This window comes from Arachis ipaensis, chromosome B1 (genome assembly GCF_059453495.1).
Source record: "Arachis ipaensis isolate K30076 ecotype BB chromosome B1, ASM5945349v1, whole genome shotgun sequence".
Lineage (NCBI taxonomy): Eukaryota > Viridiplantae > Streptophyta > Magnoliopsida > Fabales > Fabaceae > Arachis > Arachis ipaensis.
In genome coordinates this window covers 110816981-110889069 of record NC_142436.1, presented here as the reverse complement: position 1 = coordinate 110889069, position 72089 = coordinate 110816981, and the positions used below count along the sequence as shown (strand labels likewise).

The window sequence follows — 72089 nt, the reverse complement described above, 5'->3', positions numbered from 1 at the left end:
AGGTTCATCCTCCCAAGTCTCATTACCAAATATCCTGGCATTTAGCTTCATGATTGCTCCAAGGTACTTAGCAACTTGCTCTTCAGTAACATCTTCATCCTCTTCAGAGGAAGAATATTCATCAGAGCTCATGAATGGCAGAAGTAGATTTAATGGAATCTCTATGGTCTCAGTATGAGCCTCAGATTCCCATGGTTCCTCATTAGGGAACTCCATGGAGGTCAATGGACGTCCATTGAGGTCTTCCTCAGTGGGAATCACTGCCTCTTCCTCCTCTCCAAGTTTGGCCGTGTGGGTTGTGGTTATGGCCTTACACTCTCTTTTTGGATTCTCTTCTGTATTGCTAGGGAGAGTGCTAATAGGGAGTTCAGTAATTTTCTTACTCAGCTGACCCAATTGTGCCTCCAAATTTCTAATGGAGGACCTTGTTTCAGTCATGAAACTTTGAGTGGTTTTGATTAGATCAGAGACAATGGTTGTTAAGTCAAAGGGGTCTTGCTTAGAATTCTCTGTCTGTTGTTGAGAAGGTGATGGAAAAGGCTTGCCATTGTTAAACCTGTTTCTTCCACCATTGTTGTTGTTGAAACCCTGTTGAGGTCTCTGTTGATCCTTCTATGAGAGATTTGGATGATTTCTCCATGAAGGATTATAGGTGTTTCCATAGGATTCTCCCATGTAATTCACCTCTTCCATTGCTGGGTTCTCAGGATCATAAGCTTCTTCTTCAGAGGAAGCTTCCTTAGTACTGCCTGGTGCAGCTTGTATTCCAGACAGACTCTGAGAAATCATATTGACTTGCTGAGTCAATATTTTATTCTGAGCCAATATGGCATTTAGAGTATCAATCTCAAGAACTCCTTTCTTCTGATTTGTCCCATTATTCACAGGATTCCTTTCAGAAGTGTACATGAATTGGTTATTTGCAACCATTTCAATGAGTTCTTGAGCTTCTGCAGGCATCTTCTTCAGATGAAGAGATCCTCCAGCAGAGCTATCCAATGACATCTTGGATAGTTCAGACAGACCATCATAGAAGATTCCTATGATGCTCCATTCTGAAAGCATGTCAGAAGGGCACCTTCTGATCAATTGCTTGTATCTCTCCCAAGCTTCATAGAGGGACTCACCATCCTTCTGCCTAAAGGTTTGGACTTCCACTCTAAGCTTGCTCAATTTTTGAGGTGGAAAGAACTTTGCCAAGAAGGCATTGACTAGCTTTTCCCAAGAGTTCAGGCTTTCTTTAGGTTGTGAATCCAACCATGTCCTAGCTCTGTCTCTTACAGCAAAAGGAAAGAGCATAAGTCTGTAGACTTCAGGGTCAACCCCATTGGTCTTGACAGTGTCACAGATTTGCAAGAATTCAGCTAAGAACTGATGAGGATCTTCCAATGGAAGTCCATGAAACTTGCAATTCTGTTGTATTAGAGAAACTAATTGAGGCTTAAGCTCAAAGTTGTTTGCTCCAATGGCAGGGATTGAGATGCTTCTCCCATAGAAATCAGGAGTAGGTGCAGTAAAGTCACCAAGCACCTTCCTTGCATTGTTGGCATTGTTGTTGTTTTCAGCTGCCATGGTTTCTTCTTCCTTGAAGAGTTCTGTTAGGCCCTCTAAAGAGAATTGTTCTTTAGCTTCTCTTAGCTTTCTCTTCAAGGTCCTTTCAGGTTTAGGATCAGCTTGAACAAGTATGCCTTTATCTTTGTTCCTGCTCATATGAAAGAGAAGAGAACAAGAAAGTATGGAATCCTCTATGTCACAGTATAGAGATTTCTTGAAGTGTCAAAAGAAAAGAAGAATAGAAGGAGGAGGTGGAGAAGAGGGAATTCGAACTTATCAAGAGGGGCAGAGTTCGAATTGCACCTTGATGAGGAGTCTTAGTCCCTTAAATAGAAGGATGTGAGAAGAGGGGAAGAATTTTTGAAATCAAAGTAAAAGATTTTAAAATGAAGTTTGAAAATTTGATTGAGATTTTTGAAAACTAAGATTGGGAAAGAAGTAAAGTGATTTTTGAAAAAGATTTTGAAATTAGAAATTTAAAAAGATATGATTGAAAAGATATGATTGAAAATCAATTTAGAAAAAGAAAGTTTTTTAAAATTAAAGTTGATTACTTGACTATCAAGAAATTAAAAGATATGATTTCAAAATTTAAAGTTTGATCCTTTCTTAATAGGCAAGTAACAACTTGGAAATTTTTGAAGTAAATCTTGAATTCAAGCAAGGATTTTTGAAAATAGTGAAAATAAATATAAAATGGAAAGAAATTGATTTTGAAAGAGATATGATTGAAAAGATATGATTTGAAAAAGATTTGATTTTGAAAAATTTTGAAAACTTAAAAAAAATGTGAATTAAAAACAAAATCTTCCCTCTAGTGTCATCCTGGCGTTAAACGCCCAAAACTCTACCTTTTTGGGCGTTAAACGCCTAGCCAGGTGCCCTGGCTGGCGTTTAAATGCCAGTTTTCCTTCTTCATTGGGCGTTTTGAACGCGCAGCTTTTTCTGTTTGATTCCTCTGCTGAATGTTCTGAATCTTCAATTCTCTGTATTATTGACTTCAAAAGACATAGTTTTAAAAATATTTTTTTGAATTTTTGATGATGTGAAACAATAAAAATGCAATTAAGATCAAATAAACAATGCATGCAAGACACCAAACTTTAAATGTTTGTATACTAAGGACTATAACAATGTAAAAATGCATATGAAAAACAACAAAACACACTAAATAAGAGAATTTAAAGATCAGAGCAAGGAAATCATCAAGAACAACTTGAAGATTAATGAAGATACATGCATGTAATTTTCGAAAAATGCAAGAAAAATAGAAACATGCAATTGACACCAAACTTAAAATTAGACAATAGATTCAAACAAGAAACATAAAATATTTTTGGTTTTATGGTTTTATAAATTTTTTTGTGATTTTCGAAACTTATATGGAAAAGAAAATAAAGGGATTCAAAACTTTCAATAAGAATTCCAGGAATCATGCAATGTTAGTCTAAAGCTTCAGTCTAAAAAGGATTAGACATGTTTGGCCAAGCTTAAGCAGGACATTAAATTCAATAGCTAAATTGATGAGAATCAATCAACTTTTGTGATGGTGGGAACATCACCTTAAAACTCTAGAATTCATTCTTAAAAATTCTGAAGAAAAGATACCTAATCTAAGCAACAAGATGAACCATCAGTTGTCCAAACTCGAACAATCCCCGGAAACGGCGCCAAAAACTTGGTGCACGAAATTGTGATCATCAACAATGGCGCCAAAGACTTGGAGCTCTCAAACATGAATCACACTTTGTCACAATTCTGCACAACTAACCAGCAAGTGCACTGGCTCGTCCAAGTAATAAACCTTACGTGAGTAAGGGTCGATCCCACAGAGATTGTCAGCTTGAAGCAAGCTATGGTCATCTTGTAAATCTCAGTCAGGCGGATTCAAATGGTTATGGAGTTTAAGGTGATGAAAATAAACATAAAATAAAGATAGAGATACTTATGTAATTCATTGGTGGATTTCAGATAAGCGTATGAAGATGCTTTGTTCCCCTTGAACCTCTGCTTTCCTATTGCCTTCTTCCAATCATTCATACTCCTTTCCATGGCAAGATTTATGTTGGGCATCACCGTTCTCAATGGCTACATCCCGTCCTCTCAGTGAAAATGGTCCTGATGCTCTGTCACAACATCGGCTAATCAGCTGTCGGTTCTCGATCATGTCGGAATAGGATCCATTGATCCTTTTGCGTCTGTCACATGCCCCACAATCGCGAGTTTGAAGCTCGTCACAGTCATCCCTTCCCAGATCCTACTCGGAATACCACAGACAAGGTTTATACTTTTCGGATCTCAGGAATGGCTGCCAATAATTCTAGCCTATACCACGAAGGTTCCAATCTTAGATTAGAAACCCAAGAGATACGCATTCAAGCCATTGCTAGTAGAACAGAGGTGGTTGTCACGCACATGTTCATAGGTGAGAATGATGATGAGTGTCACGGATCATCACATTCATCAAGTTGAAGAACGAATGAATATCTTGGAGAAGAAATAGACTTGAGTTGAATAGAAAAACAATAGTACTTGTATTAATTCATGAAGAACAGCAGAGCTCCACACCTTAATCTATGGTGTGTAGAAACTCCACCGTTGAAAATACATAAGAACAAAAGGTCTAGGCATGGCCGAATGGCCAGTCTCCCAAAACGTGATCAAGAGATCAAAAGATGATCAAAAGAAGATCCAAAGATAAAAATACAATAGCAAAAGGTCCTATTTATAGAGAACTAGTAGCCTAGGATTTACAGAAATTAGTAATTAATGCAGAAATCTTCTTCCGGGCCCACTTGGTGTGTGCTTGGGCTGAGCATTGAAGCATTTTCGTGTAGAAACTTTTTTTTGGAGTTAAACGCCAGCTTTTGTGCCAGTTTGGGCGTTTAACTCCAGCTTTTGTGCCAGTTTTGGAGTTAAACGCCAGAATTCTTGAGCTGACTTGGAACGCCTGTTTGGGCCATCAAATCTTGGGCAAAGTATGGACTATTATATATTGCTGGAAAGCCCAGGATGTCTACTTTCCAACACAATTAAGAGCGCACCAATCGGGCTTCTATAGCTCCAGAAAATCCACTTTGAGTTCAGGGAGGTCAGAATCCAACAGCATCTGCAGTCCTTTTTCAGCCTCTGAATCAGATTTTTGCTCAGGTCCCTCAATTTCAGACAGAGAATACCTAAAATCACAGAAAAATACACAAACTCATAGTAAAGTCCAGAAGAGTGATTTTTATTTAAAAACTAATAAAAACATAATAAAAACTAACTAAAATATGCTAAAAACATACTAAAAACAATGCCAAAAAGCGTATAAATTATCCGCTCATCAGATGCCAGTTTGGGCATTTAACTCTAGCTCTGGTGCCAGTTCCGGCGTTTTACGCCAGAAAAAGGTCTCTGGCTGGCGTTTAATTGCCAGTTTGGGCCATCAAGTCTCGGGCAAAGTATGGACTATTATACATTGCTGGAATGCCCAAGATGTCTATGTTCAAACGCAATTGAGAGCGCGCCAATTGGGGATCTGTAGCTCCAGAAAATCCACTTTGAGTGCAGGAGGGTCAGAATCTAACAACATCTGCAGTCCTTTCTCATCCTCTGAATCAGACTTTTGCTCAGGTCCCTCAATTTCAGCAACAAAATACCTGAAATTACAGAAAAACACACAAACTCATAGTAAAGTCCATAAATGTGATTTTTGCATAAAAACTAATAAAAATATAATAAAAAGTAACTAAAACATGCTAAAAACTATGTAAAAATAATGCCAAAAAGCGTATAAATTATCCGCTCATCACAACATGAAACTTAAATTGTTGCTTGTTCCCAAGCAACCAAAAACAAAATAAGATAAAAAGAAGAGAAAATACAATAAATTTCAAAAATATAAATGAAGATTAGTTTTAATTAGATTTGTGGGACTAGTAGCTTTTTACCTCTGAACAGTTTTGGCATCTCACTTTATCCTTTGAAGTTTAGAATGATTGGCATATATAGGAACTCAGAATTCAGATAGTGTTATTGATTCTCCTAGTTTAGTATGTTAATTCTTGAACACAACTACTTTATGAGTCTTGGCTGTGACCCTAAGCATTTTGTTTTCCAGTATTACCACCGGATACATAAATGCCACGGACACATAACTGGGTGAACCTTTTCAGATTGTGACTCAGCTTTGCTAGAGTCCCCAGTTAGAGGTGCCCATAGTTCTTAAGCACACTCTTTTTGCTTTGGATCACGACATTAACCACTCAGTCTCAAGCTTTTCACTTGGACCTTCATGACACAAGAACATGGATAGGAACAGCTTGATTTAGCCGCTTAGGCTAGGATTTTATTCCTTTGGGCCCTCCTTATCCATTAATTCTCAAAGCCTTGGATCCTTTTTACCCTTGCCTTTTGGTTTAAAGAGCTATTGGCATTTTTTGCTTGCTTTTTCTTTTTCTTTCTTTTTCTTTATTTTTTGCCATTTTTTTCGCCAGCTTTGTGTTTTTCACTGCTTTTTCTTGCTTCAAGAATCAATTTTATGATTTTTCAGATTATCAATAACATTTCTCTTTTTTCATTATTCTTTCAAGAGCCAACAATTTTAACATTCATAAACTTCATTATAAAAAATATGCATTGTTCAAGTATTCATTCAGGAAACAAAAAGTATTGCGACCACATCAAAATAATTAAACTATTTTCAAGATAGAATTCGAAATTCATGTACTTCTTTTTCTTTTTCAGAAAACATTTTTGCTTTAAGAAAGGTGAAAGATTCATGGAACATTCATAGCTTTAATACATAGACTCTAAACACTAATGATCATGTAATAAAGACAAAAACATAGAAAAAACATAAAGCATAAAAACCGAAAATAGAAAAGAAAATAAACAAGGAGATTAAAGAACGGGTCCACCTTAGTGATGGTGGCTTCTTCTTCCTCTTGAAGAACCGATGGAGTTCTTGAGCTCCTCTATTTCTCTTCCTTGCCTTTGTTGCTCCTCTCTCATGGCCTTTTGGTCCTCTCTGATTTCATGGAGGAGGATGTAGTGCTCTTGTTGCTTCACTCTTAGTTGCTCCATTTTGGAACTCAATTCTCCTAAAGAGGTGTTGAGTTGCTCCCAATAGTTGTGTGGAGGAAAATGCATCCCTTGAGGCATTTCAGGGATTTCTTGATGAGGGACTTCCTCATGCTCTTGTTGAGGTCCATGAGTGGGCTCTCTTGTTTGCTCCATCCTTTTTCTAGTGATTAGCTTTTGAGATGAATCTCTCTATTTCCCATGACTCAGAGTTGGAAGCAACTGCCTTTCTTTTCCTCTTCCTAGAGGTTTCTCCGGCCTTAGGTGCCATTAGTGGTTATGGAAAGCAAAAAGCTAAGCTTTTCCACACCAAACTTAAAAGCTTTGCTCGTCCTCGAGAAAAATAAGATAGAAGGGAGTATAGGAAGAATGATGCAATTAATTTTGAAAACTTATTACTGTATACAAGAAAAATTAAAAAGAGTTGAAAAGAATTTGAAAAGATATGTAAGTTTTGAAAACGTTTTGGAAGGAATTGAAACGAATTGAAAAAGAATTAAAAAGAATTGGAAAGATTATTAATTTTTGAAAATAGAAATTGAAAGATGAACGTTTAAAATATGTTTGATGGAAAAAATTTTGAATTAAAATATGAAAAATTGAAAAAAATCGAATTCAAAACAAAATTACCTCCCTTGTGTCATCCTGGCGTTAAACGCCCAGAATGCTATCTATTCTGGCATTTAACGCCCACTTGACTACCTCTTTGGGCGTTTAACGCCCAGCCAGATACCCTGGCTAGCGTTAAACGCCAGGAATCCTTTTTTACTAGGCATTTTTCTGTACACCCAGAATGCTGCCATTTTTGGCATTAAACGTCCAGAATGCTGCCCATTCTGGCGTTTAACGCCCAGAATGCTGCCTGCATGGGCGTTAAACGCCCATTCTGCTATCCTCATTGGCGTTTAAACTCCAGTAAGCCTGTCCTCCAGGGTGTGCTATTTTTTATGCTATTTTTGATTCCGCTTTAATTCTGCAGCTGTTTTTGTGACTCCACATTATCATTAACCTAAAGAAAACATAAAATAACAATGGAAAATGAAATGAAAAAGTAATTAACATAGATAAATAAGATTGGGTTGCCTCCCAATAAGCGCTTCTTTAATGTCAATAGCTTGACAGTGAGCTCTTAGAGAGCTTCACAGAGACTCAGAGCTTAATGGTTGCCTCCCAACACCAAACTTAGAAGTTGAGTGTGGGGGCTCTGCTTGACTCTGTATGGAGAGAATTGGATGAAGCTTTTCATGCTTCTTCTCCATGTTTACAGAAGAAGATCATTGAGCCTTAAACACAAGGTAGTCCTCATTCAATTGAAGGACTAACTCTCCTCTGTCCAGATCAATCACAGCCCTTGCTGTGGCTTGGAAGGATCTTCCAAGGATAATGCATTCATCCTCATCCTTCCCAGTGTCTAGGATTATGAAGTCAGCAGGGATGTAAAGGCCTTCAACCTTCACTAAGACATCCTCTACAAGTCTATAAGCCTGTTTCATTGATTTTTCTGCCATCTCTAGTGAGATTCTTGCAGCTTGTACCTCAAAGATCCCCAGTTTCTCCATTACAGAGAGTGGTATGAGGTTAATACTTGAACCAAGGTCACACAGAGCCTTTTTAAAGGTCATGGTGCCTATGGTACAAGGTATTAAGAACCTTCCAGGATCTAGTTTCTTCTGATGTAATTTCTACTGAACCAAGGCATTTAGTTCATTGATGAGCAATGGAGGTTCATCCTCCCAAGTTTCATTACCAAATAACTTGGCATTCAACTTCATGATTGCTCCTAGATACTGAGCAACTTGCTCTTCAACAATATCTTTATCCTCTTCAGAGGAAAAATACTCATCAGAGCTCATGAATGGCAACAGTAAGTTTAGTGGAATCTCTATGGTCTCTATTTGAGCCTCAGATTCCTTTGGTTCCTCAATAGGGAACTCCTTATTGGTCAGTGGACGTCCAGCAAGGTCTTCCTCATTGGAAATCACTGCCTTTTTACTCTCTCCAGGTTCGACCACTTTGGATATATTGATGGCCTTGCACTCTCTCTTTGGATTCTTTTCTATATTGCTTGGGAGGGTACTAGGAGGAGTTTCAGTAACTCTTTTACTCAGCTGACCCACTTGTGCCTCCAGATTTCTGATGGACGACCTTGTTTCAGTCATGAAACTGAGAGTGGTCTTAGATAGATCAGAGACTATGGTTGCTAAGTTAGAGATGCTCTGCTTAGAATTCTCTGTCTGTTGCTGAGAAGATGATAGAAAAGGCTTGCTATTGCCAAACTAAATTCTCCCACCATTATTATTATTGAAGCCTTGATTAGGCTTCTGCTGATCCTTCCATGAGAAATTAGGATGATTCCTCCATGAAGGATTGTAAGTGTTTCTATAGGATTCTCCAATGTAATTCACTTCTTCCATTCCAGGACTCTCAAGATCATAATCTTCTCCTTCAGAGTCCTTTCAGGTTCAGGATCAGCTTCAACAAGAATGTCCTTATCCTTGTTCCTGCTCATATGAAAAAGAAGAGAACAAAGAGAATAGTGGAATCCTCTATGTCACAGTATAGAGATTCCTTTATGTAAGTATACGAATAGAAGAATAGACGAATGAGAAGAGAGAGGAGATGAGTAATTCGAACAGAGAGAAGAGAGAAGGGTTCGAATTATGAGTAGAAGAGAAGTGTTAGTAATTAAATAAATAAATAGAAAGAGATGAGAGAGAGAGAGTATTCGAATTTTAAGAAGAGAGAAAAGAAAAACATTTTTATTTCTATTTAATTAATTAAGTTAGTTTCGAAAATATTTAAAGAAATAAAATAAAATTAGAATTTAAAACAATTAGTTAATTAAAAAGAATTTTGAAAAAGTGGTTAGTGATTTTCGAAAATTAGAAGTGGAAAAGAAGTTAGGTGGTTTTGAAAAAGATAAGAAATTTGAAACAGATTTTGAAATTAAAATTTTAAAAAGATATCATTGAAATTTATTTTAAAAAAGAATTGAAAAAGAAATTAAAAAGATTTGATTTTTAAAATTAAAGTTGATGACTTGACTAACAAGAAACTAAAAGATATGATTCTAGAATTTAAAGATTGAACCTTTCTTAACAAGAAAGTAACAAACTTGAAATTTTTTAATCAAAACATTAATTGTTAGTAAAGTTTCGAAAATATAAAATAAAAGTAAGAAAAATATTTTGAAAAATTAGTTTTAAAATTTTCGAAAATAATAAAAAAAATGAAAAAGTATTGATTTTGAAAAAGATTTCAATAAAGTTTTTAAATTGAAATTTTGAATTGACTAACAAGAAACAACTAAATTTTAAAAATTGTTGACCAAGTCAACTCAAAATTTCGAAAATTATGAGAAGAATAAGGAAAAGATATTCTTTTTTACTTTTGAATTTTTAATGAGGAGAGAAAAAAACAACAAAATAAAACAAAACATAAAAATTTAAGATCAAAACAAATAATGCATGCAAGAACACTTTGAATGTCAAGATGAACACCAAGAACACTTTGAAGATCATGATGAACATTAAGAACATATTTTTGAAAATTTTTAAGAAAAGAAAGATTTGCAAGACACCAAACTTAGAAATTTTTAATGTTTTGACACTATGAACTCGAAAATGCATATGAAAAATAACAAAAAACACAAAACAAGAAAATCACAATATTAAACAAAGAAAATGATCAAGAACAACATGAAGATCAAGAAAGAACACATGATGAATTTTCGAAAATCTAAGAAAAATTAAAAACATGCAGTTGACACCAAACTTAAAATTTGACACTAGACTTAAACAAGAAACACACTTTTTTTTTGGTTTTATGATTTTATTAATTTTTTTTGTATATATATATATATATATATATATATATTTTAAAAAAACTTTTTGAAAATAAAATAAACGTTGAAACAAGAAAGAAGGTTACCTAATCTAAGCAACAAGATGAACCGTCAGTTGTCCAAATTAAACTCGAACAATCCCCTACAACGCCGCCAAAAACTTGGTGCACGGAATTGTGATCACACTTTTCACAACTCCAGTACAACTAACCAACAAGTGCACTGGGCCGTCCAAGTAATAAAACCTTACGTGAGTAAGGCTCGACAACACAGAGATTGTTGGCTTGAAGCAAGCTATGGTTATCTTGTAAATCTTAGTCAGGCAGATTCAAATGGTTATGAGGTTTTGATAATTAAAAGATAAATAAAACACAAAATAAAATAAGATACTTATGTAATTCATTGGTGGGAATTTCAGATAACCGTTTGGAGATGCTTTGTTGCTTCTGAACCTCTGCTTTCCTATTGTCTTCATTTAATCATGCGTGCTCCCTTCCATGGCAAGCTGTATGTTGGTGGATCACTGTTGTCAATGGCTACCATCTGTCCTCTCAGTGAAAATGGTCCAGGCACAGTTTTTGTATGGCTAATCAACTGTCAGATCTCTCGTCTCGGATGAAAAATACCAGGCACAGCTACCGCACAACTAATCATCTGTCGGTTCTCACTTGTGTCGGAATAGGATCTCTCTATCCTTTTGCACACTGTCACTGCGCCCAACATTCATGAGTTTGAAGCTCGTCACAGTCATCCCATCCCAGATCCTACTCGGAATACCACAGACAAGGTTTAGACTTTTCGGATCTCAGGAATGCTGCCAATTGGTTCTAACCTCTACCACGAAGGTTCTAATCTCACGGATTTGAATGCTCTATTGTCAGGAGAGGCAATTCAAATCCATGGATCAGAGACCTAAGAGATTATACTCCGGCTGTCATCCAATGACTACATTGAACATCATGTAGACCACTTGTGGTTGTCAGGCACACGGATCTTGGCTAAGCGAGTAACAAAAATAGTGGGTGATTGTCACGGGTCACCCCTTCATTCTGACTTAATTGAATTAAGTACGAGAGTATATCTTGGAGAAGAAGTAAGCGTGAATTGAAAGAGAAACAATAGTACTTGCATTAATTCATGAAGAACAGCAGAACTCCGCACCTTAATCTATCAGGTGTAGAAACTCCACCGTAGAAAATACATAAGAGAAAAAGGTCTAGGTATGGCCGAATGGCCAGCGTCCCAATGTGAAAAATGGCATAAGATTATTAAAAGTCCAAAAGTTGCGAATACAATAGGAAATACTAGTATTTATACTAAACTAGTTACTAAGAATTACAGAAATTGAGTAACTAAGTGCAGATAGTGCAGAAATCTACTTCCAGGGCCCACTTGGTGTGTGCTTGGACTGAGCATTGAGCTTTACCCGTGCATAGACCTTTTCTATAGTTAAACGCCAGTTTGGATGCCAGTTTGGGTGTTCAACTACAGCTCTGGTGCCAGTTTCGGCGTTTTACGCCAGAAAAAGGTCTCTGGCTGGCGTTTAAACGCCAGTTTGGGCCATCAAATATCAAGCAAAGTATAGACTATTATACGTTGCTGGAAAGCCCAAGATGTCTACGTTCCAACGCAATTGAGAGCGCGCCAATTAGGCTTTTGTAGCTCCAGAAAAACCACTTTGAGTGCAGGAGGGTCAGAATTCAACAACATCTGCAGTCCTTTCTCAGCCTCTGAATCAGACTTTTGCTCAGGTCCCTCAATTTTAGCCAGAAAATACCTAAAATTACAGAAAAACTCATATTAGTTTTTGTATAAAAACTAATAAAAATATAATAAAATGTAACTAAAACATGCTAAAAACTATGTAAAAACAATGCCAAAAAGCATATAAATTAACCGCTCATCAGGTATAAAGGGCAATTAAAATATACAATTTAAAGGCTTAGGAAGCAAGTTTTCAACCATATAACAAAATTGGGAAGGAATTGTAAAATCATGCAATTCATATGAATAAGTGTGCAAAGACTTGATAAAAACCACTCAAATTAGCACAAGATAAACCATAAAATAGTGGTTTATCAATCTTCCCACACTTAAATATTAGCATGTCCTCATGCTAAGCTCAAGGAGATATAAAGAATGAATGGGGAAAGTAATACTCATGAGATGCAACCTACGAATGCAACTATATGCTAAGATGATTTTGTCTACTTGGTTAAAAGTAAATAAGCTCTTCAAGACGTAAATAAATCAGATTCCACTAATTCAAATCACACAATAAAAGGCAGATAAAATTTTAAGAAGATAGCTCATGAAAGTAGGGAACATAGAATCAAGCATTGAACCCTCACTGGTAGTGTATATGCACTCTAATCTCTCAAGTGTCTAGGGTTAATCACTCTACTCTTCTCTAGTCATGCTTTCTAGACTTTGTTCTTCATCTAACCAATCAACAAAAATTTAACATACCAATGCAAACAACATGAAGTCTTTTCTAGCCACCCATAATTCCCACTTTTGCATCACATACTCATGTACCAAATTCTCTTTAATTTTATCACATATGCATTGCTCTTTTATTAAACTTAACACTAGGGTAATTTTGTCCCCTTATTTAGTTACTCACTTATGTTGTATTCTTTTTTTTATTTATTTTTTTTAAATTCATAAAAGCAAACATAACATATCAATGCACATGAGTTGTTTTTAATTTTTCTGGTCTCACATGAGTAGGTGCCCAAATTCCCAATATTTTGTCAATGAAACACTGTACACTTTCATCAACCCAAGTTCCCACAGTTCCCGACACTTAATTGACACATAATCTCTATCTTAAGCTAACCAAAGATTCAATTGGGGTAATTAATTGTTTTTCTACTTAAGGCTAGTGATGTGGTAAAATATAGAACAAAAGGGGATTAAAAGGCTCAAAGTGGCAAACAAAGGTAAGTGAAAGGGTAGGCTATTTGGGATGAGTGAGCTAATAACAAATGATGGCCTCAATCATATACAAGCATGTAAATATACTAAATAATGGATATATAGAATGGAACAAACTATAGATTGCAATTATAGAGAAGAAAACACACAAGAATAAAAATCATGGTTAAATAGTGTAACCATGTAATTAAGCTCAAATCTCACGGGTTGTGTGTTCTTAGCTATAATTCATGTTCCAATTTACAGTCTTCAAACAAGTTTAACAAAAATTATCAATTTAAATTAGTGAAATGCTATGAAAAGGGTCTTGAAAGGAAACTCATTACTTTAAACTAGCAAAACATACATGCAATAATTATCAACATGCAATCTATCCTATCTAACAAAAAAAAAGTCAAATGTTGGTGTTAAGAAAGGGAAGTTACCTCCGGAAGTCAAGGACTGAGCTCCCCACACTTAAGGCTCGGCACGGTCCACTGTGCCATCAGTAAGAGGCAAGGGAGGGCTGGAAGCGTCGCCTCCAGTGTCTGGTTCGCCTTGGCTCTCTGTACTACTAGATGAAGTGGAATCATGAGTGTCCTTTGGTTCTAGAGGTGGGTGTGTACCAACTATGAGGTCCTTCAAATAGTTGTATCGGCACTTGTTACGGTGCTCCAGCTGTTTCACTTGCCGGTCTTGCCGGTCGAACCTCTCGAGGATCTGAAGGAACATCTGATGGATGGATGGTGCCTATGGTGTGGATGATGGTGGAGTAGAAGAAGGAGGAGTATCCAAAGATGGACCTACAGGCCAGCTCGTAGAGGGAACTGGCGGCCGGATGTACTTTCCGTTCGGGACATATTGGTCGGCCCTAGGGATCATGACCTTCGTGTCTTCTGCCCGATATGACACACCTGCTGCAGAGACCAAATCTGAAACCAAGGCGGGGAAAGGCAGGTTACCCACAATTTGTATGTGTCCCATGGCAGCCTGGATGTGTCGGGGCAGGTTGAGGGGTTGCTTTGTCAGGATGCACCAGATAAGAACAGCCATGTCTGCTGTGAAGGTTGACTCGTGAGTGCTTGGAAAGACATAGTGGGACATAATTTGTGCCCACACGCAAGCTTCCAGGGTGAGTGACTGGGCTGAGATGCTCTTAGGTCAAGTGCTATGCTGTCCGTAGATCCACTTGCTGCCAGGTTGTGCTATGACACCAAGGACGCTATTCCAGTCAAACTGGTATGTCTGGCGCTTGAAAGAGGTCTCTTCATAGGCATCCCATCCCTCTAGGCTAGGTGGAAGATCCAGTGCTCTCTGTATGGCACTCTCAGAGAAAGGGACCTGCTGCTGACAGACGAAGATAGTTTGCAGAGTGGGCGAGTAGAAGTTTGAGTAGAATTCAACTACCCATGAAGTTGGCCTCTCGCGGCTGCCTCCTCAAAAATTCCCACTGTCTCCTCTCTATTCGGGGCTCCACAAAATGAACAAAGTGTGTTGGGACAATGAGTAGATGCTCATTGTTGTAGTTCCTCTCAGCTAGGATGGGGAACATCTATTCGCAATAACGGTTAGCAAACCGTGTGGAGTCTCGGGCGGGAAAAGCTTTCTCTGATTCATCAACTTTAATAATCCTCTTCACCTGCTTTGTTGGTGGATTGACACTGGTAGATGGAAGTGCTTTAGCGAGTGTTCTCTTGGTTTCTCTCCTAGCCGGTGTCTTGTCAGTGTCCTTCTCTTTTTCTTTCTTGGTACCCATGCCTAAGGAAGAAGAAAAAAAGAAGAGTGTGAAATATAGATAACCAAAACCAGATGGGAGAAAAGTCCAAGTGAAAATGAATGCCAAAAGAAATATGTTAGCTCAAATACATGGTAGCTACAACATATAGCTAAGACATCAATTAAGAGCAATAAGGCAATTCATAATCAAATAGATGCAAGAGGTGAAAGCATGCAAGGAATAGGCATGAGAAGCATAACTCAAGCATAAAAAATTAAATGTGCCAATATAGAGAGTAGTTGTATGATGACAATTGTGAATGATAATCCCAAATATATGCGGAGTGTAAGGGTTGTGAAAAAGAGGCATTCAAGTAAAAGAGTAAAACAAAATAGGGTTCAAGATGCCATAAGGGCTTTTTCACAAACAGTTGGCGAGCAACATAGAATAGAAATGAAAATAACATAATCCAAATGTATATGAGAGCCAAATTAAAGTATCAATTGTCAAATCACTCCGTATAATAACCATAAGCTTCAAGATAATAAGGTAATACCCAAATAAAACTCCAATACCAACATAAGAATGCATGAAGAAGAAAAGAAAAAGAAACCATAAATAAGTAAACTAAAAGAAAGATAGAGAAGAAAGAAACATAAACAAATGCACTAATGAAAGAGTGGATGGGAGGAAGAAAAGAACCTTGATGAAGAAGAAGGTAGTAGAAAGTAAGAAAGAATAATGAAGAAGAAAGAAAGAAGAAAGAAGAAATTAGGATTGAAAAGAGTTAGGATTGGGGGAGAGAGGATTTGAAATCAGGCGCTGAAGTGGATAAATTGTGCGTTGCATGCGATGCGTACGCGTGCATCACGCGTACGCGTGGATCGCGCTATTTTCAGGCGACGCGTGCACGTCTAAGACACGTACGCGTGACAGTGGTTGTGCGAATGGCGCGAAGGCAGCCTCGCGCACGCACAACTCTCTGTCCAATGCGCACATGTGCCAAAATTGTATACGACGCGTGCGCGTCATGGACGCGCACGCGTGGATGGCCTGGATGGGAAAATGATGCGTACACATCAGGAATGCATACGCGTGATAGGGCTTGTGCTCCCAGCACAGTTCCAGCCCCACACCATCATAACTCTCTGGCCATACACCCATTTACGCCGATTTGCAGGGTCACGCGTACGCGTGGACTGGTGAAAACGCAAGTGTCGCGTACGCGTGAGGGACGCGTACACATGGACTTGTTTGTGCGCAAGGCACGCCACCAGCACCACTCCTGCCCAACTCTCTGTTCAATATTTTAATTTTTCACGCACACACATAATACGCGTACGCGTCAGCGACGCTTGCGCGTCGTGTGCTTTTTTTTAATGCAGAATGCAGATGATTATGCAGAAATTACAAAGAGTACTGTGAAAAATAAAATAAAATAAAACGAGGAATGAAACGGGACAATCATACCATGGTGGGTTGTCTCCCACCTAGAACTTTTCTTTTACGTCCTTAAGTTGGACGGTCCACAAGCTCAGTCTTCTTCTATTGATGGATCCTCCAAGAGGAAGATCTCTAGCTACTTGTTGTTCTTCATCTTCTCACCATGATACAGCTTTAAGAGATGTCTATTGACCTTGATGAACTTGGAACTTGAAGGATAACTCAGGTGAAAGACTATGTATGGCTCTGCCTTCTCTAGCCTACAGGGGCCTTCCCATCTTGATCTCAGCTTGCCTGGCATGAGCCTCAACCTTGAGTTGTAAAGGAGAACTAGCTCCCCAGGTCTGAATTCTCGCCTCTTGATGTGCTTGTCATGCACAGCCTTCATCTTCTCTTTGTATAGCCTGGAGTTGTCATATGCTTCTAGGCGAAGGTTCTCTAATTCTTGTAGTTACAGCTTCCTTTCAGCTCCGGCCTTCTCAAATCCCATGTTGATTTCTCTTACCCTCTAGAATACTTTGTGCTCTACCTCTACTAGGAGGTGACAAGATTTTCCATAAACTAGGCGAAAGGGGCTCATCCTGATTGGTGTCTTGTATGCTGTCTGATATGCCCAAAGCGCATCTTGTAGCCTGGTACTCCAGTCCTTTCTATGAGGCTTGACGATCTTCTCCAGGATACGCTTTATCTCTCTGTTTGACACCTCGGCTTGTCCATTAGTCTGGGGGTGGTAAGCAGTTGCTACCTTGTGAACGATGCCGTGTTTCTTCAGTAGACCTGCTAATCTCCTGTTACAAAAGTGAGTGCCTTGATCACTCACGATTGCTCGTAGTGATCAAAAGTGACAGATAATATGATTTCTAACAAAAGAGACAACAATGTTAGCATCATCAGTACGAGTAGAAATTGCTTCCACCCATTTGGAAACATAATCAACAGATAACAGTACATATGAGAAACCATTAGAATTTGGGAATGGACTCATGAAGTCAATGCCCCAAACAGAAAAAATCTCATAGAACAACATAATTTGTTCGGGCATCTCATCCCTCTTGGATATATTGCCAAACCTCTGGCATGAGGAACAAGATTTACAGAAGGTAGTAGCATCTTTAAAAAGAGGGGGCCATTAGAATCAACAGTCTAAAATTTTCCTAGCTGTTCTTTGAGGACCAAAATGTCCACCACTCTCAAATAAGATCTGAGAAAAGACTCATCATGCACCTTTGGAAAGAAGCCAGTGCATTACATAAGCCAAAAGGCATCCTCTTGTAAGCATACGTTCCAAAGGGACATGTAAAAGTAGTTTTCTCCTGATCTTCAGGAGCTATATGAATTTGAAAATAGCCTGTATAACCATCTAGAAAGCAGTAATGTGATTTACCTGACAGGTGATTGGTGCGGCAAAAATTTGCAGATTAAGAATTATTAAGAAAAATGGCGTTGCAAGTACAGCTCTTAACCAGCAAAAATCCACTTGTCAATTTAGAAAAGAGTTGTCACAAATTTTAGAAATAAAATACTGGGAGTATGAGTCCCAGGTCGTCTCCGAACGAGTTGTAGGAAGATGTGCTATTTTACTAATCAGAGGTTTTCCAAAATGGTTTTTTTTTAGTTTTATAAACAGGAAATTAAATTAGAGAATTTATGTAATTTAAATAAAATCTCGACCGGGAGAAGATTAATCGGAAGTTCTATCCTTGTTGGAATTTTCTCAAGATCAATCAATAATTAGTAGTTGTTTCCACTTAGTTAACCCTCAACGAATGAGGGAAAGTCAAGTTAAAAGTCAACTTCTATTCACAAGTCCTAATCCTCTCCCTTGGGAAGGATTAGAGTTAGTGACTAACAAGCCAACCAACAACGAACCAATTATAATTGAACTCTTGAGTGTTCCAATTCAAGGTTCTCCTTTTAATCAACTCCCAATCAAGTTGGGAAACTACTCCATTATCATAAATGTAGACTTTACAAAATAAAAAGGGAAAATAAAAAGAGACATGATAAACAATAATCAAAGAGATCAATTAAAATAAAAATAGTCTTGCATTAATGATCTCTAAAACTAATCCAATGTTAACTCTGGACAGATTAAGGATATGAAAGAGTAAGTAAAAATTAAATAAACAAACTAGAATGACCAAGTCCGGAGGTAGACTCTTCTCAATCAACGAAGTCAAAATCTTCAAATCCTCAATTATGAGTATATAGAAAAAAACCTAGGGGAAGAGTGAAAATCAGATCTAAAAACTAAAAATTATGCGAAATGAATGTCGTCCTTTGTCTCTGCATGTTCCCTGGCTCTAATCTGCGTTTCTGGGCCGAAAACTGGGTTAGAACGTGGCCCAGAATTCACGCCAGCGACTTCTGTAAATTCTGCAGATCACGCACGCCACGCGACCGCGTCGTCCACGCGTTTGCATCATCCAGCATTTTTTCGTGCCACGCGTGCGCGTTGTCCACGCATTCGCGTCACTTGTGCAGCTTCCAATCCACGCGGTCGCGTCAGGCACGCGAGCGCGTCACTGCGATTTTCTCCAATTCGCGCGGTCGCGTGAGCCATGCGCCCGCGTCACTTCTCACTGGTCATCTCCTCAGCTTCTTGTGTTCCTTCCATCTTTGCAAGCTTCCTCTTCATTCTCTAATCCATTCTTGCCCTATGAAACCTGAAACACTTAGCACACGGATCACGGCATCGAATGGTATAAAGGGGGATAAAATGAAAAAAACATACAACTAAAAGATCTTTAGGAAGCAAGTTTTCAATCATAGAATATTTTTAGGAAGGATTTGTAAATACATGCAAATCATATGAATAAATGGGTGAAGACTTGATAAAACCACACAATTAAACACAATATAAATAATAAAATAGTGGTTTATCAACCTCCCTACACTTAAACATTAGCATGTCCTCATGCTTAGTTGAAGGAGATAAATATGATGTGTGTGTACTCTAATCTCTCTAGTGTATAGGGTAATCACTCTATCCTTCTCTAATCATGCTTTCTAATTTTTGTTCTTCTCCTAACCAATCAACAACATTTAATGTACCAATGCAAACATCATGAGGTCTTTTCAAGGTTGTAATGGGCTAAGGTAAGGGTGAAGGTATATATGGCTAAGTGAGCTTATAAATTGAATCTTTAATTAATCCAAGCCTTCACCTAATCATATATGTGTATTCTATATAATTTCAAATTTCATACCTAGCTACCCAGAATTTCCTTTTCACATTCCATACTCGTGTATTAACTTTTTCTCTTACTTGTATCACATATGCATTGATTTTTTTTTTTGAACATGAAAATAAACATAGCTTATCAATGCACATGGATTTTTAATTTTTATAGTTTCACATGAGTAGGTACCCAAATTCCCATTAAATTATCATGACACATTCCCTTATTAACCTTTGTTCCCACAATCTTCCCAAACTCAATTAACACACAATTTCTATCTTAAGCTAACCAAAGATTTAATAGGGATATTTAATTATTTTTCTGCTTAAGGCTAGTAATGTGGTAAAATGTAGAACAAATGGGGTTAAAACGGCTCAAAGTGGCTAACAAAGGTAATTAAAAGGGTAGGCTTATTTGAGATAAGTGAGCTAAATAAATAATGGTCTCAATCATATGCATGCATATAACACATTAACATTGGACATATAGGATAAAACAAATTTCAAATTACAATCATAGAGAAGTAAACACACAAGAAAAAATATTTATGGTTAAATAATGTAACCATGTACTTAGGCTCAAAATCTCACGGGTTGTGTGTTCTTAGCTTTTTAAACTATGTTCCAAATACAACTTCAAACAAATTTAACATAAAAATTTTGATTTAAATTAGTGAAATTTTTCAAAATTAGGTTCTTAGGAGAAACTTATTATTTTTTTCAATCAAGTAGAACATGCATGCAATTAACCTATTACTATGCAATCTATCCTATTTTACAAAAGAAAACTAACTAAATATCATATTTTATTGGTGTTAAGGAAGAGAAATTACCTCCGGAAGTTAGGTACTGACCGACCTCCCCACACTTAAGGCTTTGCACCGTCCTCGGTGCCATCTGTCAGGAACAAAGGTGGACTGGTAGCAGCATCTCCACAGTCGGGACCGTCATGGCTCCCTGTGCTGGTAAAGGAAGTGGAGTCTGGAGTGTCAGGGTCTTTGTCAGGTCTGTGGTTGCCTGTGAGTAGCTCCTTGAGGTAATTGAATCGACGCTGTTGTGGCGCTCTCGTAGCTTCACTTTCTGGTCTTGCCAGTCCAACCTCTCCAGTATTTGATGCAGCAGCTGACTTGTTGAAGGTGCTTGTGGTGTTGAAGGAGGAATATCTGCAGCTTGTTCTGCGGATTGGCTGGTAGTGGCTGTTGGTGGCCTGAGATATTTCCCGTTAGGGACGTACTGATCATCCCGTGGAAGCATGGCTTTGGTGTCCCCAGCTCTGTAGGAGACTCCAGCTGCTGAGACGAGATCTGAAACCAAGGCGGGGAAAGGTAAGTTGCCCGCAATCTGTACGTGTCCCATAGCATCCAGATGTGTCTTGGTAGAGTCAGAGGCTGGTCTGTGAGGATGCACCATAGTAGAACGGCCATGTCTGCAGTAAAGGAGGACTCATGAGTGCTCGAAAAGACTTAATGGGACATGATCTGTGCCCATACTCGAGCCTCCAAGGTAAGTGCTGAAGCCGATATTCCCTTAGGGCGGGAACGATGGTATCCAAAAATCCATTTGCTGCCAGGTTGTACAATAACTCTGAGAACAGCATCCCAGTCAACTTTGTACGTCTGGCGCTTGAGTGCGGCCTCTTGAAATGCGTCCAGTCCTTCTGGAGCAGGGGGAAGATCTAGAGCTCGTTGAATGGCCTCTTCTGTAATGGGGACTTGCTTCTGACAGACATAGAGAGACTGCAGGGTTGGCAGGTGAAAATTAGAGTAGAACTCGACTACCCAGGAAAGATTAACCTGCCGTGGCTGTCTCTGTAGGAATCCCCATTGTCGTCGCTCAATTCGCGGCTCAACAAATTCAGCAATACAGGTCGGAAGGATAAGAAGGTATTCGTTGTTGTAACTCTTTTCTGCCAGGATGGGGAACATCTGCTCACAGTAGTGGTTGGTAAATCGCGCAGTGTCCTTTGCTGGGAAGGCTTTCTCTTTTTCATCGACCTTTATAATCCTCTTAATTCTTTTTGTTGAGGGCTTAACCGCAGTTGAAGATGGCTCTGCTACTAATGCTCTTTTTGTTCCTCTCCTTGCTATTGATTTGGGAGTAGCTTTCTCCTTGCCTTTCTTGGTGGCCATCCAAAAAAAAAAAAAGAGAAAGTACGTTAAAATGTCAAGGGTTAGAGCAAGGAAGAGAATGAGAAAGGTGGTAATCAATGCACAGCAAAGAAGAATGACGTTAACACATGGTCATGACTACATGTGAAAAGTCATCAATGGAAATATAGCAAGTGCATGGGATGACAGTTAAATGCAAGGTGTTTATTGGCATGCCGGCAAAGGCATGAGTAGCATAGATCAAGCATTCAATGTCCGAGGGAGATTACCAAGTCTTCCAAACTAACAATCTGTTTGTATTAACAATTATATATAATTAATAAAATAGAAAAATGGTTTTGTGAAAAGCAAGCATTCAGAGTAGTAGATTAAAAGAAATCTAAAAATAGTGCACAATGCCATACGGGCTTTTTCACAAACAATTAGCATGCATGGTAAATAAGGTATAGAAAGTATTAAATTGAACATGCAAGTAACCCTTTAAGAAGTAATATTTAATTGTCAAACAATTTCTTAATAATTCACAAGCAAAATGTAGAAGAAAACAGATACTCAATTAAATTTTCAACACCAATTAAAGGAACAAAGATAAAAGAAAATATAGATAATGAAAGTAAAAAGAAAACTAAATAAGAAAACATGAATAAAAGAAAAAGAAAAATAATAACGAAAAAGTAAAGAAGGAAGAAGAAATAAACCTTGATAATGGATGTGAAAGAGAAAAAAAGGGAGATAGTGAGAAAGAAGGAAGAAGGAAGAAGGGGGGAGGAAAGAAGAAGTGAAAAGAAAAAGTAGGATTTGGGGAAGAAAAAAGATAAGATATTTGGCAGATTTAGATGAGTTGTGTGGCGCATGCGACGCGGACGCGTGGGTCACGCGTGCGCATAAATAGCACTTAGGTGAAGTGATACGGAAGCGTCGGTCACGCGGACGCGTGACATGGATTGTGCTGGTGGCGCGAGGGCAGCCTCGCATTCGCACAACTCTCTGGGTGAACCTCATTTTTCCAAATTCTAGGGTGACGCGATCGCGTGGTTGACGCGATCGCGTGAATGGCCATACGTAGAAAAGTGACGCGAACGCATGGGGCACGCGTTTGCATGGTAGGGCTTGTGCTTCCGGCATGAGTCCAGCCCAACTCCAGCACAACTCTCTGCCATACACCGTTTTTACGTCGATATTTTAGGGCATGCATTCGCGTGTGTGACGCGAACGCGTGGGAGGCCTTTTTTCCTCATGGCGCAGACGTGCGGGCGATGTGGTTGCGTGGATCAAATTGTGCCAAAGGCATGCCTCCAGCCACGCTCTCGCATGACTCTCTGTAAAATCTCTTTTCTTCCTCGAGGCACATATGACGCGGACGCATCGGCGACGCTGTCGCGTCGCGTGCCACTCTTTTTTTTTTTTGATGCAATATGCAAATGCGGATGCAAACTATAGGCACTGGTACTGAGAAGATTTATTGAAAAAGGAAATTATGGAGAGGGGGAGGAACGATCATACCATGGTGGGTTGTCTCCCACCCAGCACTTTGCTTTAACGTCCTTAAGTTGGACGCTCCACTAGCTCAGTCTTCTACTGTGGGCGGATCTTCCAAGAAGAAGATCTCTAGCTCCCGGTTTTTCGCCATCTTTTCACCATGAAATAACTTCTAGCGATGTCTATTTACCTTTATAAGTTTGGAACTTGAAGGATGGCTCAAGTGAAAGACTCCGTATGGCTCCGCCCTCTCTACTCGATAGGGACCTTCCCATCTGGATCTCAGCTTGCCTGGTATGAGCCGCAATCTGGAGTTGTAAAGGAGGACTAAGTCCCCAGGTTGAAACTCTCTTCTCTTGATGTTCTTATCATGCACAGCTTTTACCTTCTCTTTATACAGCCTAGAGTTTTCATAAGCTTCTAGGCGAAGGTTCTCTAATTCTTGCAGTTGCAACTTCCCTTCAGCTCCGGCTTTCTCATAGTCCATGTTGATCTCTCTCACCGCCCAGAATGCTTTGTGTTCTATCTCTACTGGGAGGTGACAAGCTTTTCCATAAACTAAGCGGAAGGGACTCATTCCTATAGGTGTCTTGTATGCAGTCCGATATGCCCAAAGTGCGTCTTGTAGCCTGGCGCTCCAGTCCTTCCTATGAGGCTTGACTATTTTCTCCAGGATACGCTTTATTTCTCCATTTGACACTTCCGCTTGTCCATTAGTCTGCGGGTGGTATGCTGTGGCTACTTTGTGAATAACGCCATGCTTCTTCAATAGGGTGCTCAGTCTCCTGTTACAGAAATGGGTACCTTGATCGCTCACGATTGCTCGTGGTGATCCAAAGCGACAGATAATATGGTTTCTAACAAAAGAGACAACAGTGTTAGCATCATCGGCACGGGTAGGAATTACTTCCACCCATTTAGAAATATAATCCACAGCTAACAATATGTATGTAAAACCGCTTGAGTTTGGAAACGGTCCCATGAAGTCAATGCCCCAAACATCAAAAATCTCACAGAACAACATAATTTGTTGGGGCATCTCATCCCTCTTGGATATGTTACCAAACCTTTGGCATGGGGAACAAGATTTACAAAAAGCAGTAGCATCTTTAAAAAGAGTGGGCCACCAGAATCCACAGTCTAGGATTTTTCTAGCTGTCCTTTGAGGACCAAAATGTCCACCACTCCCAGATGAGTGGCAGGCCTCTAAAATGGACTGGAATTCTGATTGAGGCACACATCTCCTAATTATCTGGTCAGCACCATACCTCCACAGATAGGGGTCATCCCATATATAATATTTGGACTTGCTTTTCAGCTTGTCCCTCTCGTGCTTAGTAAAATTTGGAGGGAAAGTATGGCTAACTAGATAATTAGCTACAGGTGCATACCAAGGAACTACTTCAAATATTGCATACAAGCTGTCAAAAGGAAAAGCATCATTGATAGGAGTGGAGTCATCCTTAATGTGCTCAAGGCCACTCAAGTTGTCTGCTACTAAATTCTAAGAACCACTCCTATCCTTAATTTCTAAATCAAATTCTTGTAGCAGTAATATCCATCGTATTAGCCTTGGTTTGGACTCTTTTTTGGCTAATAAATACTTTAGAGCTGCATGGTCTGAGTACACTACCACCTTAGTACCAAGTAAATAGGCTCGAAATTTATCCAGAGCAAAAATAATAGCCAAAAGCTCTTTCTCAGTAGTAGTGTAATTAGACTGAGCAGCATCTAATGTCTTGGAAGCATAAGCAAATACGAAAGGATCCTTACCTGCGTGCTGGGCTAGCACTGCTCCCACAGCATGGATGGAAGAATCACACATAATCTCAAAGGGCTGGCTCCAGTCTGGTCCTCTCACAATTGGAGCTTGAGTTAAGGCGATCTTCAGCTTGTCGAACGCCTCTATACAATCCTCACTGAACTCGAACTCAATATCTTTCTGCAGAAGTCTGGATAAGGGCAGTGCTACCTTACTGAAGTCCTTGATGAACCGCCGGTAGAAACCTGCATGGCCAAAGAACGAACAAACTTTCCTCACCGAGGATGGGTAAGGTAGACTAGAAATGACATTTACCTTTGCCGGATCTACAGAAATACCAGTGTTAGAGACAACATGTCCTAGTACAATACCTTGTTTGACCATAAAATGGCACTTTTCAAAATTTAAAACAAGGTTTAAACTAACACACCTGTCTAACACTCTAGATAGACTATCCAAGCAAAGATTAAAGGAATCACCGTATATGCTAAAATCATCCATAAAAACCTTTATACAGTTCTCAATAAGATCAGAGAAAAGACTCATCATACACCTTTAGAAAGTAGCTGGTGCATTGTACAAGCCAAAGGGCATTCTCTTATAAGCATAAGTCCCAAAAGGACATGTAAAAGTGGTCTTTTCCTGATCTTCAGGAGCTATATGAATCTAGAAATAGCCTGTGTAACCATCTAAAAAGCAATAATGTGATTTACCTGACAGGCGATCCAGCATTTGATCAATGAATGGCAGGGGGTAGTGATCCTTACGAGTGGCCTGGTTGAGGCGTCTGTAATCAATGCAGACCCTCCAAGCGTTCTGTACTCTAGTTGTTATGAGCTCTCCATGCTCATTCTTCACTGTAGTGACTCTAGACTTCTTGGGCACCACTTGTACTGGGCTTACCCATTCACTGTCTGAGATACGGTAGATGATATCTGCCTCAAGTAGTCTGATCACTTCCTTTTTGACAACCTCTAAGATAGTGGGATTCAGTCTTCTCTGGGGTTGACGAACAGGCCTTGCTCCCTCTTCTAAAAATATTCTGTGCTCACAAACTTGAGGGTTGATGCCTACTATGTCTGCCAAGCTCCACCCAATTGCCTTCTTGTGTCTCCTCAGCACACTAAGTAACTGCTCCGCTTGTTGGGAAGTGAGTTTCCTTGCAATGATTACTGGGAGCTTCTGATCATCCTCAAGGTAAGCATACTTGAGGTGGGGTGGTAGAGGCTTTAATTCCAATTTCTGCTCCTGACTGGGCACTGGGTCTTCTAGAGCTGGTGAAAATGGCAAGGTGTCCTCATTGTGTTCAGTGGGTTTCTCCACACTTGGACCTTGCTCCATGTGCATCTCTTCTATCTCTTCCTGATGAACTACAGCTACAGTCTCATCAATGATGTCGCATTGGAAGACGGAATGATCTTCCGGAGGGTGCTTTATGGCTTCATTCAGATTGAAGCTTATTGCTCGGCCGTCTATTTCAAAAGAGTAGGTTCCTGAAAAGGCATCCAGCTTGAACTTTGAAGTCTTCAAGAATGGTCTTCCAAGCAGGATTGATGACGACTTCCCTGAGTCATTTTGGGGCATCTCCAGGATATAAAAGTCAATGGAAAATGTGAGCCCCTAAATGCCCACTAGCACGTCCTCAACAATTCCAACCACTGTAATAATGCTCTTATCTGCTAACACAAAACGAGCTGCCGACCTTTTTAAAGGAGGGAGCCTCAAAGCATCATATATGAACAAAGGCATTATACTAACACACGTGCCTAAATCACACATGCAGTCAGAAAATATTACACCCCTAATGGTTAAGTTAACTATGCATGGTCCTGGGTCACTACATTTTTCGGGTATATCCCCCATTAAAGCGGATATGGAACTACCTAAAAGAATAGTTTCTAATTTATTAATATTATCCTTATGTATGCACAGATCCTTTAGAAATTTTGCATATTTAGGTACTTGCTGAATAACATAAAAAAGGGGAACAGTTACCTCAAACTTTTTGAAGATTTCTACCATTTTAGGGTCAAGTTCCATCTGTTTCCTGGATTTCCTTTCAAGGTGTAGAAATCGGATAGGAGTAGCGTCTCTTACGACTTCTGCTTCTTTTGGTTCTCCATTCTTTGGTTGAACTGCTTCTTCTTCAACCATGTCTTGTATTTCATCTTCCTCTTCCACATCCTCCACTTCAACCATGTCTGCATCTGGGGCGTGTTTTTGTGGGCTTGGCTCCTCCTGATTCCTCTCTTGCAGTGTGGTTCTGGACCTTAGGGTGATGGCATTGATGCCACCCTTTGGATTGGGTAAGGGTTGAGAAGGAATTCCACTGGAGCTTGCAGGTTGAGTGTTAGAAGTGCTGGATAATCCCATCTGAGAGACGAGAGCTTGTATAGCGGATGTTAGACCGTTGAGTGTACCTTTCATGTTCTTTTTTCCTTGTGCAATGGACTAAAGCAACTCGTCATTGGAAGAGGAGGGGTAAGTGATTTGAAGGACCTGCTGTTGGTTGTTCTGAGGTGCTTGGGCTTGCTTTAGGTGAGGTGCTCTGTAAGGCTGGTTCTGGTTCTGCTGTCTGTTGTTGTTATTATTCCACCTCTGATTTTCCTGGTTGTCTCTGCCTCCTCTGTTATAGTTGTCCCTCCAGCCATGGTTGGAATTATCTCTCCAGCTATGGTTGGAGTTGTCTTGCAACTCTGGTTATAGTTCCACCTTGGTTGCAGTTGCCGCCTTGTTGGTAGGAGCTTTGATTTGGGCGGTCATAGAAATTGTGAGTGGCTGCCAAGGTGTTGTCCTCTTGTTGGAGCTGTGGACACTCATCAGTGAAATGACTATAATCAGCGCATATCCCGCATACCCTCTGAGGAACCAGTTGTTGATTATGTTGGGGTGAGGGAGGTTGAGACTGTTGTTGATTCAGGTTTATCTGCTTCAGTAGATTGGTCACCTCTCCCAGAGCTTTAGTGAAAGAAACAGTCTCACCACTAGAGGACACCTCCGCAACAGTCTTAGGATGGTTGGTCCTGTGTCTAGTGTTCCGGGTAGATTCATCCAGATCAGCGATCAGCTGCCACGCTTCTGTCGCCGTCTTGTACTTCTTCAGAGAGCCATTACTTGCAGCATCTAATGTAGTTTTATCTTGAGGCTTCATAACTTGTGTAAAGTAACTGATCAACACCATCTCATCAATCTTGTGGTGGGGACATGAGTCCAAGAGGTTTCTGAAACGTTCCCAGTATCTCTTTCCTTAGTCTGTCTGTAACTTCAGCTGGAAAGTATTTGTCCAGAAACTCCCTCCTGGGCGCGTCCCAGTCGGTAACTACTGCCTCCGGTTGAGTGTAGTACCACTCCCTCACCTTTCCCTCAAGAGAAAACGGGAAGGTCATAAGCAAAATAGTAGTTTCATCTGCATCATGATGCCTAACAGTAGAACAGGCTGTCTGGAAATCCCTGAGGTGCTTTATGGGCTCCTGAGCAGGTAAGCCATGAAACTTGGGTATCAAGTTGATTAGCGACGTCTTCAGTTCAAAATCTACAGCCAGATCTGGGTGACGCGCTTGATACGCTTGCTAGGTAAAATATGGGGCTCCTGCCTCCTAGAGGGTAATCCTCCTAGGTGCTGCCATGTCACCTGCACGTGAATCAACTGAATCAGTAGTAGAGGAGCTTGTTTCCTCCTCAAATGGCGGTTCAGATTCGCTCTCAGATATGACTGGTGAATTGGCAACAACCACTTCACCACCCTCAGAGGCTAACCGACGCCGAGCTCGCCTAATACGGGAAAGAGTTCTTTCAATTTCAGGATCAAAAGCGGCTGAGCTCGGATCAGGCAGTGAACGCGTCATTCAATGAAAGAAACATACAGCTCATGGTAACAAAATAAAATAACATAAAATGCAAATAAATAAATTCCAACCAATAAATTAGCACTCTATTGCAACTCCCCGGCAACGGCGCCAAAAATTGGTGCGGCAGAAATTTGCAGATTAAGAATTATTAAGAAAAATGGCGTTGTAAGTATAGCTCTTAACCAGCAAAAATCCACTTGTCAATTTAGAAAAGAGTTGTCACAAATTTTAGAAATAAAATACTGGGAGTATGAGTCCCAGGTCGTCTCCCAATGAGTTGCAGGAAGATGTGCTATTTTACTAAACAGAGGTTTTCCAAAATGGTTTTTTTTAGTTTGATAAATAGGAAATTAAATTAGAGAATTTATGTAATTTAAATAAAATCTCGACCGGGAGAAGATTAAAAGTCAAGTTGTTTCCACTTAGTTAACCCTTAAAGAATGAGGGAAAGTCAAGTTAAAAGTCAACTTCTATTCACAAGTCCCAATCCTCTCCCTTGGGAAGGATTAGAGTTAGTGACTAACAAGCCAACCAACAATGAACCAATTATAATTGAACTCTTGAGTATTCCAACTCAAAGTTCTCCTTTTAATCAACTCCCAATCAAGTTGGAAAACTACTCCATTATCATAAATGTAGACTTTACAAAATAAAAAGGGGTAATAAAAAGAGACATGATAAACAATAATCAAAGCGATCAATTAAAATAAAAATAGTCTTGCATTAATGAACTCTAAAAGTAATCCAATGTTAACTCTGGACAGATTAAGGACATGAAAGAGTAAGTAAAAAGTAAATAAACAAACTAGAATGACCAAGTCCGGAGGTAGACTCTTCTCAATCACCGAAGCCAAAATCTTCAAATCTTCAATTATGAGTATATAGAAAAAACCTAGGGGAAGAGTGAAAATCAGATCTAAAAATTAAAAATTATGCAGAATGAATGTCGTCCTTTGTCTCTGCATGTTCCCTGGCTCTAATCTGCGTTTCTGGGCCAAAAAATGGGTTAGAACGCAGCCCAGAATTCACGCCAGCGACTTCTGTAAGTTCTGCAGATTGCGCACGCCACGTGACCGCGTCGTCCACGCGTTCGCGTCATCCGGCATTTTTTCGTGCCACGCGTGCGTGTTTTCCACGCATTCGCGCCACTTGTGCAGCTTCCAATCCACGCGGTCGCGTCAGGCACGTGAGCGCGTCACTGCGATTTTCTCCAATTCGTGCGGTCGTGTGAGCCATGCGCCCGCGTCACTTCTCGCTGGTCATCTCCTCAACTTCTTGTGTTCCTTCCATCTTTGCAAGCTTCCTCTTGATTCTCTAAGCCATTCCTGCCCTATGATACCTGAAACACTTAACACACGGATCATGGCATCGAATGGTATAAAGGGGGATAAAATTAAAAAATATACAATTAAAAGATCTTTAGGAAGCAAGTTTTTAATCATAGAACATTTTTAGGAAGGATTTGTAAATACCTGTAAATCATATGAATAAGTGGGTGAAGACTTGATAAAACCACACAATTAAACACAATATAAATCATAAAATAGTGGTAATGATCCTTGCGGGTAGCTTGGTTGAGGCACCTGTAATCAATGCAAACTCTCTATGAATTCTGCACTCTAGTTGCCATGAGCTCTCCATGCTCATTCTTCATTGTTGTGACGCCAGACTTCTTGGGCACCACTTGTACTAAACTAACCAATTCACTATCCGAGATTGGATAGACGATCTCAGCTTCTAGCAGTCTGGTCACTTCCTCCTTGACAACTTCTAAGATGGTGGGATTCAGTCTTCTTTGAGGTTGACGGACAGGCCTTGCTCCCTCTTCTAAAAATATCCTGTGCTCACAAACTTGAGGGCTGATGCCTACTATATCCACCAAGTTCCACCCAATTACTTTCTTGTGTCTTCTCAGCACGCTAAGCAACTACTCCTCCTATTGGGATGTGAGTTCCCTTGCAATGATAACTGGAAGCTTCTGATTATCCTCAAGGTAAGCATACTTGAGGTGGGGTGGAAGGGGCTTTAACTCCATTTTCTACTCATGGTTAGGCACTGGATCATCTGGAGCTAGTGATAATGGCAAGGTATCTTCATTGTGTTCAAAGGGTTTGCCCACACTTGGACCATGCTCCATGTGCATCTCTTCTATTTCTTCTTGGTGGACTGCAGCTACAGTCTCATCAATGATGTCGCACTAGAAGATGGAATGATCTTCCGGAGGGTGCTTCATAGCTTCATCCAAGTTGAAGCTCACTGCTCTACCATCTATCTCAAAGGAGTAAGTTCCTGAGAAGGCGTCCAGCTTAAACTTTGAAGTCTTCAGGAATGGCCTTCCAAGAAGGATGGATGACGGTTTTCCTGAGTCATTAGGGGGCATTTCCAAGATATAGAAGTCAATGGGAAATGTGAGGCCCTTAATTCTCACCAGCACATCCTCAGTAATTCCAACCACTGTGATGATGCTTTTATCTGCTAAAACAAAATGAGCTGCCGACCTTTTTAAGGGAGGGAGCCTTAAAGCATCATATACAGACAATGGTATAATACTTACGCACGCTCCTAAATCACACATGCAGTTAGAAAATATTACACCCCAATGGGAGAGTTAACCATGCATGGACCTGGATCACTATATTTTTCAGGTATATCCCCTATTAAAGCAGATATAGAACTACCTAAAGGAATAGTTTCTAATTCATTAATCTTATCCATATGCATGCACAAATCTTTTAGAAATTTTGCATATTTAGGTACTTGCTGAATTGCATCAAAAAGGGGAATAGTTACCTCAACCTTTTTGAAGATTTCTACCATTTTGGGATCGAGTTCCATCTGCTTTCTGGGCTTCCGTGCGGGGTGTAGAAATGGGATAGGAATGGCATCTCTTATGACTTCATCTTCCTTTGGTTCTCCATTCCTTGGTTGAGTTGCTTCTTCTTCAACCATATCTTGTACTTCATCTTCCTCTTCAACATCCTCTACTTCAACCATGTCCTCAACTGGGGCATTTTCTTGCAAGCTTGGCTCCTCATGATTCCTCTCTTGTAGTGTGGTTCCGGACCTCAAATTCAAGGTGTTGATTCCACCTTTGGGGTTGGGTATAGGTTGAGAAGGAATTCCATTAGAGCTTGGAGGCTGATTATTGGGAGTGGAGAATGAATCCATCCTGGAGACGAGAGCTTGTAAAGTGGTATTTAGACTATTTATGTTAGAGTTAAGTGTAGTCTGAATGTTTTGTTGTCCTTGTGCAAGAGAACGAAGTATCTATCAGTAGAAGAGGAAGGGGGATAAGTGATCTGAGGAGCCTGCTGTTGGTTGTCCTGAGGTGATTGGGACTGCCTTAGGTGAGGTGCACTGTAAGGCTGGTTCTGGTTCTACTGTTGATAGGGAGGGTTCTGCTATTTTTGGTGCTGTTGATTATTATTATTATTATTCCACCTCTGATTTCCCTGGTTGTCTCTGCCTCCTCTGTTATAGTTGTCCCTCCATCCTTGGTTGGAGTTATCCCTCCAGCCTTGGTTGGAATTATCTCTCCACCCATGGTTGGAGTTGTCTTGCCAACCTTGGTTATAGTTTCCACCTTGGTTATAATTGCCGCCTTGTTAAGAGTATCCTTGATTTGGGCGGTCATAGAAGTTATGAGTAGCTGCGGACACTCATCAGTGTAATAATTATAATCGGCACATATCCCTCACACTCTTTGAGGAACTAGTTGTTGACTATGTTGTGGTGAGGGATGCTGAGATTGTTGTTAATTCAGTTGGAGCTGCTTCAGTAAGTTGGTCATCTCTCCCAGAGTCTGTGTAAGAGCAGCAGTCTTACTGCTAGAGGAAACCTCTGCAACAGCCTTGGGATTGTCGGTCCTATGCCTAGCGTTTCGGGTAGATTCAGCTAGATCGGCGATCAGCTACCACGCTTCTGTCACCGTCTTGTACTTCTTCAGAGAGCCATTACTTGTAGCATCTAATGTAGTCTTATCCTGAGGCTTCATGCCTTATGTGAAGTAGCTGATCAACACCATCTCATCAATCTTGTGGTGGGGGCATGAATCTAAGAGGTTCCTGAAGCTTTCCCAATATTCATAAAGGGTTTCTGACTCTCCTTGGATAATGCAGGAGATCTCTTTCCTCAGTCTATCTGTAACTTCAGCTGGAAAGTATTTGTCCAGGAACTCCCTTCTGAGCAGATCCTAGTTGGTAACGACTGCTTCAGGTTGAGTGTAGAACCACTCCCTTGTCTTTCCCTCAAGAGAAAATGGGAAGGCATACAGCGACATAGTAGTCTCTTCTGCACCATGACGCCTAGTAGTAGAGCAGGCTGTCTAGAAATCCCTAAGGTGCTTGATAGGCTCTTGAGCAGGTAAGCCATGAAACTTGGGCAGTAAGTTGATTAGCGCAGTCTTCAGTTCAAAATCTGCAGCCAGATTTGGGTGACGCGCTTGATACGGTTGCAGTGTAAAGTCTGGAGCTCCTGTTTCCTGTAGTGTATTCCTTCTGGGCTCCGCCATATTAGCTGCACGTGAATCAACAGAATTAGTAGAAAAGGAGCTTGTTTTTTCCTCAGATGGCACTTCAGATTTGCCCTCTGATGAGATTGGTGAATTGGTGAGAACCACTTCACCACCCTCAGAGGCTAACCGACGCCGAGGTCGCCTAATACGTGAAATAGTTCTTTCAATTTCAGGATCAAACGCGGCTAAGCTCGGATCATGCAACGAACGCGTCATTCAATGAAAGAAACTTACAGCTCATGGTAACAAAATAAAATAAAATGTGCAAAAATTAAAAATATGTACACCAACTAATAATTTATCACGCAGTTGCAACTTCCTCGGCAACGGCGCCAACAATTGATGTGGCGGAAATTAGCCGATTAAGAATTTATAAATAGAACGGCGTTGTAAGTATAGTTCTTAACCGATGAAAATCCATTTATCAATTTAGAAGGGGTTGTCACAAAATTAGAATAAAAATACTGGGAGTAGAAATCCCAGGTCGTCTCCCAACGAGTTGACAAAAGAGTGCTATTTTATTAGTCAGGAATTTTCCGAGAATTTTTAAAAGTTGGAGAACAAGAAATTAAATGATTGTAATTTAAGGCAATGAAAATTAACGAGAAAATTTATTCAATTAAATAAAAGCCTTTACTGGGAGAAGATTAATTGGAAGTTCTATCCTTGTTGGATTTTCCCAAGTGTAATAGTGAAAGGTTGTTGTTCTACTTAGTTATTGGTGCACGAAATTGTGATCATCAACAATGGCGCCAAACACTTGGTGCTCTCAAATGTGAATCACACTTTGTCACAACTTCGTAGAACTAACCAGCAAGTGAACTGGGTCGTCCAAGTAATAAACCTTACGTGAGTAAGGGTCGATCCCACGGAGATTGTCGGCCTGAAGCAAGCTATGGTCACCTTGTAAATCTCAGTCAGGCAGATTCAAATGGTTTTAGAGATTTGATAATTAAAAGATAAATAAAACGTAAAATAAAGATAGAGATACTTATGTAATTCATTGGTGAGAATTTCAGATAAGCGTATAGAGATGCTTTTGTTCCTCCTGAACCTCTGCTTTCTTGCTGTCTTCATCCAATCCTTCATACTCCTTTCCATGGCAAGCTGTATGTTGGGTATCACCGTTGTCAATGGCTACATCCCGTCCTCTCTGTGAAAATGGTCCAATGCGCTGTCACTGCATGGCTAATCATCTGTCGGTTCTCGATCATATTGGAATAGGATTTACTATCCTTTTGCATCTGTCACTACGCCCAGCACTCGCGAGTTTGAATCTCGTCACAGCCATCCCTTCCCAGATCCTACTCGAAATACCACAAACAAGGTTTAGACTTTTCGGATCTTAGGAATGGTCATCCATGGGTTCTAACTTATACCACGAAGACTCTAATATCGCGGACTCGGTCCCCTGTATTAGATATCTAAAAGGTACTCATTTTGTCTCGTCTTCATGTAGAATGGAAGTTGTTGTCAGGCACGCGTTCATAGGTGAGAATGGTAATGAGCGTCACATAATCATCACATTCATCATGTTCTTGGGTGCGAATGAATATCTTAGAATAGGAATAAGCTTGAATTGAATAGAAAAACGATAGTACTTTGCATTAATACTCAAGGGACAGCAGAGCTCCACACCTTAATCTATGGTGTGTAGAAACTCTACCGTTGAAAATACATAAGAACAAGGTCTAGGCATGGCCGAATGGCCAGCCCCCAAAATGTGATCAAAGGATCAAAAGATAATCCAAAGATATAAATACAATAGTAAAAAGTCCTATTTATACTAAACTAGTTACTAGGGTTTACAGAAATGAGTAAATGATGCAGAAATCCACTTTCGGGGCCCACTTGGTGTGTGCTTGGGCTGAGCATTGAGCTTTACACGTGTAGAGGCTTCTCTTGGAGTTGAACGCCAGTTTTTAACATGTTTCTGGTGTTTAACTCCACTTTGCAACCTGTTTCTGGCGTTTAACTCCAGAATAGAGCAGGAAGCTGGCGTTGAACACCAGTTTGTGTCATCTAAACTCGAGCAAAGTATGAACTATTATATATTACTGGAAATCCCTGGATGTCTACTTTCCAACGCAATTGAGATCGCACCATTTGGAGTTCTGTAGCTCCAGAAAATCCACTTTGAATGCAGGGAGGTCATAATCCAACAGCATCTGCAGTCCTTCTTCAACCTCTGAATCTGATTTTTGCTCAAGTCCCTTAATTTCAGCCAGAAAATACCTAAAATCACAGAAAAACACACAAACTCATAGTAAAGTCCAGAAATGTGATTTTTATTTAAAAACTAATAAAAATATATTAAAAACCAACTAAATCATACTGAAAACTATGTAAAAACAATGCCAAAAAGCATATAAATTATCCACTCATCACAACACCAAACTTAAATTGTTGCTTGTCCCCAAGCAACTAAAAATCAAATAGAATAAAAAGAAGAGAATATACTATAAATTCCAAAATATCAATGAAACTTAGCTCCAATCAGATGAGCGGGACTAGTAGCTTTTTGCCTCTTGAATAGTTTTGGCATCTCACTTTATCCCTTGAAGTTCAGAATGATTGGCATCTATAGGAACTTAGAATTCAGATGGTGTTATTGATTCTCCTAGTTCAGTATGTTGATTCTTGAACACAGCTACTTTATGAGTCTTGGTCGTGGCCCTAAGCACTCTGTTTTCCAGTATTACCACCGGATACATACATGCCACAGACACATAACTGGGTGAACCTTTTTAGATTGTGACTCAGCTTTGCTAAAGTCACCAATTAGAGGTGTCCAGGGTTCTTAAGCACACTCTTTTTTTTTCTTTGGACATTGACTTTAACTGCTCAGTCTCAAGTTTTCACTTGACACCTTCACGCCACAAGCACATGGTTAGGGACAGCTTGGTTTAGCCACTTAGGTCAGGATTTTATTCCTTTAGGCCCTCCTATCCACTGATGCGCAAAGCCTTGGATCCTTTTTATCACCCTTGCCTTTTGGTTTTAAGGGCTATTGACTTTTTGCTCTTGCCTTTTGGTTTAAAGAGCTTTTGGCTTTTTCTGCTTGCTTTTTTTTCTTTTTTTTTTTTGCCATTTTTCTTTCTTTTTTTTTTCGCAAGCTTTTGTATTCACTGCTTTTTCTTGCTTCAAGAATCATTTTTATGATTTTTCAGATTATCAGATAACATGTCTCCTTTTTCATCATTCTTCAAGAGCCAACATATTTAACATTCATAAACACCAATTTCAAAAGACATATGCACTGTTCAAGCATTCATTCAGAAAACAAAAAGTATTGTCACCACATCAAAATAATTAAACTAGTTTCAAGGATGAATTCGAAACCCTGTACTTCTTGTTCTTTTGTTTTTAGAACATTTTTCATTTAAGAGAGGTGATGGATTCATAGGACATTCATAACTTTAAGGCATAGACACTTAAATACTAATGATCATGTAATAAGATACAAACATAAACATAAAGCATAGTAAACGAAAAATAAGAAAATAAGAACAAGGAGATTAAGGAACAGGTCCACCTTAGTGAGGGTGACATCTTCCTCTTCTTGAAGAACCAATGGTGCTCTTGAGCTTCTCTATGTCTCTTCCTTGCCTTTGTTACTCCTCCCTCATAGCTCTTTGATCTTATCTAATCTCATGAAGGATGATGGAGTGCTCTTGGTGCTCCACCCTTAGTTGTCCCATGTTGGAACTTAATTCTCCTAAGGAAGTGTTGTGGAGGGAAGTGCATCCCCTGAGGCATCTCAGGGATTTCATGGTGAGGGATTTTCTCATGCTCTTGTTAAGGTCCATGATCTCTTATTTTGCAGTCAAATGCTCTACTACTGAGCTATGGACCCTTGAGATGAATCTCTCCATCTCCCATGACTCGAATGTGGAAGCTTTTGTCTTCCCTTTCCTCTTTCTAGAGGTTTCTCCAGCTTTAGGTGCCATAAATGGTTATGGAAAAACAAAAAGCAATGCTTTTACCACACCAAACTTAAAAGGTTTGCTTGTCCTCGAGCAAAAGAAGGAAGAAGGTAGTAGAAGAAGAAGAAAATGGAGGAGATGGAGGGAGGTGAGTGGTTCGGCCATGTGTGGGTGGGTTTGGGAGGGGAGAGTGGTGAAGAGGTGATGGGGAAGGGAGAATGAGGTAATTGGTGAAGGGTATTTGTGGAAGAGTGTTATGGAAAAGTGTGAAGAGGAGAGAAGAAAAGGTAGGGATGCTGTGGGGTCCACAGATCCTGAGGGGATCCTATGGGGTCCACAGATCATGTGGGGTCAAGGACTTAACATCCCTGCTCCAATTAGGCGTGTAAAATGCCCTTAGTATGCATGTCTGGCGTTAAACGCCAGCTTGCTGCTTGTTTTTGGCGTTAAACGCCCAAATGTAGCCTGTTTCTGGCGTTTAACGCCACTTCCATGCTCTGTGCTGGCGTTAAACGCTAGTCTGGTGCTTGTTTCTGGCGTTTAACGCCAGCTTGATGCTTCTTTCTGGTGTTAAATGCCAGTTTAATGCTTCTTATTGGCATTTAAACGCCAATAAGTTCCTCCTCCAGGGTGAGCTATTTTTAAAGCTGTTTTTCATTCTATTTTTGATTTTTCAGTAGTTTTTATGACTCCACATGATCATCAACCTAAAAAAAACATAAAATAACAGTAGAAAATAAAATAGATATAATTAAATAACATTGGGTTGCCTCCCAACAAGTGCTTCTTTAAAGTCAATAGCTTGACAGTGAGCTCTTATGAAGCCTCAAAGATGTTCAGAGCATTGTTGGAACCTCCCAACACCAAACTTAGAGTTTGAATGTGGGGGTTCAACACCAAACTTAGAGTTTGATTGTGGCCTCCCAACACCAAACTTAGAGTTTGACTGTGGGGCCTGGGTTGACTCTGCAGTGAGAGAAGCTTTTCATGCTTACTCTTCATGGTTATAGAAGGAGATCCTTGAGTTTTAAACACAAGGTTATCCTCATTCAGTTGAAGGACTAACTCTCCTCTATCCACATCAATCACAGCTTTTGCTGTGGCCAGGAAGGGTCTTCCAAGGATGATGGATTCATCCTCATCCTTCCTAGTGTCTAGGATAATGAAATCAGCAGGGATGTAAAGGCCTTTAACCTTTACTAACACATCCTCTACTAGTCCATAAGCCTATTTTCTTGAGTTATCTGCCATCTCTAATGAGATTCTGGCAGCTTGCACCTCAAAGATCCTAAGTTTATCCATTACAGAGAGTGGCATTAAGTTTATTCCTGACCCTAGGTCACACAGGGCCTTCTCAAAGGTCATGGTGCCTATGTTACAGGGAATTAGGAATTTACCCGGATCCTGTTTCTTTTGAGGTAATTTCTGCCTATCCAATGCATTTAGTTCATTGGTGAGCAAGGGAGGTTCATCTTCCCAAGTCTCATTACCAAATAATTTGGCATTCATCTTCATGATTGCACCAAGGTACTTAGCAACTTGCTCTTTAGTAACGTCTTCATTCTCTTCAGAAGAAGAATACTCATCAGAGCTCATGAAGGGCAGCAGGAGGTTCAATGGAATCTCTATGGTCTCTAGATGAGCCTCAGATTCCTTTGGTTCCTCAAAGGGAAACTCCTTATTGGTCACTGAACGTCCCAAGAGGTCTTTCTCACTAGGATTCACGTCCTCCTCCTCCCTTGTAGGTTCGGCCATGATGGTCAAATCAATGGCCTTGCACTCTCTCTTTGGATTTTCTTCTGTATTGCTTGGGAGAGTACTAGGAGGAGTTTCAGTGACTCTTTTACTCAGCTAGCCCACTTGTGCCTCCAAATTTCTAATGGAGGACCTTGTTTCATTCATGAAACTCACAGTGGCCTTAGATAGATCAGAGACTATATTTGCTAAGCTAGAAGGATTCTGCTCAGAATTCTCTGTCTGTTGCTGAGTGGATGATGGAAAAGGTTTGCTATTGCTAAACCTGTTTCTTCCACCATTATAGGTATTCCCATAGGGTTCACCCATGTAATTCACCTCTGCTATTGCAGGGTTCTCAGGATCATAAGCTTCTTCTTCAAAAGATGCGTCTTTAGTACTGTTGAATGATTCCTTCAATCCATTCAGACTCTAAGAGATCATATTGACTTGCTGAGTCAATATTTTATTCTGAGCCAATATGGCATTCAGAGTATCAATTTCAAAAACTCCCTTCCTCATAGGCGTCCCATTACTCACAGGATTCCTATTAGAAGTGTACATAAACTAGTTATTTGTAACCATGTCAATGAGTTCTTGAGCTTCTGCAGGCATTTTCTTTAAGTGAATGGATCCACCTGTAGAATGGTCCAATGACATCTTAGATAAATTAGACAGACCATCATAGAATATATCCAGGATGGTCCATTCTGAAAGCATGTCAGAAGGACACTTTTTGGTCAGTTGCTTGTATCTCTCCCAAGCTTCATAGAGGGATTCACCTTCTTTCTGTCTGAAGGTTTGAACATCCACTCTAAGCTTACTAAGCTTTTGAGGAGGAAAGAACTTGGCTAAGAAAGCCGTGACCAGCTTATCCCAAGAGTTTAGGCTATCCTTAGGTTGAGAGTCCAACTATATTCTAGCTCTGTCTCTTACAGCAAACGGGAAAAGCATAGGCCTGTAGACCTCGGAGTCAACCCCATTGGTCTTAACAGTATCACAGATCTACAAGAACTCAGTTAAAAACTAAAAAGGATCTTCTGATGGAAGTCCATGAAACTTGCAGTTCTGTTGCATCAGAGAAACTAATTGAGGCTTTAGCTCAAAATTGTTTGCTCCAATGGCAGGGATTGAAATGCTTTTTCCATGTATATTGGAATTTGGTGCAGTAAAGTCACCAAGCATCTTCCTTGCATTGTTATTATTTTCGGCCATGTCTCCTTCTTTTTCGAAAATTTCTGTCAGATTTTCTCCAGAGAGTTGTGCTTTAGCTTCCCTTAACTTCCTCTTCAGAGTCCTTTCAGGTTCAAGATCAGCCTCAACAAGAATGTTCTTATCCTTGTTCCTGCTCATATGAAAAAGAAGAAAACAGAAAAGAAAATATGGAATCCTCTATGTCACAGTATAGAGATTCCTTATGTAAGTAAAGAGAAGAATAGAAGAGAAATTCGAACACTAGGAGGAAGAGAGGGTTCAAATTTTTAGATGAAGAGAAGTGTTAGTAAATAAATAAAATAATTAGAAAGAGATGAGGGGGAGAGAATTTCGAAAATTAAATAAATTAAAATAAAAGTATTTTTTTAAATTAAAAAATCAAAGTTAAAATTCGAAAATAAGAAAATAGATAAATTAAAATTAAAAATTAAAATAATTAGTTAATTAAAAAAGAATTTTGAAAAAGAGGAAGGTGATTTTCTAAAATTAGAGAGAGAATTAGTTAGGTAGTTTTGAAAAAGATATGATTGAAATAGTAAACTTTTAAAATCAAACAAAAAGTTAAGTGGTTAATTGAAAAAGATTTGAAAATCAAATTTTGAAAAGATAAGAAGTTAGAAAAGAAGTTAGAAAAGATTTTGAAATTGATTTTGAAAAGATGTGATTGAAACTTATTTTGAAAAAGAATGAAAAAGAAATTCAAAAAGATTTGATTTTGAAAATTAAAGTTGATTACTTGACTAACAAGAAACAAAAAGATATGATTTAAAATTTAAAGATTGAACCTTTCTTACTAGGCAAGTAACGAACTTAAAAATTTTTGAATCAATCACATTAATTGTTAGTAGAGATTTTGAAATTATGAAACAAAATAAGAAAAAGATTTTGAAAATAAATTTGAAAATTTCGAAATTTTGAAAGAAAAAAATGAAACAGATTTGATTTTTGAAAAAGATTTGAAAAAGATAGAATTTTTAAATTGAAAATTTGATCTGACTCATAAGAAACAACTAAATTTTTAAAACTTTTGACTAGATCAAATCAAATTTTTGAAAATTATAAGTGAAAAGGGAAAGATATTTTTTTTATTTTTGAATTTTAATTATGAGAGAGAAAAACATCAAAAAGACTCAATGCATGAAAATTTTGGATCAAAATAAATGATGCATGCAAGAACACTATGAATGTCAAGATGAACACCAAGAACACTTTGAATGTCAAGATGAACATCAAGAACTTATTTTTGAAAATTTTTAAGAAAAGAAAAACATGCAAGACACCAAATTTAGAAATTTTTCATGTATAGACACTATGAATGCAAGAATGCATATGAAAAACAACAAAAGACACAAAACAAGAAGACATGAAGATCAAACAAGAAGACTTGTCAAGAACAACTTGAAGATCATGAAGAACACATGCATGAATTTTCGAAAAATGCAAGAAATAGATAAACATGCAATTGACACCAAACTTACAATTTTGACACAAGACTCAAACAAGAAAAACAAATTTTTTTTTTGGTTTTATGATTTTATTAAAATTTTTGGTATTTTTCGAAAATTATTTGGAAAAGCAAAATAAAGATTTCAAAATTTTTAATAAGAATTCCAGAAATCTTGCAATGTTAGTCTAAAGCTCCAGTCCAGGAATTAGACATGGCTTACTAGCCAGCCAAGCTTTCAGTGAAAGCTCCGGTCCAAAACACTAGACATGGCCAATGGCCAGCCAAGCTTTAGCAGATACAAATCAGACATACAAAAGCTGATACTTCATCCAACTTCATTCTTATGCTGATAAGTGGAAGCCCCAGTCCAAATGAATTAGACATGGCTTTACAGCCAGCCAGGCTTCAACATGCTTCATGAAACTCTAGAATTCATTCTTAAAAATTCTGAAGAACATAGAATAAATTTTTTTTTGAAAATATTTATTTAAATTTTTTTTGAAATATTTTCGAAAATAAAAAAAAACAAAAAGATTAAAATTAAAATAAAATTACCTAATCTGAGCAACAAGATGAACCGTCAGTTGTCCAAACTCGAACAATCCCCGGCAACGACGCCAAATACTTGGTGCACAAAATTGTGATCATCAACAATGGTGCCAAAGACTTGGTGCTCTCAAACGTGAATCACACTTTGTCACAACTTCGCACAACTAACCAGCAAGTGCACTAGGTCATCCAAGTAATAAACCTTACATGAGTAAGGGTCGATCCCACGGAGATTGTCGGCCTGAAGCAAGCTATGGTCACCTTGTAAATCTCAGTCAGGCGGATTCAAATGGTTTTAGAGATTTGATAATTAAAAGATAAAAAAAATGTAAAATAAAGATAGAGATACTTATGTAATTCATTGGTGAGAATTTCAGATAAGCGTATAGAGATGCTTTTGTTCCTCCTGAACCTCTGCTTTCCTGCTGTCTTCAACCAATCCTTCATACTCCTTTCCATGGCAAGCTGTATGTTGGGCATCACCGTTGTCAATGGCTACATCCCGTCCCCTCTGTGAAAATGGTCCAATGCGCTGTCACTGCATGGCTAATCATCTGTCGGTTCTCGATCATACTGGAATAGGATTTACTATCCTTTTGCTTCTGTCACTATGCCCAGCACTCGCGAGTTTGAAGCTCGTCACAGCCATCCCTTCCCAGATCCTACTCGGAATACCACAGACAAGGTTTAGACTTTCCAGATCTTAGGAATAGTCGTCCATGGGTTCTAACTTATACCACAAAGACTCTAATATCTCGGACTCGGTCCCCTATATTAGATATCTAAGAGATACTCATTCTGTCTCGTCTTCATGTAGAACGGAAGTGGTTATCAGGTACGCGTTCATAGGTGAGAATGGTGATGAGCGTCACATAATCATCACATTCATCATGTTCTTGGGTGCGAATGAATATCTTAGAATAGGAATAAGCTTGAATTGAATAGAAAAACGATAGTACTTTGCATTAATACTCAAGGAGCGGCAGAACTCCACACCTTAATCTATGGTGTGTAGAAACTCTACCGTTGAAAATACATAAGAACAAGGTCTAGGCATGGCCAAATGGCCAGCCCCCAAAATGTGATCAAAGGATCAAAAGATAATCCAAAGCTGTAAATACAATAGTAAAAAGTCCTATTTATACTAAACTAGTTACTAGGGTTTACAGAAATGAGTAAATGATGCAGAAATCCACTTCCGGGGCCTACTTGGTGTGTGCTTGGGCTGAGTATTGAGCTTTACATGTGTAGAGGCTTCTCTTGGAGTTGAACGCCAGTTTTTAACCTGTTTCTGGTATTTAACTCCACTTTGCAACCTGTTTCTGGCGTTTAACTCCAGAATAGAGCAGGAAGCTGGCGTTCAACGCCAGTTTGCGTTATCTAAACTCGGGCAAAGTATGAACTATTATATATTGCTGGAAATCCCTGGATGTCTACTTTCTAACGCAATTGAGATCGCGCCAATTGGAGTTCTGTAGCTCCAGAAAATCCACTTTGAGTGCAGGGAGGTCAGAATCCAACAGCATCTGCAGCCCTTCTTCAACCTCTGAATCTGATTTTTGTTCAAGTCCCTCAATTTTAGCCAAAAAATACTTGAAATCACAGAAAAATACACAAACTCATAGTAAAGTCCAGAAATGTGATTTTTATTTAAAAACTAATAAAAATATATTAAAAACTAACTAAATCATACTGAAAACTATGTAAAAACAATGCCAAAAAGTGTATAAATTATCCGCTCATCAGTTATCCTTTACTGAATAAAGGAAAGTCAAGCAACTAACTAACCAACTCTGAATCCCAAGTCCTAATCCTTTCCTAAGGAAGGATTAGAGTCAGAGACCAGAAAATTAGCCAACAACTTCCAATCAAAATTAACACTTGCGTATTCCAACTGAAGGGTTTCCTTTTAATCAACTCCCAAGTCAAGTTGGGAGTCTACTCCATTGACATGAAAATTACTTGCACATAATTAAAAAGGGAATAGAAGGAAGACATGATAAACAATAACTGAAAATTAATTAAAAGTAAAAGTAATCCTTTGCATTAATAAATTCCAAAATGCAACATACGTATCTGAACAAGGTTAATAAGTAATCAAAAGAGTAAGGGAATAAGAAAGCAAACTAGAATAATGGAAACTTCAACGGAGGTAATGACTCTTCTCAATATCCAAAGCAAAAGCATAAAACTCTAAAACTATGAATGTAAAGGAAACCTAGAGGAAGTAGTAATTTTTCTCTAAGATTCAAAACTAAAACTAAAATTATGCGTAATGTGAATGTCTGTTGAGTATCTACTTATCCCCTGGCTCTAGTCTGTGTTTCTGGGCCGAAAATTGGGTCCAAGCTCAGCCTAAATTCGCCCCCAGCGTATGCGTCGATTGGCGATATTCCTTGTCACGCATACGCGTCAGTCACGCGTACGCGTCGCTGATCATCTTTGCGTATCACGTGTACGTGTCAGGTATGCGCACGTGTCACCGTGCGAACTCCAATTCACGCGCACGCGTGAGCCGTGTGTGCGCATCTCTCCTCACTGGTTATCTCCTTCCATTTATGCAAGCTTCCTCTTCATCCTCTAAATCATTCCTGCCCTATAAAGTCTGAAAATACTTAACACACAGATCACGGCATCGAATGGTATAAAGGGGAATTAAAATATACAATTTAAAGGCTTAGGAAGCAGGTTTTCAACCATAGAACAAAATTGGGAAGGAATTGTAAAATCATGCAATTCATATGAATAAGTGTGCAAAGACTTGATAAAAACCACTCAAATTAGCACAAGATAAACCATAAAATAGTGGTTTATCAGTAACACTAGCAAATTTTATATAACTTTGAAGCCCCGGATGTTAGCATTCCAACGCAAGTGGAACCGCCACATTCGGACCTCTATAGCTCAAGTTATGGTCAATTTAGTACGAAGAGGTCAGGGTTGACAGCTTAGCAATTTCTTCAATTTCTTGTATTCCTTCCACTTTTGCATGCTTCCTTTCCATCCTCTAAGCCATTCCTGCCCCATAAACCCTGAAATCACTTAACACACATATTAAGGCATCGAATGGTAATAAGAGAGGATTAAACATAGCAAATTAAGGCCAAAGAAGCATGTTTTCAATCATAGCATAAAATTAGGAAGGAAAATGTAAAACATGCGAATTCTATGAATAATTGTGAGAATAGTGGATAAAATCCACTCAATTAAGTACAAAATATACTACGAAATAGTGGTGCATCAACCGCCCAATAGGCCTTATGTTCAATTTCCACTGGGAGGTGGCATGCCTTCCCATAGACAATCCGAAAGGGACTCATTCCTAACGAAGTCTTATAGGCTGTCCTATATGCCCACAATGCCTCTGCCAACTGAGAGCTCCAGTCTTTCCTTTGTGGACTCACCCCCTTTTCAAAAATTTGCTTTATCTCTCGGTTGGACACCTCCGCTTGCCCATTTATTTGGGGGTGATAAGCGGTTGCAACCTTGTGTAATACCCCATATCGCTTGAGTAGTGCTTCTACCTTCCTGTTGCAAAAGTGAGAACCTTGGTCGCCCACGATTGCTCGTGGCGACCCATAGCGGCATACAATATTGTTTCTAATGAAAGAAACCATAGTATTAGCGTCATCAAGGTGGGTAGGTATCGCTTCTACCCACTTTAATACGTAATCAACCACTAACAGAATGTACATATATCCATTTGAGTTAGGAAATGGCCCCATAAAGTCTATGCCCCACACATCAAAGATTTCGCAAAACAACATTGGTTGTTGAGACATTTCATATTTTTTGGATGCATTTCCGGACTTTTGACATTGGTGACATGACACACAAAATTGGTTAGCATCCTTGAACAATGTTGGCCACTAGAATCCACAATCCAAAACCTTTTTAGCTGTTCGTTGTGGACCAAAATGGCCGCCACACTTGGATGAATGACAGAACTCAAGGATAGGTTAGAATTCGGATTCCGAGACACATCTTCGAATTACTTGGTCTACTCCCCTTTTCCACAAGTGAGGATCATCCCAAATGTAATATTTGGAATCACTCCTCAACTTATCCCTTTGATGTTTTGAAAAGTTAGGAGGGAAAATATTAGCAACCAAGTAGTTCGCCATAGGTGCAAACCAAGGAAAACTATCTAAAACAGTATGCAAACCATCTAAAGGGAATGAGTCGTCAATCAGAAATGGGTCATATTTAAGATTTTCAAGGCGGCTTAAATGGTCTGCGACTAAATTTTGTGACCCACTTTGATCCCTAATCTCAATGTCAAATTCTTGCAAGAGCAAGACCCAACGTATGAGCCTAGGTTTTGACTCATTCTTTGTCAACAAATACATTAAAGCTGCATGATCCATGTATACCACTATTTTGGAGCCTAACAAGTAAGATCGAAATCTATCCAATGCATAAACAATGGCTAAGAGCTCTTTTTCCGTAGTGGTATAGTTGGATTGTGCCGCATCCAAATGTCTTTGAGGAATAAGCCATGATGTAAGGGAGCTTACCATCGCGCTGTGCAAGCGTGGCACCTACGGCATGATTTGACGCATCGCATATGACCTCGAACGACTGTGTCCAGTTAGGACCCCTCACAATTTGTGTCGTGGTAAGAGCTCTCCTCAGCTCCTCAAATGCCTCCACACAATCACTATCTAACTCAAAGTCCACGTCCTTTTAGAGTAGGCGCGATCATGGCAATGCAATCATGCTGAAATTCTTGATAAAGTGCCTATAGAATCCTGCATGCCCTAAAAAGGAATGGACCTCCATCACAAAAGAGGGGTGAGGTAAACTGGTAATGACATCAACCTTGGTCGGGTCCATAGAAATGCCTTTATAAAAAACTATGTGTCCTAACACTATACCTTGTCTCACCATGAATTGACATTTTTCGAAATTGAGGACAAGGTTAGTGTCAACACACTTCTTTAATACTTTGGCCAAGTTCTCTAAACAACTATCAAAAGAAATCCCATATACACTGAAATCATCCATAAAGACTTCCAGACAACTCTCCATAAGATCAGAAAAGACACTAGTCATACACCGCTGAAAAGTGGCGGGTGCATTGCACAACCCAAATGGCATCCTTTTGTAAGCAAAGGTGCCAAAGGGACAAGTAAAGGTGTTCTTTTCCTGATCCTCTGGAGCAATATGTATCTGGAAGTATCCAGTAAAACCATCAAGAAAGCAATAATGAGATTTACCTGCAAGTCGGTACAACATCTGGTCAATGAATGGCAATGGGTAATGGTCATTCCTTGTTGTGGCGTTTAGCCTCATATAATCAATGCATACCCGCCAAGCATTTCTCACTCTTGTAGTGACCTCTTCACCATCATCCTTTTTGATACTAGTGATTCCTGATTTCTTTGGAACGACTTGGACTGGGCTCACCTACTCATTGTCGGAAATCGGATAGATAATATTCGCATCAAGTAGCCTTGTGACTTCCTTTTTCACCACATCAAGAATGGTAGGGTTGAGCCTTCTTTGAGGTTGTCTAACCGGCCGAGCTTCCTCTTGGAGAAAAATACGATGCATACACATACGGGAGTCAATCCCCACAATGTCGGCCAAGCTCCAACTGATTACCTTCTAGTGCTTCCTTAAGACCTCTAGGAGCTTCTCTTCTTCTTGGCTAGAAAGCTCACTAGCAATAATGACCGAAAACTTTTGGTTGCCCTCAAGAAATGCATACTTCAAATGAGAAGGTAGAGGCTTCAATTCACTTTTTGCTTTAAGTTGAGGTTCTTTTTCACTAAGATCATAAAGCTCATCCTTATCAACTTTCTCTTGTTCATCCTCATTTTTGTCCTCTCCTTCAACAACAAGGTGGCACAACTTGTCATGTTCTTCTCTTTGTATATCCGCTACTACCTCATTAATCACATCACATCGGAGAATGGAGTGTTCTTCAGGTGGGTGTTTCATGGCCTCCTCTAAGTTAAACTTGATAGTGTTGTCATTTACCTCAAAAGAGTATGTGCCGGTAAAGGCATCCAATTTGAATTTAGAGGTCTTCAAGAACGGTCTACCAAGAAAGACGGAGGAAGAACTTCTATTATCCATCCGAGGCATCTCAAAGATATAGAAATTAACCAGAAACACCAAATCCTTGATTGCCACAAGTACATCTTCCGCTATCCCTACTACGGTGATCACACTCTTATCGGCTAAGGCAAATTTGGCAGCCGACCTTTTCAATGGGGCTAACTTCAACCTCGCAAATATAGAGAGTGGCATAATAGTCACACAAGCACCAGATCACACATGCAATCATGAAATGCAACTCCACCAATCCGACGAGATATTAAGCATGGTCCGGGGTCACTACACTTTTCCAGAATAGGCTTCATCAATGATGAAATGGAACTACTCAATGACAATATTTCCAACTCACCAATCCTATCTTTGTATGTGCACAAGTCCTTTAAAAACTTAGCATACTTCGGAATTTGTTGAATAGCATCGAGAAGTGGGATGGTTACCTCAACCTTCTTGAATACTTGAAGCATGTTTAGATCAAACTCGGAGTTTTCTTGGCCTTATTTACCATGGAAAGGAATGGGATAGGAATGGATTCATTCATTATAGCCTTCCTTTTAGGCTCCTTAAGGCTCGCTTCTTCTTCTTCTTGCCTTGTGTCTACCTCCTCTTCTTCATGTGGAACTTTAACAACCACTTTGTCATGAATGTTTTCCATGACCCTAGGAGGTATTTTTTCTAATGTAGTCCCCAACCGTAGAGTGATGGCGTTGAGACCACCCTTGGGGTTTGGAAGGGGTTAGGATAGAAGGTTAGAAGAACTTGAGGGTTGGTTGGTGTTGTTGGAGGAGGGTAACGACATCCTTGAAAGTAACTCGTGCATGTTGGACAATTGAGCACTCATGTCACCAAATTGTACACTGAGGTTCCTCGTGTCTTCTGCTTGTTTCTCCACTACGGCCTTAATCCTCTCTTGCTCTTGGTGGAGTGCACGGTTAGAATCATAACCATGGTTGGTGGAGGAGGAAGAAGATGGGTTGGATTGTTGTCTTTGATGCGGTGCTTGGTATCTAAAGGAGTTGTTTTGGTTTTGGTGAGGTGCTTGGTATGGTTGGTTGTGGTGATTTTGGTTGGCTTGATGGTTTTTGTTGTGATATTGGGATGAGGTTTGGTGATTGTAGTGGTAATAAGGAGAGGAGTTTTTCCACCTTTGATTTTGATTGTTCCCTTGTGCATTGTCCCTCCATCCTTGGTTTAAACTATTACTATGAGAGTAATTATTTTGGCCTTGAGATTGACAGGGTAGATGGTTGTTATAGTTCACATTGGCTACTGCAAGGGTATAATCCTCTTGAACTTGGTGGCATTGGTCGGTGTAATCTGCGGTGCTAGAGCACAAACCACATACTCTAGGAGGCCCTTCGAGTTGGAGTGTTTGGGGTGGGGCTTGGACGGCTTGGATTGAGTTGAATGCCTTTTGTTCCTTGCGCATCTCCGTGAGGAGAGTAGTCATATCCCCAAGTACTTTGGTCAAACTTGATTCAAAAGAGGTTGCTTCCACCACACCCTTGAGGGGATTACTCCTTACCCTTACGTGTTGTGTAGCCTCGGCGACATCATTTATCAAGCTCCAAGCTTCCACCGCCGTCTTGTTTTTGGAAAGGGAATCACCACTAGAAGCGGTGAGTAATCTATTGTCCGCCGCACAAAGACCTCCAGTGAAATAACTAATGAGCAAGTAAGTATCCAATCCATGGTGTGGGCAAGACTACAAGAGCCTCTTGAATCAAATCCAATACTCATATAGGGTCTCTTGGTCCTTTTGCATTATACCAGAGATTTCTTTCCGGATATAATCAGTTTTCTCCGGCGGAAATAACTTGTCAAAAAACTCTCTTCTCAACAAATCCCATTCGGTCACTACCTCATCCGGTTGGGAATAGAACCACTCTTTTGCTTGCCCCTCAAGAGAGAAGGGGAAGGTGGTACATGAAATCGTGATCTCACACTTTTCTCACAACTCCGTGCAACTAACCAGCAAGTGCACTGGGTCGTCCAAGTAATAAACCTTACGTGAGTAAGGGTCGATCCCACGGAGATTGTCGGCTTGAAGCAAGCTATGGTCATCCTTGTAAATCTCAGTCAGGCGGATTCAAATGGTTATGAGGTTTTGATAATTAAAAGATAAATAAAACATAAAATAAAATAAAGTTACTTATGTAATTCATTGGTGGGAATTTCAGATAAGCGTTTGGAGATGCTTTGTTGCTTCTGAACTTCTGCTTTCCTGCTGCCTTCTTCCAATCATGCGTGCTCCCTTCCATGGCAAGCTGTATGATCATCTCGGATGAAAAATACCAGGTACGATCTCTGTACGGCTAATCAACTGTCGGATTTCTCGTCTCGGATGAAAAATACCATGTACAGCTACCGCACGGCTAATTATCTGTCGGTTCCTGCTAGCGTCGGAATAGGATCCATTGATCCTTTTGCACACTGTCACTTGTGCCCAACATTCGCATGTTTGAAGCTCGTCACAGTCATTCCTTCCCGGATCCTACTCGGAATACCACAAATAAGGTTTAGACTTTCTAGATCTTAGGAATGCTGTCAACTGTTCTAGCCTATACCACGAAGATACTAATCTCACAGACTCAGTCCGTGTATTAGATACCCAAGGGAATATACTTCGGCTGTCGTCCAATGACTACGTTGAACATCATGTCGACCGCTTTGTGGTTGTCAGGCACGTGGATCTTGGCTAAGTGAGTAACGAAGATTGGATGATTGTCACGGGTCACCCATTCATTCTGACTTAACTAAATTAAGTACGAGAGTATATCTTGGAGAAGAAGTAGGCATGAATTGAATAGAAAACAGTAGTAATTGCATTAATTCATGAAGAACAGAAAAGCTCCACACCTTAATCTATGGGTGTAGAAACTCCACCGTAGAAAATACATAAGTGAAAAAGGTCTAGGCATGGCCGAATGGCCAGCCTCCATTCCAAAGTCTAAGGACTAAACGTCCAGAGATATGAATACAATAGTAAAAAGTGCTATTTATACTAAACTAGTAACTTAGGTTTACATAAAATGAGTAACTAAGTGCAGATAGTGCAGAAATCCACTTCCAGGGCCCACTTGGTGTGTGCTTGGGCTGAGCCTTGAAGCTTTCACATGCATAGGCTATTCCTGGAGTTAAACGCCAGCTTTGGTGCCAGTTTGGGTGTTTAACTCCAATTCTGGTGCCAGTTTGGTCGTTTTACGCCAAGATAGTTTAGGCTGGTTTCGGACGCCAGTTTAGGCCATCAAATCTCGGGCAAAGTATGGACTATTATATATTTCTGGAAAGCCCAGGATGTCTACCTTCCAACGCAATTGAGAGCACGCCAATTGAGCTTCTGTAGCTCCAGAAAATCCACTTCGAGTGCAGGAGTATCAGAATCCAACAGCATCTGCAGTCCTTTTTCAACCTCTGAATCAGATTTTTCCTCAGGTCCCTCAATTTCAGCCAGAAAATACTTGAAATCACAGAAAAACACACAAACTCATAGCAAATTCCAGAAATGTTATTTTTGAATAAAAACTAATAAAAATATAATAAAAAGTAAATAAATCATACTAAAAACTATGTAAAAACAATGCCAAAAAGGGTATAAATTATCCGCTCATCACAACACCAAACTTAAATTGTTGCTTGTCCCCAAGCAACTAAAAACAAAATAGGATAAAAAGAAGAGAATATAGAATAAATTCCAAACTTATCAATGAACTTAGTTCCAATTAGATGAGCGGGGCTAGTAGCCTTTTTGCTTCTGAACAGTTTTGGCATCTCACTTTATCCTTTGAAGTTCATAATGATTGGCATCCATAGGAACTTAGAATTCAGATAGTGTTATTGATTCTCTTAGTTCAGTATGTTGATTCTTGAACACAGCTACTTTATGAGTCTTAGCCGTGACCCTAAGCATTTTGTTTTCCAATATTACCATCGGATACATAAATGCCACAGACACAGAACTGGGTGAACCTTTTCAGATTGTGACTCAGCTTTGCTAGAGTCCCCAGTTAGAGGTGCCCAGAGCTCTTAAGCTTACTCTTTTTGCTTTGGACCACGACTTTAACCGCTCAGTCTCAAGCTTTTTACTTGACACCTTCATGCCATAAGCACATGGTTAGGGACAACTTGATTTAGTCGCTTAGGCCGGGATTTTATTCCTTTAGCCCCTCCTATCCATTAATGCTCAAAGCCTTGGATCCTTTTCACCCTTGCCTTTTGGTTTAAAGGGTTATTGGCTTTTTCTGCTTGCTTTTTCTTTTTCTTCTTTTTTTTTTGCCACATTTTTTTTCGCAAGCTTTGTCTATTCACTGCTTTTTCTTGCTTCAAGAGTCAATTTTACGATTTTTCAGATTATCAATAACATTTCTCCTTTTTCCATTATTCTTTCAAGAGCCAACACTTTTAACATTCATAAACAACAAATTCAAAAATATGCACTGTTCAAGCATTCATTCAGAAAATAAAAAGTATTGTCACCACATCAAAATAATTAAACTAATTTCAAGATAGAATTCGAAACCATGTACTTCTTGTTCTTTTGCAACTAAAAAAATTTTCATTTAAGAAAGGTGAAGGATTCATAGGACATTTATAGCTTTAAGACATAGACACTAGATACTAATGATCATGTAATAAAGACACAAACATAGACAAAACATAAAGCATATTTTTCGAAAAATAGAAAAATAAGAACAAGGAAAATAAAGAATGGGTCCACCTTAGTGATGGCGGCTAGTTCTTCCTCTTAAAGATCTTATGGAGTGCTTGAGCTCCTCTATGTCTCTTCTTTGCCTTTGTTGCTCTTATCTCATGGCTCTTTGGTCCTCTCAAATTTCATTGAGGATAATGGAGTGCTCTTGGTGCTCCATCCTTAGTTGCCCTATGTTAGAACTTAGTTCTCCTAAGGAGGTGTTAATTTGCTCCCAATAATTGTGTGGAGGAAAGTACATCCCTTGAGGCATCTCAGGGATTTCTTGATGAGGAACTTCCTCATGCTCTTGTTAAGGTCCATGAGTGGGCTCTCTTGTTTGCTCTATCTTCTTCTTAGTGATGGGCTTGTCCCCTTCAATGAGGATGTCTTCCTCTATGACAATTCCAGCTGAATTGCATAGGGTGCAAATGAGATGAAGGAAGGCTGACCTTGCCAAAGTGGAGGGCTTGTCCGCTACCCTGTAGAGTTCTGGGGATATGATCTCATGAACTTCTACTTCCTCTCCATTAATGATGCTATGGATCATGATAGCCCGGTCTATTGTAACTTCAGACCGGTTGCTAGTAGGAATGATAGAGCGTTGGATGAACTCCAACCATCCCCTAGCCACGGGCTTGAGGTCAAGCCTTCTTAGTTGAACTGGCTTGCCTCTTGAGTCTCTCTTCCATTAAGCTCCTTCCACACAAATGTCCCTAAGGACTTGTTCCAACCTTTGATCAAAGTCGACCCTTCTAGTGAAAGGGTGAGGATCTCCTTGCATCATTGGCAAGTTGAATGCCAACCTCACATTTTTTGGACTGAAATCCAAGTAATTCCCCCAAACCATTGTGAGCCAATTCTTTGGGTTCGGATTCATACTTTGATCATGGTTCTTAGTGATCCATGAATTGGCATAGAACTCTTGAACCATTAAGATTCTGACTTGTTGAATGGGGTTGGTGAGAGTTTTCCAACCTCTTTTTTGAATCTCATGTCGGATCTCCGGATATTCACTCTTTTTGAGCTTGAAGGGGACCTCGGGGATCACCTTTTTCTTGGCCACAACTTCATAGAAGTGGTCTTGATGGACCTTTGAGATGAATCTCTCCATCTCCCGTGACTCGGAGGTGGAAGCAATTGTCTTCCCTTTCCTCTTTCTAGAGGTTTCTCCAGCCTTAGGTGCCATTAATGGTTATGGAAAAACAAAAAGCTTTAGCTTTTCCCACACCAAACTTAAAAGGTTTGCTCGTCCTCAAGCAAAAGAAGAAAGAAGGGAATAGAAGAGGAAGAGATGGAGGAGATAGAGATGTGTGAATGGTTCGGCCAAGGGAGGTCTTAGGTGGGTTGTATGATGGTTTTGGTGGAGGTTATTTTAGGGAAGAGTGTTATGGAAAGGTGTGAAGAGGAGAGAAGAAGAGGTGGGGTAGGTGGGGATCCTGTGGGGTCCACAGATCCTGAGGTGTCAAGGAATTTTACTCCCTGCATTATTCTGGCATTTAAACACCCATTGTGTGCCAATCCTGGCATTTAATGCCAGCTCTGCTACCTTTCCTGGCGTTAAACGCCAGTCTGCTGCCCCTTTCTGGCGTTTAACACCAGCCAGACACCCTTTTCTGGCGTTAAACGCCAGTCTGTCTGCCATTTCTGGTGTTTAACGCCAGCCAGACGCCAGACACCCCTTTCTGGCGTTAAACGCCCAGAGTGCTGCCCATTCTGGCGTTTATCGCCCAGAATGCTGCCAGGCTGGGCATTAAACGCCCATTCTACTATCCTTACTGGCGTTTAAACGCCAGTAAGTCTGTCTTCCAGGGTGTGCTATTTTTCATGTTGTTTTTCATTTTGCTTTAATTTTGCAGTTGTTTTTATGACTTCACATGATCATCAACCTAAAGAAAACATAAAATAATAATGGAAAATAAATAAATATAATTAAATAACATTGGGTTGCCTCCCAACAAGCGCTTCTTTAATGTCAATAGCTTGACAGTGAGCTCTTAGAGAGCTTCACAGAGATTCAGAGCTTGATGTTGGCCTCCCAACACCAAACTTAGAAGTTGAGTGTGGGAGCTCTGTTTGACTCTGTATTGAGAGAAGCTCTTCATGCTTCCTCTCCATGGTTACAGAAGAAGATCCTTAAGCCTTAAACACAAGGTAGTCCTCATTCAATTGAAGGACTAACTCTCCTCTGTCCACATCAATCACGGCTTTTGCTGTGGCTAGGAAGGGTCTTCCAAGGATGATGGATTCATCTTCTTCCTTCCCAGTGTCTAAGATTATGAAATGAGCAGGGATGTAAAAGCTTTCAACCTTCACTAATACATCCTTTACAAGTCCATAAGCCTGTTTCCTTGAATTGTCTGTCATCTCTAGTGAGATTCTTGCAGCTTGCACCTCAAAGATCCCTAGTTTCTCCATTACAGAGAGTGGCATGAGGTTTATACTTGAACCAAGGTCACACAGAGCCTTCTTAAAGGTCATGGTGCCTATGATGCAAGGTATTAAGAACTTTCTGAGATTCGGTTTCTTTTGAGGTAATTTCGGTTGAACCAAAGCATTCAGTTCATTAATGAGCAATGGAGGTTCATCCTCCCAAGTCTCATTACCAAATAACTTGGCATTCAGCTTCATGATTGCTCCTAGATACTGAGTAACTTGCTCTTCAGCAATATCTTCATCCTCTTCAGAGGAAGAATACTCATCAAAGCTCATGAATGGCAACAGTAAGTTCAGTGAAATCTCTATGGTCTCTATATGAGCATCAGATTCCTTTGGTTCCTCAATGGAGAACTCCTTATTGGCCAGTGGACGTCCATTAAGGTCTTCCTCACTGGAAATCACTGCCTTTTCTTCCTCTCCAGGTTCGGCCATTTTGGTTATAGTTATGGCCTTGCACTCTCTCTTTGGATTCTCTTCTGTATTGCTTAGGAGAGTACTAGGAGGGATTTCAGTAATTCTTTTGCTCATTTGACCCACTTGTGCCTCCAAATTTCTTATGGAGGACCTTGTTTCAGTCATGAAACTAAGAGTGGTGTTAGATAGATCAGAGACTATGGTTGCTAAGTCAGAGTGGCTCTACTTAGAACTCTCTGTCTGATGCTCAGAAGATGATGAAAAAGGCTTGCTATTGCCAAACCTATTTCTCCCACCATTATTATTGAAGCCTTAATTAGGCTTCTGTTGATCCTTCCATGAGAAATTAGGGTAATTTCTCCATGAAGGATTATAGGTGTTTCCATAGGATTCTCCCATGTAATTCGCCTCTTCCATTGTAGGATTCTCAGGGTCATAAGCTTCTTCTTCAGAGGAAGCTTCCTTAGTACTGACGGATGCAGCTTGCATTCCAGTCAGACTCTGAGAAATCATATTGACTTGCTGAGTCAATATTTTATTCTGAGCCAATATTGTATTCAGAGTATCAATCTCAAGAACTCCTTTCTTCTGAGTTGTCCCATTATTCACAGGATTTCTTTCAGAAGTGTACATGAACTGGTTATTTGCCACCATTTCAATGATTTCATGGGCTTCTGTAGGTGTCTTCTTCAGATGAAGAGATCCACCAGTAGAGTAATCCAACGACATCTTGGACAATTCAGACAGACCATCATAGAATATACATAAGATGCTCCATTCTGAAAGCATGTCAGAAGGACACATTCTGATCAATTGCTTGTATCTTTCCCAAGCTTCATAGAGGGATTCACCTTCCTTCTGTCTGAAGGTTTGGACTTTCACTCTAAGCTTGCTCAGCTTTTGAGGTGGAAAAAATTTGGCCAAGAAAGCATTGACCAACTTTTCTCAAGAGTTCAGGCTTTCTTTAGGTTGTGAGTCCAACCATATCCTAGCTCTGTCTCTTACAGCAAAGGGGAAAAGCATAGGTCTGTAAACCTCAAGATTAACTCCATTGGTCTTAACAGTGTCACAGATTTGCAAGAATTCAGCTAAGAACTGATGAGGTTCTTCCAATGGAAGTCCATGAAACTTGCAATTCTGCAGCATTAGAAAAACTAATTGACGCTTAAGCTCAAAGTTGTTTGCTCCAATTGCAAGAATTGAGAAGATTCTTCCATAGAAGTCAGAAGTGGGTGTAGTAAAGTCACCAAGCATCTTCCTTGCATCTCCACCATTGTTGTTATTTTCGGCTGCCATGTCTTCTTCTTTTTCAAAAATTTCTGTTAGGTCCTCTCCAGAGTTTTGTGCTTTAGCTTCTCTTAGCTTCCTCTTCAAAGTCCTTTCAGGTTCAGGATCAGCTTCAACAAGAATGTTCTTATCCTTGTTCCTGCTCATGAAAAAGAAGAGAACAGAAAAGAATAGGAATCCTCTATGTCACAGTATAGAGATTCTTTTATATGAGTAGAAGAATAGAAGAATAGAATGAAGAAGGGAGAAGAAAGAGAATTCGAACACAGAGAGAGGGAGAGGGTTCAAATTTTTAAGAAGAAGAGAAGTGTTAGTAAATAAATAAAATAAATAGAAAGAGATGAGAGAGAGAGAGTTATTCGAATTTTAATTTAAAAGAAAAGAAAAATATTTTTGTTTTTATTTTAGTTATTAGTTAGAATTCGAATTTAAGAAGGAAAATAAAATAAAATTAGAATTTAAAACAATTAGTTAATTAAAAAGAATTTTGAAAAAATGGTTAGTGATTTTTGAAAATTAGAGAGAGAGAGAGAGAGAGAGAAAAGTAGTTAGGTGGTTTTGAAAAAGATAAGAAATAGAAAACTTTTTTAAAATCAAACAAAAATCAAGTAGTTAATTGAAAAAAATTTGAAAATCAATTTTGAAAATATATGATTGAAAATCATTTTGAAAAAGATTTGAAAAGGAAATTAAAAAGATTTGATTTTTGAAATTAAAGTTGATTACTTGACTAACAAGAAACTAAAAGATATGATTCTAGAATTTAAAGATTGATCCTTTCTTAATAGGCAAGTAACAACATAAAATTTTTAATCAAAACATTAATTGTTTGCAATAATTTCGAAAATATGAAATAAAAATAAGAAAAAGATTTTGAAAATCAATTTTAAAATTTTAGAAAAACATGAAAGGAAATTGAAAATGATTTGATTTTGAAAAAGATTTGAAAAGATAGAATTTTTTAAATTGGAATTTTAACTTGACTAACAAGAAACAACTAAATTTTTAAAATTTTTTTGACAAAATCAAACCAAAATTTCGAAATTTATTAGTAAAACAGGGGAAAGATATTATTTTTTATTTTTAAAATTAATGAGGAGAGAGAAAAAGATATCATTTTGTTGTTTTTCTCTTTTTTTTTTATTAAACAGCAAAAATGAAACAAAACATAAAAATTTAAGATCAAGACACTAAATGCATGCAAGAATACTTTGAATGTCAAGATGAACACCAAGAACACTTTGAAGATCAAGATGAATATCAAGAACATATTTTTGAAACATTTTAAAAAAAGAAAAATATGCAAGACTCCAAACTTAAAAATTTTTAAACTTTAGACACTAATAATTCAAAAATGCATATGAAAAACAAGAAAAGACACAGAACAAGAAAATTTAAATATCAAACAAGAAAACTCATTAAGAACACAAGACTCAAAAGATTAAAAGATGCAATTGACACCAAACTTAAAATTTGACACTAGACTTAAACAAGAAACACAAAATATTTTGGTTTTTATGATTTTATTAATTTTTTTTTGTAATTTTTCAAAATTTTCTTTTTTTTGAAAAAGAAAATAAAGAAATTAAAAATTTTTAATAAGAATTCCAGGATTCGTGCAATGTTAGTCTAAAGCTTCGGTCCAATAGAATTAGACATGGCCAAGTGGCCAGGCAAACTTTAGCATATCAATTACAGACATGTCCTTTCTACAATGGAAAGTGGAAACCTCAGTCCAAAAGATTAGACATGGCTTAACAGCCAGCCAGGTTCCAACATATCTCATGAAGCTCTAGAATTCATTCTTAAAAATTCTAAAGAACACATTTTTTTGAATTTTTTGAAAACATTAAATTTTTTATTATTATTAATTTTTTAATTTTTCAAAAATTAAAATAAAAAGCTTAAACATAAAATAAAATTACCCAATCTAAGCAACAAGATGAACCGTTAGTTGTCCAAACTCGAACAATCCCTGGCAACGGCGCCAAAAACTTGGTACACGAAATCGTGACCTCACTTTTCTCACAACTCTGTGCAACTAACCAGCAAGTGCACTGGGTCGTCCAAGTAATAAACCTTACGTGAGTAAAGGTCGATCCCACGGAGATTGTCGGCTTGAAGCAAGCTATGGTCATCCTTGTAAATCTCAGTCAGGCGGATTCAAATGGTTTTGAAGTTTTGATAATTAAAAGATAAATAAAACATAAAATAAAATAAAGTTACTTATGTAATTCATTGGTGGGAATTTCAGATAAGCGTTTGGAGATGCTTTGTTGCTTCTGAACCTCTGCTTTCCTACTGCCTTCTTCCAATCATGCGTGCTCCCTTCCATGGCAAGCTGTATGATCCTCTCGGATGAAAAATACCAGGTACAATCTCTGTACGGCTAATCAACTGTCAGATTTCTCGTCTCGGATGAAAAATACCATGTACAGCTACCGCACGACTAATCATCTGTCGGTTCTTGCTAGCATCGAAATAGGATCCATTGATCCTTTTGCACACTGTCACTTGCGCCCAACATTCACAGGTTTGAAGCTCGTCACAGTCATTCCTTCTCGGATCCTACACGGAATACCACAAACAAGGTTTAGACTTTTCGGATCCCAGGAATGCTGCCAATTGTTCTAGCCTATACCACGAAGATACTAATCTCACGGACTCGGTCCGTGTATTAGATACCCAAGAGAATTTACTCCGGCTGTCGTCCAATGACTACGTTGAATATCATGTAGACCGCTTTGTGGTTGTCAGGCACGCGGATCTTGGCTAAGCGAGTAACGAAGATTGGGTGATTGTCGTCACCCCTTCATTCTGACTTAACTGAATAAAGTACGAGAGTATATCTTGGAGAAAAAGTAGGCATGAATTGAATATAAAACAGTAGTAATTGTATTAATTCATGAAGAACAGCAGAGCTCCACACCTTAATCTATGGGTGTAGAAACTCCACCGTAGAAAATACAAATGTGAAAAAGGTCTAGGCATGGCCGAATGGCCAGCCTCCATTCCAAAGGTCTAAGGACTAAACGTCCAAAGATATGAATACAATAGTAAAAAGTGCTATTTATACTAAACTAGTAACTTAGGTTTACAGAAAATGAGTAACTAAGTGCAGATAGTGTAGAAATCCACTTCCAGGGCCCACTTGGTGTGTGCTTGGGCTGAGCCTTGAAGCTTTCACGTGCATAGGCTGTTCCTGGAGTTAAACACCAGCTTTGGTGCCAGTTTGGGCGTTTAACTCCAATTCTGGTGCCAGTTTGGGCGTTTTACGCCAAGATGTTTTAGGCTGGCTTTGGACGCCAGTTTGGGCCATCAAATCTTGGACAAAGTATGGACTATTATATATTTCTGGAAAGCCCAGGATGTCTACTTTCCAATTCAATTGAGAGCGTGCCAATTGAGCTTCTGTAGCTCCAGAAAATCCACTTCGAGTGCAAGAGCATTAGAATCCAACAGAATCTGCAGTTCTTTTTCAGCCTCTGAATCAGATTTTTGCTCAGGTCACTCAATTTCAGCCAGAAAATACTTGAAATCATAGAAAAACACACAAACTCATAGTAAAGTCCAGAAATATAATTTTAAAAACTAATAAAAATATAATAAAAAATAACTAAATCATACTAAAAACTATGTAAAAACAATGCCAAAAAGGGTATAAAATTATCAACTCATCAGAAGGCAAAAACCATAATGGCAATCTCATTGGCTCCATGCCTTCGAGCCGTAGAACAAGAAACTTGAAAATATCTTAGATGTATGATGGGGTCTTGTCCCGGAAGTCCATAATACTTGGGAAGCAAATTAATCAAACTATTCTTCAACTCAAAGTTCGGATCAAGATTTGGATACCTAGCTTGCAATAGTTGAAGAATAAGATCTGGAGCCTCTTGTTCGTGCAAAGTGATTCTACGTGGTTTTGCCATGAAATTATCACCTGTAAAATGCAAAGATGTGTTAGTGGTGCCAATAGAAGAATAGAAAGTAGTGGACTCCAAGTCGCTCTCGGTTTCGTCTAGTGGCTCGGAGGGTTCCTCTAGAGAAGCCGAAGCACTAGCCATATAGTCCAACCGCCGCTTAGCTTGCCGAATGTATAGCAAAGTTCTTTCAATCTCAGGATCAAGCTCGGCTAAGCTAAAGTTCGGTTGAGACCGAGTCATCAAACTTGGGAGTCATAGCTCATGCATGAAAAGAAATCTAGACTAAAAACAAAAATAGTAAAAGCAAGTAAACTATCTACACTATTCACATATTCACATAACCAATATCAAGGCATACGTTGCAACCATTCAACAGCGCCAAAAATTTGATACAAGAATTATTGTTGGTAAAGAATTTCTCAATAAAATCCCGTTGTAAGTATAGTTCTAACCAACAACAAGCCTCAAATCAAATTATAATAAATGGTTGTCACAAAGTTCAGCCCCAATAAAAGTAAACCGAAGTATTCAAACCTCGGGTCGTCTCACAAGGAATGGGCAAACATGTGCATCGATATTTGTTAGAATTTTGGGGTTGGGAGTCATGATCAAGAAATTAAACTACTAGACTTAACATGCAAGAAATCTTGAAGTGCAAGAAACTGAATCAAGTAACTAAAGCAAAGTAAAGGCAATTTCAATCTAGCAAAAGAACATATAATCTATTTCTATTCTAGAACTAGGTGTATAACTAAACTAACTATAACAATAATCAAGCAATTGGTATTTTTGGGTTTTGAGTATGAATAATAAAAGGCACTCTTGGCTAGGCATAGGAATTGGGGTCACCATCCTTGTCTAATAACCATATCTTGACAATTATGAGGAACCAAGCTCATTATGTTTACTTCTATGCTTGAAGTATATCAAATGGCTTGATCAACATCAATCCATAAATCCTAACCTAGCTACTAATTGACTTAGTAGTAGGCTAGTGTCAATGGTTATCAAATTGATCACTAAGGGTTCTCAAATCACCAAATCAATTAGACCCAGTGATTCAAGTTTACCCAATTCCCTTAGCCTAGGCCAAGAGTAAAGAAGACTACTCCATAATCAAAGGAAACATTTCATCAAACACATGGGATGCATCAACAAAAGACATATTCTAATTGTGAATTAATTGAAAATTACAACTACCCACTAACAATTATCAATGGAAAACAACTCAAACAACACTATTAATCATGGGAAAGATCAATGCAATCGTAGAAATTCAAGATCCACAAAGTTCATAAAATGAGAAGGAAATGGGAAATAAGAAGAAAATTCAAATTCTAACACAAGATCTAAACAAAATTATACTAAGGAATTTAAATTAAGTAATTGAAAATAAAATTAACAAAACCAATTCAGAATTTCAACAAGGGAAGATCAAATCAAACTAGATCTAGAGAAGAGCAAGAGTTTCTCTCCCTAGAACATGAAAACCCAAAACTAGCCAAAATGTGTGTAAAGTCTACAATGAATGATCCCCCATTTCCCCCTAAAGTTCATGGGTCTTTTCCATGCAGAATCCAGCTGAATTTGGGCCTGGAGCTCCTCAGAAATCGCCAGCCACGATTTCATTAATGAGGTCACGTGCTAGGCGTTACGCGTGTGCGTCGCCTGAGTTTCGTGAGCCACGCATACGCGTCAGGCATGCGTACGCATCATTGGGAATTTCGCCAATCCACGCAAATGCGTCAATTCTTGCACCCAGGCGTGCGCGTGGGCCACGCGTGCGTGTCGCAGCCGATTCTCCAAAGCTCTATTCTTCATGTTCCTTCCACTTGTGCATGCTTCCTTTCTCTCTTCTAGGCCATTCTTGCCATATAAACTCTGAAATCACTCAACAACATATCACGGCATCGAATGGTAATAGAAAAGGATCAAAATATGGCATTTTTAAGGCAAAAGAAGCATGTTTTCAATCATGAAGCGAAATTAGGAATGAAACCCAAAACCATGCAATTTATATGAATAAGGGTGGAAAAAATTGACAAAAACCCCCCAAATTCTACACAATATAAACCACAAAATTGGAGTTTATCAAGAGTTCTCTCTCGAGGGTCACAAAACGCATCTAGAATAAGGGTCATGCTCCTGTTCTACCCAGATTCATATAATGAAGAACAAAAGTAATCTTTGAAACTGAATCATTACATTATTTAAAATAGAAAAGCAATAGTCTTAATCCATAGAAATAAACAGAGCTCCTAACCTTAACCAAGGAGGTTTAGTGGCTCATGACTTACAGAGAAAACAAGGGTTCTGAAAAAGTATGAAAGTGCGGAAGTGAGAATATTCCCCCCCCAAAGGGTGAATCCTTTCCCTTTTATATCTAACCTAATTTGATTTAAAATTAAAATAAAATAATAAATACTAAAATTAAAAGATATTATTTGTAAATAAAAATTACAAAAAAATAAAAGATATCGTAACTAATCACAGCTAAATCCAACTAAAGATGCTCCAAAAGTGTGGGCTTGGCTCGGATTGCCTGGCGCTAAACACCACTTTGGGCGTTTAGCACCCAGAGTGGATAGTAACATTCCTGGTTTGTGACGCTTGTTGGGCGTTTAGTGCCCAGAGTGGCAGTTGGATGTTTACTGCGCAGAGTGACAACCTCAAATCTTCTCTTTTTAGCTCAAAAGTCTGCCAACTTGCTCCGAATTTTACCTGAAATCAATAAAAATTCTAAAACACTCAAAGTAGTATCCAAAGAGGATTTTTTCACTGAAATAATATAAAATTTAATAAATTCTAACAAAAAATGACTAGAAAACAAAGGAAAAATATGTATAAATTGCTCACGCATCACAACACCAAACTTAAACTTTTGCTTGTCCTCAAGCAACCAAAATGATATAGGACTGAAAAAAGAAGAAAAAATCACTCAAGACTTGAGTGCTTGTTTAAGCTCATATCTAAGTACTGAGTGGGGTTAATAATACTCTAACTATGAATAGGCTCGGCATCTCACTATCCTTCGAAACTCAGAAATATTGATGTCTCTCAGCACTAGAACCTAGATGATATTATGGGCTCTCTTTTTCTTGAAGCTCTGATTGATCCTTGAACACAGCTTTTTTTTATCTTTTCTTTTTGGTGCTTTGCAACTTGAGCCTAGCCGTAACTCTACTTATTTTGTCCTCAAGGTTAACTTGATACAACAACACCATGAGCACTTAACTGGGGAACACTTTGAGTTCTAATTTATCTTTCCATTTTTCCTAGATAGTGGTGTTCAAAGCCTTTGGCATACTCTATAATTGCACTTGGTCACGACTCTTGGTGCTCTTTCTCAATGATTACTTGACACATTCGCACCACAAGCATATGGTTAGGGAAAAATACTCTTTTGAGCTTTAGATCAATTTTGACCCTTCTAACCGTTAATGCTCAGAACCTTGGACCCTTTCTTTTTATTTTCTATTTCTTTTTGCTGTTTGTTTTGCTTCAAGGATCAATGTCTTACTTACTTAGAGAATCTATAATACTTTTCTAAGTTCTTATGCCTTAAGAACCAACATTCTTACTTTCAAAATCAAATATGCACTGTTTATTCATACATTCAGAAATTAAAGATAATGCCACCACATCAAAGTAACTAGAAAGACTCATAATATATAGCTCACCATGCATTTTACTACTTCTTTTCTTTTTCTTTTGATTTTTCAAGCTCAGTGAGTAATACACAAGACTTCTTTCAAAATAAATATAACATAACAAAATAAATAAATAGACTAGAAAGCAATAAAAGACTCTAACAATCAAGCAAAGGCTCAAACAACTAACAGGGAACACGATGAAATGCTAAAAAACAAAAAAAAATAGATAAAGCAAGAGATAATAAAACTCAACCAACTCAGTCATGATGGTTCTTACTCCCTCTTGGGAATCCTCTCTAGCACTTCAACTCATCTATGTCGCGCCCCTGCCTCCACTACTCCTCCACTAGCTAATAGAGGAAGGTTGAGTGGTCTAGATGTTCAATCCTCAACTGATCAACTGATGATGTCAGATCCTCAATAGATGTAGTCAACTGGTCCTAGTAGTCATGGAGAGAAAAATAGAATCCCTGAGGCATCTCCAGAAGCTCCTGTTGAGGAGAAAGAACTGGCTCCTATGGTGGTGCATGCTCGCTCTCTAGCATACTCCATACCCCTCCTAGTGATAGGTCGGTCAATGTCAATAGGGGTATCACCATAAAGAGGACTCGGGCCTCAGCACATAGATGAAAGATGAGGTGAGGAAAGGCCAATCTCGCAGAAGTAGAGCCTTCTTGGCTGTGTGGTACAACTCCTGAGGAATCACTCGGTGAACCTCCATATCGTTGTCAAGCATGATGCAATAGATCATCACTGCTCGGTCCACTATAACCTCGGACCAATTACTCGTAGGGATGATGGAGCATTGAATAAACTCCCACACCCCCAAGCAACTGGCCTCAAATCGTGCCTGCCAAGTTGGTACGGCTGACCTCTAGCATCCCTCCTCCACTGTGCTCTGGGGAGGCAAATATCAGCAAGGACCTGGTCTAGCCTCTGATCAGTGTTGACCCTCTGTGTAAGAGTGAGAGTCGTCTCGGAATGGTGGTAGGTGAAATATCTCCCTCACCCTCTCTGGATTGAACTCGATAATCGCCCCTCGGACTATGGTGCGCCAGTTTTTCGGATCCGAATTAACACTAGTGGCATGCTTGTAAGTCACCCAAGCATTGGCGTACAACTCCCTGACCATAAGCACGCCTACATCAGTCACGGCGTTGGTCAGAACTTCCCAACCTCTCCTCAAAATCTGTTCCCAGATCTTTGGGTACTCCTCTGGCTGAAGATCAAAGCAGACCTCGGGGATCACTTTTTTTTTGCTCACTATCTCATGGAAGTGATCTTCGTAGGTCTTGGAGAAAAACCGAGTAAAATCATAAGGACCGGAGGTGGGAGCCTTCTCTTTTCTCTTCCTTGAGGAGGATTTACTGGTTTTGGGTACCATGGGAATAGTAAAAATGAAGGAAAAAAATGAAGCGCCCAACACCAAACTTAAAAATTTTGCTCTTTCCCGAGCAAAGTAAAAGAGAAAATAGAAATGATATAGAAGAAGGAAATGTGGTAAAAGGGATGCAAATAAAATAAAAGATATAGATGAGGAAGAAGAGGCTAAGGTTTAATGGGGAGAAAGAAAAGGGGAAGAAGATAGTGTATGCAGAGAATGATATAGTAGGATGGATGATAGTAGTTAGAGGTGTGGGGGGAAGAGGTGAGAAAGTGGGTATTTATAGAGGTGGGGTGGGGGGGTTCGGTTATAGGGGGTAAGGGTGGGAGGGAAAATGAAATTTAAATATGGTTAATAGGGAAGAGAGATTGATGGGAAAGATGAGTGGTAATTGGGTGGAGTGGGGGTGAGTTGAAAGATGTATGGGATTTGATTGATGGAGGGATGGTGATCTTAGGAAGTGGGGTGGATGAATGTGGATGGAAGAACGGGTAAGAAGGAGAGAGAAGGAGTGGGTTGAATGGTCAAAGTGGGTGAGGGTTGATGATTTAACCATTGGTTAAAACCCCTTCCTTCATAATTGAAACTGATGTGCTTGGCGCTAAACACCAGTCTCAGCGTTTAGCGCCAGTAATGGCACTTTTTTTTTTTTTGAAATTGGGATGAGCCATGTGTGGGCGATTAGCGCCCTTGGTGGGGTAAAAGTTTGCCCTTCATGGGAGTTAAACGGCCCTATGGCGTTTAACGCCAGTCTCTGTGATCCTTCCTGGGCGTTTAACATCAGGTTCCCTTGCTCCCTTCCTGGCACAAATCGCCCTCCCTGGCATTTAGTGCCAAAATCGTTCAAGTTCTTCTTGCTCCAGGGTGTTCTGTGCATGATCACAAACAAGATTAAACCAAGGAAAATCTATGAAAAAATAGTGAAAATAAATGAATCTCAAACTGAAATAAAAATGAAAAGATACTCTTGGTTGGGTTGCCTCCCAACAAGCGCTCCTTTACCGTCACTAGCTTGACGGTCAGCTCCTCTAAGAAGGAGGGTCAGAGGGGCTCAGGTCTTTACCCCTTATTGTGAACATCTTTTCTATGCTAACATGAATCAACTCAATATGTTCAAGAGACAGGATCCTATTCACTGTATGAGGTAGGACTGGAGTTCTAGTGAACACCACTTTCATCCCAAGTGAGAAATCTTCAGTGGGAATCTTCTTATTCCTCCAGCCCTTGGGTACTTTTTTCTTGGGACCTCCTCCCTCCTTGGTGGATGCTGAATGCCTAACACCAAACATAGGTTTGATGTCAGGGGGAATTGTATTAGTTTCCACCAAAGGAGGAGGTTTAAGCAATGAACTCTGCATGCAAGTACCTCTTTCTCTAGAGAGTAGTGAAGGTTTAAAAACCTTGAATACCAAATAGTCCTCATGCATCGTCAGAACCAATTCACCTCTCTCAACATCAATCAGAGTTCTCTCAGTGTCCAGGAATGGTCTTCCAAGTATTATGGAGTCATTTGCATCCTCTCCCATTTCAAGTATCACAAAATCTACAGAGAGGAAGAGCTCTCCAATCTTGACCAAGACATTTTGCGCTAGCCCATGTGCCTGCCTCAGAAATTTACCAGCCATCTCCAATGCTATCCTTGTAGGCTGTGCCTTCTAAATTTGCATATTCCTCATCATAGACAGGGGCATCATATTGACACTTGAGCTAAGATCACAAAGGGCTTTGTCAAAAGTGACATTCCCAATAGTACAAGGAATCTGAAAGCTCCCTGGATCTGGCATCTTCTTTGGCAGCTTGCTCTAAATGAGTGCACTATATTCTTTGGTCAGGACCACTGTTTCATCTCCCTTTAAGGCTTTCTTCTCAGAGAGTAAGTCCTTCATAAATGCAGCATAGGGAGGCATTTTCTCATGAGTCTCAACAAAAGGAATATTGACTTGTAACCTTTTAAAGACTTCCAAGAAATCAGAGAACTGCTCGTCCTTGGTCTCCTCTTGAAGCTCTGAGTGTGTGATACTTCAAGCTCTTGTATCGGTGCTCTAGGTAGGATGTGTGACAGTGTAGCTTCAGCTTGTTTTAGAGCTTCTTTCTCCTCTGACCCAACCCTTAGCAACTTGCACTTCCTTCTTCAATATGGATTCATTAGCCATTGTGAGGCCCTTACACTTTTCTCTTGGGTTAGTCACTATGTCACTAGGGAGAATGTTAGGAGGCTTCTTAGGTATCTTCTTACTCAACTAACCCACTTGTACTTCCATGTTTTGAATGAAAGCTCTAGTCTCCTGCATAAAGCTATGAGTACTCTTGGAAAGTTCTGCAACTAAAGAGGCCAAATCAGAAGTATTCTGAGGCTGAGTGTATGCCTACTATGGTTGAGAAGATTGAAATTGATGGTTGTTGAAATTATTGAACTTATTTTGATTGAAACTGCCCTGAGAGTTGTTGTGGAAATTCGGTTGGGGCTTCTGGGGTTGCTCTCTCCACCCAAAATTAGGGTGATTCCTCCATCCCTGATTGAATGTGTTCGAATAAGGATCATTATTGGAATTTCTAGAGGAATTTTCCATATAATTAACTTGCTCAGGAGTGGGTTGAGCATAACCATAGTTCTCCTCCTGGTTGAAGCCTCTACTCATGTCATAAGATGCAGCTTAAGTACTAACAGCTGAGACTTGCATTCCACTCAAGTGCTGAGAAATCATACTGATTCATAGGATTCCTCTCAGAAGAGTACAGATATTGGTTATTAGAAACCATCTCAATAAGCTCATTAGCCTCTTTAGACGTCTTCTTCATGTGCAAGGATGATGGCGAAAATTTGAATTCACACGTATGGACTACCGGGAAGTATACCGGATCACATCAAGTAATAAAACTTACAAGAGTGAGGTCGATCCCACAAGAATTGATGGATCAAGCAACTTTAGTGAGGTGATATGTTGATGACAAGTCATCTTAGCCTATTTTAACTAGTCTTTTTCTTTTGTTTTCATTAGAATTATGCACTTTCTTGAGCTACAAGCAAGCCAATTAGGTAGATTTTCATGTTTCCTTTGATTTAATCAACCATGTATGAATTCATGCTATTTCATGAGGTTTTATACTATAATTGTTACATATTATGAAAGAATGAATATCTCATGATTTTAAGCATAGCTTTGATGTGTTTAGTTGATTAATGATAGGTGAAGAAAGCTTGGAGAAAGGTTGAAGCAAGAAGGAATAGCTAGGAGTAAAGAGAAGACAATGGAATAAGTGAAATTGAACCAGGAAGCAAAAAGCTGGACCTAAAGTTAGCCTCAAACTTTTGCACAAACTTTTGGGTGAAAAGTTAGCCTCAACGTTAGCCCCTAACTTTTGGGCTAACGTTGGAACTTGAAAATCACTCCCTGGGTACCAAAAGTTTGCGCCAACGTTAGCCCCCTAACTTTGAGGCTAACGTTGGCATGAAGAAAACCTCCCTGGGCACTAAAAGTTTGCGCCAACGTTAGCCCCCTAACTTGGTGGCTAACGTTGGCACATGAAAATCACAAGGGGAGGAGCAAAAGTTTGCGCCAACGTTAGCCCCCTAACTTGGTGGCTAACGTTGGCGCCACAAGTACACAAGGTAAGGCCAACGTTAGGGCCAAAGTTAGACCCCTAACGTTGGCACCAACGTTGGTATCAGCAGATTTTGGTAGCTGATATGAAAAGTTGGGGCAAAAGTTAGCCCCCTAACTTTTGCTCAAACTTTTGGTCCAACTTTTGCAAAACTCCAACCCGGTTCAATTGGTTCACTTTGGTTCCTCTTCAAATTCCAAGAGCAATCAACCAAGGCCTCTTTCAACCCAATTCCACCAAGAGCAAAGGCCCAACTCAAGGCTTGAAGATCATTGGAAGAAAGTGTATAAATAGGATAGAATTCAAGTTCTTCGGGGAGCTTTTTTTGGAATTTTCATAATAGTTTTCGGAGAGTTTTGGATATTGAGTGATCTTTAATTTCTTTGTCTTGGGGAAGGAGAATTCACTTCTCTTCCTCTCAGTTTTATTGTTTTCAATTTCAATTACCATTGTCTTGGATTTTTGGTTGGAGAATTGAAGAAATTCTGTTTCGATCTCAACCTTGGATCTCACTGCTTTATTTACTGCTTGATTGAATTTCAAGTTCTGTTAATTGCTCTTCATCCACTTTCTTTAAATTTCAATTTCAATTTCTTGTTGGATCTAGGAAGGCATTGAGATCTAGACTTGGTTTTCTAGTCTCTGGGTCCTGAGATCTAATTCCCCAATTTTACATTTTCTGTTTACTGTTTTCATGCTCATTTACGTTTCTGCTTCAAGATCCAATCTAACCCAAACCTTCTTCTACTTCTCTGTTTGATGCAATTTACTTTTCCTTGTTTAAATTCTGCAAATCCAATCTCCAATTCCCTTTACAATTCCAGCCGTTTACATTTCTTGCACTTTAAGATTCCGTAATTTACTTTTCTTGCATTCTAAGTTTCTGCTATTTAATTTCTTGTTCTTTAAGATTCAGCACTTTAATTCCCTGTTCTCTTTACTTCCATGCAATTTAATTTCTGCAAATCACAAAACACTCAACCAATTCTTGATTCGCTTGACTAAATTAACCACTAAGCTAAAATTGCTCAATCCTTCAATCCCTGTGGGATCGACCTCACTCCCGTGAGTTTTTATTACTTGATACGACCTGGTACACTTGCCGGTTAGATTTGTGTGTTTTGGGAGAAATTTATTTTTCACCAAAATACTCATCAAGTTTTTGGCGCCGTTGCCGGGGATTGATTAGATTGACAATGATTAAGTGAGGTGGTGATCTAGATCAAGCACTTTCCCTTTATTTTTCTCTAATTTCGACTAACCCACTAACTGTTTGAATTTTTGCCTGAGATAACTGAAACTTCGCTTTAGCAACAAAGTGAAGTTTTCCGGGAAATTTCTGGCTCTATGCAATGCTCTTGCTTACACGAGAGAAGCAATTTATGCCACTAATCTCCCAAGTCCATCAACTGTTTGATACTTTGTGCCAGCTAACCTTCTGAATCACATTCTGAGCTTGAAAATATTCAATCATCACTTGAATTTTTGTGACTGTGCAGATCATGGAGGGGAACTCAACAATTTCTAGCAATCATGAGAGCAATATCCCCACCTTGGATGATAATGTAACCCATAGTTCGAAGCAACTATCCATAGCCATGAATGATGTTGCCCAATGGTTTGAAGCTTTTCCACAAGGAAGCATTATCGGATGGGAAGAACTAATGAATGGACTCTTAGTCAAATTGAACCCATCACAGAGAATTGTTAAGCCAGAGGAAGAAGTGCATCCATTCACACAAGAGAAAGAAATTGAAGGTGCTCGAGCAGTAATAAGCCAAAACAAGCAGATACATCAGCAGACTTTACAACAACTGGACATGATGGCTAGGAAAATCACTGAGTTGAGACATGCTGTAATACATACATACAACCTGACTCAGCTCATATGGGAGTAATCAAGCTGAACACAGTTTTGGGGTCATTAACCATGAGCAACAGAGTTATGAGCAACTACAGTCTCCAAGCAATCACTCTAGCATGCTCCAACACAGGCCTCAGAATGATGTGTACAATCCACCTTGGAAAACTCATTCTAATGGGAGGGGGGTTGAGAACCAAAACCAAAAACCAAGGGACTTCAACTGCAACAATCCCAGCTTCAAAAACCAACTTAAAACACACCCCCACAACAACAATCACACACACTTCCAACCCCGTCCTACCTCACCATTCGTTCAAAATGACCTTCATCAACCACCACAATTGACACAGCCACAACCACTTCCAACCTTTCAAAGAATCTATATTCTAGAAATGCTGATGGAGAGGTCCATAAAAATTCAAGAAATGATTGTAATAGAGCGGGAAGAAATAAAGAAACATCAAGAGAT

At 39.3% G+C, this 72089-nt stretch overlaps 3 non-coding genes across 3 annotated transcripts; all 3 read left to right on the top strand.

The window, feature by feature from the left end:
* The first annotated feature begins 1059 nt into the window (after window positions 1-1059).
* LOC148577909 (small nucleolar RNA R71) lies at window positions 1060-1167 on the top strand. The gene has a single exon (XR_015902866.1). It is a non-coding gene; the product is annotated as a small nucleolar RNA R71 (small nucleolar RNA).
* Window positions 1168-39806: 38639 nt separating this feature from the next.
* Window positions 39807-39914, top strand: LOC148577908 (small nucleolar RNA R71). The gene has a single exon (XR_015903138.1). It is a non-coding gene; the product is annotated as a small nucleolar RNA R71 (small nucleolar RNA).
* A 16775-nt stretch (window positions 39915-56689) lies between these two features.
* Window positions 56690-56797, top strand: LOC148577907 (small nucleolar RNA R71). Its single transcript, XR_015903950.1, has one exon. It is a non-coding gene; the product is annotated as a small nucleolar RNA R71 (small nucleolar RNA).
* Window positions 56798-72089: the final 15292 nt, after the last annotated feature.